The sequence below is a fragment of the Dendrobates tinctorius genome, unplaced genomic scaffold (assembly GCF_039654945.1).
Source record: "Dendrobates tinctorius isolate UK_male_01 unplaced genomic scaffold, ASM3965494v1 ptg000054l, whole genome shotgun sequence".
NCBI classification, from domain to species: Eukaryota; Metazoa; Chordata; class Amphibia; order Anura; family Dendrobatidae; genus Dendrobates; species Dendrobates tinctorius.
In genome coordinates this window covers 6,244,767-6,316,855 of record NW_027361722.1, presented here as the reverse complement: position 1 = coordinate 6,316,855, position 72,089 = coordinate 6,244,767, and positions in this window count along the sequence as shown.

Here is a 72,089-nt window from a genome sequence, read left to right as displayed (position 1 = left end):
TATGTGACAGGCTCGATGGCACAGCTGTGACCAAAGTGACTAGAGGATAAGGGAGATTTTGAATCTCTGCACACACTTTTGGACACTGGACACTTTTGGATTGTGTGAGGCCCAATGAATATCTGAGCGCTATGTGAAAGGCTCGATGGCACAGCTGTGACCAAAGTGACTAGAGGATAAGGGAGATTTTGAATCTCTGCACACACTTTTGGACACTGGACACTTTTGGATTGTGTGAGGCCCACTGATATCTGAGCGCTATGTCACAGGCTCGATGGCACAGCTGTGACCAAAGTGACTAGAGGATAAGGGAGATTTTGAATCTCTGCACACACTTTTGGACACTGGACACTTTTGGATTGTGTGAGGCCCAATGAATATCTGAGCGCTATGTGACAGGCTCGATGGCACAGCTGTGACCAAAGTGACTAGAGGATAAGGGAGATTTTGAATCTCTGCACACACTTTTGGACACTGGACACTTTTGGATTGTGTGAGGCCCAATGAATATCTGAGCGCTATGTGACAGGCTCGATGGCACAGCTGTGACCAAAGTGACTAGAGGATAAGGGAGATTTTGAATCTCTGCACACACTTTTGGACACTGGACACTTTTGGATTGTGTGAGGCCCACTGATATCTGAGCGCTATGTCACAGGCTCGATGGCACAGCTGTGACCAAAGTGACTAGAGGATAAGGGAGATTTTGAATCTCTGCACACACTTTTGGACACTGGACACTTTTGGATTTTGTGAGGCCCAATGAATATCTGAGCGCTATGTGACAGGCTCGATGGCACAGCTGTGACCAAAGTGACTAGAGGATAAGGGAGATTTTGAATCTCTGCACACACTTTTGGACACTGGACACTTTTGGATTGTGTGAGGCCCACTGATATCTGAGCGCTACGTCACAGGCTCGATGGCACAGCTGTGACCAAAGTGACTAGAGGATAAGGGAGATTTTGAATCTCTGCACACACTTTTGGACACTGGACACTTTTGGATTGTGTGAGGCCCAATGAATATCTGAGCGCTATGTGACAGGCTCGATGGCACAGCTGTGACCAAAGTGACTAGAGGATAAGGGAGATTTTGAATCTCTGCACACACTTTTGGACACTGGACACTTTTGGATTGTGTGAGGCCCAATGAATATCTGAGCGCTATGTGACAGGCTCGTTGGCACAGCTGTGACCAAAGTGACTAGAGGATAAGGGAGATTTTGAATCTCTGCACACACTTTTGGACACTGGACACTTTTGGATTGTGTGAGGCCCACTGATATCTGAGCGCTATGTCACAGGCTCGATGGCACAGCTGTGACCAAAGTGACTAGAGGATAAGGGAGATTTTGAATCTCTGCACACACTTTTGGACACTGGACACTTTTGGATTGTGTGAGGCCCACTGATATCTGAGCGCTATGTCACAGGCTCGATGGCACAGCTGTGACCAAAGTGACTAGAGGATAAGGGAGATTTTGAATCTCTGCACGCACTTTTGGACACTGGACACTTTTGGATTGTGTGAGGCCCAATGAATATCTGAGCGCTATGTGACAGGCTCGATGGCACAGCTGTGACCAAAGTGACTAGAGGATAAGGGAGATTTTGAATATCTGCACACACTTTTGGACACTGGACACTTTTGGATTGTGTGAGGCCCAATGAATATCTGAGCGCTATGTGACAGGCTCGATGGCACAGCTGTGACCAAATTGACTAGAGGATAAGGGAGATTTTGAATCTCTGCACACACTTTTGGACACTGGACACTTTTGGATTGTGTGAGGCCCAATGAATATCTGAGCGCTATGTGACAGGCTCGATGGCACAGCTGTGACCAAAGTGACTAGAGGATAAGGGAGATTTTGAATCTCTGCACACACTTTTGGACACTGGACACTTTTGGATTGTGTGAGGCCCAATGAATATCTGAGCGCTATGTGACAGGCTCGATGGCACAGCTGTGACCAAAGTGACTAGAGGATAAGGGAGATTTTGAATCTCTGCACACACTTTTGGACACTGGACACTTTTGGATTGTGTGAGGCCCAATGAATATCTGAGCGCTATGTGACAGGCTCGATGGCACAGCTGTGACCAAAGTGACTAGAGGATAAGGGAGATTTTGAATCTCTGCACACACTTTTGGACACTGGACACTTTTGGATTGTGTGAGGCCCAATGAATATCTGAGCGCTATGTGACAGGCTCGATGGCACAGCTGTGACCAAAGTGACTAGACGATAAGGGAGATTTTGAATCTCTGCACACACTTTTGGACACTGGACACTTTTGGATTGTGTGAGGCCCAATGAATTTCTGAGCGCTATGTCACAGGCTCGATGGCACAGCTGTGACCAAAGTGACTAGAGGATAAGGGAGATTTTGAATCTCTGCACACACTTTTGGACACTGGACACTTTTGGATTGTGTGAGGCCCACTGATATCTGAGCGCTATGTCACAGGCTCGATGGCACAGCTGTGACCAAAGTGACTAGAGGATAAGGGAGATTTTGAATTTCTGCACACACTTTTGGACACTGGACACTTTTGGATTGTGTGAGGCCCAATGAATATCTGAGAGCTATGTGACAGGCTCGATATCACAGCTGTGACCAAAGTGACTAGAGGATAAGGGAGATTTTGAATCTCTGCACACACTTTTGGACACTGGAAACTTTTGGATTGTGTGAGGCCCAATGAATATCTGAGCGCTATGTGACAGGCTCGATGGCACAGCTGTGACCAAAGTGACTAGAGGATAAGGGAGATTTTGAATCTCTGCACACACTTTTGGACACTGGACACTTTTGGATTGTGTGAGGCCCACTGATATCTGAGCGCTATGTCACAGGCTCGATGGCACAGCTGTGACAAAAGTGACTAGAGGATAAGGGAGATTTTGAATCTCTGCACACACTTTTGGACACTGGACACTTTTGGATTGTGTGAGGCCCAATGAATATCTGAGTGCTATGTGACAGGCTCGATGGCACAGCTATGACCAAAGTGACTAGAGGATAAGGGAGATTTTGAATCTCTGCACACACTTTTGGACACTGGACACTTTTGGATTGTGTGAGGCCCAAAGAATATCTGAGCGCTATGTGACAGGCTCGATGGCACAGCTGTGACCAAAGTGACTAGAGGATAAGGGAGATTTTGAATCTCTGCACACACTTTTGGACATTGGACACTTTTGGATTGTGTGAGGCCCAATGAATATCTGAGCGCTATGTGACAGGCTCGATGGCACAGCTGTGACCAAAGTGTCTAGAGGATAAGGGAGATTTTGAATCTCTGCACACACTTTTGGACACTGGACACTTTTGGATTGTGTGAGGCCCACTGATATCTGAGCGCTATGTCACAGGCTCGTTGGCACAGCTGTGACCAAAGTGACTAGAGGATAAGGGAGATTTTGAATCTCTGCACACACTTTTGGACACTGGACACTTTTGGATTGTGTGAGGCCCACTGATATCTGAGCGCTATGTCACAGGCTCGATGGCGCAGCTGTGACAAAAGTGACTAGAGGATAAGGGAGATTTTGAATCTCTGCACACACTTTTGGACACTGGACACTTTTGGATTGTGTGAGGCCCAATGAATATCTGAGTGCTATGTGACAGGCTCGATGCCACAGCTGTGACCAAAGTGACTAAAGGATAAGGGAGATTTTGAATCTCTGCACACACTTTTGGACACTGGACACTTTTGGATTGTGTGAGGCCCAATGAATATCTGAGTGCTATGTGACAGGCTCGATGGCACAGCTGTGACCAAAGTGACTAGAGGATAAGGGAGATTTTGAATCTCTGCACACACTTTTGGACACTGGACACTTTTGGATTGTGTGAGGCCCAATGAATATCTGAGCGCTATGTGACAGGCTCGATGGCACAGCTGTGACCAAAGTGACTAGAGGATAAGGGAGATTTTGAATCTCTGCACACACTTTTGGACATTGGACACTTTTGGATTGTGTGAGGCCCAATGAATATCTGAGCGCTATGTGACAGGCTCGATGGCACAGCTGTGACCAAAGTGTCTAGAGGATAAGGGAGATTTTGAATCTCTGCACACACTTTTGGACACTGGACACTTTTGGATTGTGTGAGGCCCACTGATATCTGAGCGCTATGTCACAGGCTCGTTGGCACAGCTGTGACCAAAGTGACTAGAGGATAAGGGAGATTTTGAATCTCTGCACACACTTTTGGACACTGGACACTTTTGGATTGTGTGAGGCCCACTGATATCTGAGCGCTATGTCACAGGCTCGATGGCACAGCTGTGACAAAAGTGACTAGAGGATAAGGGAGATTTTGAATCTCTGCACACACTTTTGGACACTGGACACTTTTGGATTGTGTGAGGCCCAATGAATATCTGAGTGCTATGTGACAGGCTCGATGGCACAGCTGTGACCAAAGTGACTAAAGGATAAGGGAGATTTTGAATCTCTGCACACACTTTTGGACACTGGACACTTTTGGATTGTGTGAGGCCCAATGAATATCTGAGTGCTATGTGACAGGCTCGATGGCACAGCTGTGACCAAAGTGACTAGAGGATAAGGGAGATTTTGAATCTCTGCACACACTTTTGGACACTGGATACTTTTGGATTGTGTGAGGCCCAATGAATATCTGAGCGCTATGTGACAGGCTCGATGGCACAGCTGTGACCAAAGTGACTAGAGGATAAGGGAGATTTTGAATCTCTGCACACACTTTTGGACACTGGACACTTTTGGATTGTGTGAGGCCCAATGAATATCTGAGCGCTATGTCACAGGCTCGATGGCACAGCTGTGACCAAAGTGACTAGAGGATAAGGGAGATTTTGAATCTCTGCACACACTTTTGGACACTGGACACTTTTGGATTGTGTGAGGCCCACTGATATCTGAGCGCTATGTCACAGGCTCGATGGCACAGCTGTGACCAAAGTGACTAGAGGATAAGGGAGATTTTGAATCTCTGCACACACTTTTGGACACTGGACACTTTTGGATTGTGTGAGGCCCACTGATATCTGAGCGGTATGTCACAGGCTCGATGGCACAGCTGTGACCAAAGTGACTAGAGGATAAGGGAGATTTTGAATCTCTGCACGCACTTTTGGACATTGGACACTTTTGGATTGTGTGAGGCCCAATGAATATCTGAGCGCTATGTGACAGGCTCGATGGCACAGCTGTGACCAAAGTGACTAGAGGATAAGGGAGATTTTGAATCTCTGCACACACTTTTGGACACTGGACACTTTTGGATTGTGTGAGGCCCAATGAATATCTGAGCGCTATGTGACAGGCTCGATGGCACAGCTGTGACCAAAGTGACTAGAGGATAAGGGAGATTTTGAATCTCTGCACACACTTTTGGACACTGGACACTTTTGGTTTGTGTGAGGCCCACTGATATCTGAGCGCTATGTCACAGGCTCGATGGCACAGCTGTGACCAAAGTGACTAGAGGATAAGGGAGATTTTGAATCTCTGCACACACTTTTGGACACTGGACACTTTTGGATTGTGTGAGGCCCACTGATATCTGAGCACTATGTCACAGGCTCGATGGCACAGCTGTGACAAAAGTGACTAGAGGATAAGGGAGATTTTGAATCTCTGCACACACTTTTGGACACTGGACACTTTTGAATTGTGTGAGGCCCAATGAATATCTGAGCGCTATGTGACAGGCTCAATGGCACAGCTGTGACCAAAGTGACTAGAGAATAAGGGAGATTTTGAATCTCTGCACACACTTTTGGACACTGGACACTTTTGGATTGTGTGAGGCCCACTGATATCTGAGCGCTATGTCACAGGCTCGATGGCACAGCTGTGACAAAAGTGACTAGAGGATAAGGGAGATTTTGAATCTCTGCACACACTTTTGGACACTGGACACTTTTGGATTGTGTGAGGTCCAATGAATATCTGAGCGCTATGTGACAGGCTCGATGGCACAGCTGTGACCAAAGTGACTAGAGGATAAGGGAGATTTTGAATCTCTGCACACACTTTTGGACACTGGACACTTTTGGATTGTGTGAGGCCCAATGAATATCTGAGCGCTATGTGACAGGCTCGATGGCACAGCTGTGACCAAAGTGACTAGAGGATAAGGGAGATTTTGAATCTCTGCACACACTTTTGGACACTGGACACTTTTGGATTGTGTGAGGCCCACTGATATCTGAGCGCTATGTCACAGGCTCGATGGCACAGCTGTGACCAAAGTGACTAGAGGATAAGGGAGATTTTGAATCTCTGCACACACTTTTGGACACTGGACACTTTTGGATTGTGTGAGGCCCACTGATATCTGAGCGCTATGTCACAGGCTCGATGGCACAGCTGTGACCAAAGTGACTAGAGGATAAGGGAGATTTTGAATCTCTGCACGAACTTTTGGACACTGGACACTTTTGGATTGTGTGAGGCCCAATGAATATCTGACCGCTATGTGACAGGCTCGATGGCACAGCTGTGACAAAAGTGACTAGAGGATAAGGGAGATTTTGAATCTCTGCACACACTTTTGGACACTGGACACTTTTGAATTGTGTGAGGCCCAATGAATATCTGAGCGCTATGTGACAGGCTCGATGGCACAGCTGTGACCAAAGTGACTAGAGGATAAGGGAGATTTTGAATCTCTGCACACACTTTTGGACACTGGACACTTTTGGATTGTGTGAGGCCCAATGAATATCTGAGCGCTATGTGACAGGCTCGATGGCACAGCTGTGACCAAAGTGACTAGAGGATAAGGGAGATTTTGAATCTCTGCACACACTTTTGGACACTGGACACTTTTGGATTGTGTGAGGCCCACTGATATCTGAGCGCTATGTCACAGGCTCGATGGCAAAGCTGTGACAAAAGTGACTAGAGGATAAGGGAGATTTTGAATCTCTGCACACACTTTTGGACACTGGACACTTTTGAATTGTGTGAGGCCCAATGAATATCTGAGCGCTATGTGACAGGCTCGATGGCACAGCTGTGACCAAAGTGACTAGAGGATAAGGGAGATTTTGAATCTCTGCACACACTTTTGGACACTGGACACTTTTGGATTGTGTGAGGCCCACTGATATCTGAGCGCTATGTCACAGGCTCGATGGCACAGCTGTGACAAAAGTGACTAGAGGATAAGGGAGATTTTGAATCTCTGCACACACTTTTGGACACTGGACACTTTTGGATTGTGTGAGGCCCAATGAATATCTGAGCGCTATGTGACAGGCTCGATGGCACAGCTGTGACCAAAGTGACTAGATGATAAGGGAGATTTTGAATCTCTGCACACACTTTTGGACACTGTGTGAGGCCCAATGAATATCTGAGCGCTATGTGACAGGCTCGATGGCACAGCTGTGACCAAAGTGACTAGAGGATAAGGGAGATTTTGAATCTCTGCACACACTTTTGGACACTGGACACTTTTGGATTGTGTGAGGCCCACTGATATCTTAGCGCTATGTCACAGGCTCGATGGCACAGCTGTGACCAAAGTGACTAGAGGATAAGGGAGATTTTGAATCTCTGCACACACTTTTGGACACTGGACACTTTTGGAGTGTGTGAGGCCCAATGAATATCTGAGCGCTATGTGACAGGCTCGATGGCACAGCTGTGACCAAAGTGACTAGAGGATAAGGGAGATTTTGAATCTCTGCACACACTTTTGGACACTGGACATTTTTGGATTGTGTGAGGCCCAATGAATATCTGAGCGCTATGTGACAGGCTCGATGGCACAGCTGTGACCAAAGTGACTAGAGGATAAGGGAGATTTTGAATCTCTGCACACACTTTTGGACACTGGACACTTTTGGATTGTGTGAGGCCCACTGATATCTGAGCGCTATGTCACAGGCTCGATGGCACAGCTGTGACCAAAGTGACTAGAGGATAAGGGAGATTTTGAATCTCTGCACACACTTTTGGACACTGGACACTTTTGGATTGTGTGATGCCCACTGATATCTGAGTGCTATGTCACAGGCTCGATGGCACAGCTGTGACCAAAGTGACTAGAGGATAAGGGAGATTTTGAATCTCTGCACACACTTTTGGACACTGGACACTTTTGGATTGTGTGAGGCCCAATGAATATCTGAGCACTATGTGACAGGCTCGATGGCACAGCTGTGACCAAAGTGATGAGAGGATAAGGGAGATTTTGAATCTCTGCACACACTTTTGGACATTGGACACTTTTGGATTGTGTGAGGCCCACTGATATCTGAGCGCTATGTCACAGGCTCGATGGCACAGCTGTGACCAAAGTGACTAGAGGATAAGGGAGATTTTGAATCTCTGCACACACTTTTGGACACTGGACACTTTTGGATTGTGTGAGGCCCACTGATATCTGAGCGCTATGTCACAGGCTCGATGGCACAGCTGTGACAAAAGTGACTAGAGGATATGGGAGATTTTGAATTTCTGCACACACTTTTGGACACTGGACACTTTTGGATTGTGTGAGGCCCAATGAATATCTGAGCGCTATGTGACAGGCTCGATATCACAGCTGTGACCAAAGTGACTAGAGGATAAGGGAGATTTTGAATCTCTGCACACACTTTTGGACACTGGACACTTTTGGATTGTGTGAGGCCCAATGAATATCTGAGCGCTATGTGACAGGCTCGATGGCACAGCTGTGACCAAAGTGACTAGAGGATAAGGGAGATTTTGAATCTCTGCACACACTTTTGGACACTGGACACTTTTGGATTGTGTGAGGCCCACTGATATCTGAGCGCTATGTCACAGGCTCGATGGCACAGCTGTGACAAAAGTGACTAGAGGATAAGGGAGATTTTGAATCTCTGCACACACTTTTGGACACTGGACACTTTTGGATTGTGTGAGGCCCAATGAATATCTGAGCGCTATGTGACAGGCTCGATGGCACAGCTGTGACCAAAGTGACTAGAGGATAAGGGAGATTTTGAATCTCTGCACACACTTTTGGACACTGGACACTTTTGGATTGTGTGAGGCCCAATGAATATCTGAGCGCTATGTCACAGGCTCGATGGCACAGCTGTGACCAAAGTGACTAGAGGATAAGGGAGATTTTGAATCTCTGCACACACTTTTGGACACTGGACACTTTTGGATTGTGTGAGGCCCACTGATATCTGAGCGCTATGTCACAGGCTCGATGGCACAGCTGTGACCAAAGTGACTAGAGGATAAGGGAGATTTTGAATTTCTGCACACACTTTTGGACACTGGACACTTTTGGATTGTGTGAGGCCCAATGAATATCTGAGCGCTATGTGACAGGCTCGATATCACAGCTGTGACCAAAGTGACTAGAGGATAAGGGAGATTTTGAATCTCTGCACACACTTTTGGACACTGGAAACTTTTGGATTGTGTGAGGCCCAATGAATATCTGAGCGCTATGTGACAGGCTCGATGGCACAGCTGTGACCAAAGTGACTAGAGGATAAGGTAGATTTTGAATCTCTGCACACACTTTTGGACACTGGACACTTTTGGATTGTGTGAGGCCCACTGATATCTGAGCGCTATGTCACAGGCTCGGTGGCACAGCTGTGACCAAAGTGACTAGAGGATAAGGGAGATTTTGAATCTCTGCACACACTTTTGGACACTGGACACTTTTGGATTGTGTGAGGCCCAATGAATATCTGAGTGCTATGTGACAGGCTCGATGGCACAGCTGTGACCAAAGTGACTAGAGGATAAGGGAGATTTTGAATCTCTGCACACACTTTTGGACACTGGACACTTTTGGATTGTGTGAGGCCCACTGATATCTGAGCGCTATGTCACAGGCTCGGTGGCACAGCTGTGACCAAAGTGACTAGAGGATAAGGGAGATTTTGAATCTCTGCACACACTTTTGGACACTGGACACTTTTGGATTGTGTGATGCCCACTGATATCTGAGTGCTATGTCACAGGCTCGATGGCACAGCTGTGACCAAAGTGACTAGAGGATAAGGGAGATTTTGAATCTCTGCACACACTTTTGGACACTGGACACTTTTGGATTGTGTGAGGCCCAATGAATATCTGAGCGCTATGTGACAGGCTCGATGGCACAGCTGTGACCAAAGTGACGAGAGGATAAGGGAGATTTTGAATCTCTGCACACACTTTTGGACATTGGACACTTTTGGATTGTGTGAGGCCCACTGATATCTGAGCGCTATGTCACAGGCTGGATGGCACAGCTGTGACCAAAGTGACTAGAGGATAAGGGAGATTTTGAATCTCTGCACACACTTTTGGACACTGGACACTTTTGGATTGTGTGAGGCCCACTGATATCTGAGCGCTATGTCACAGGCTCGATGGCACAGCTGTGACCAAAGTGACTAGAGGATAAGGGAGATTTTGAATTTCTGCACACACTTTTGGACACTGGACACTTTTGGATTGTGTGAGGCCCAATGAATATCTGAGCGCTATGTGACAGGCTCGATATCACAGCTGTGACCAAAGTGACTAGAGGATAAGGGAGATTTTGAATCTCTGCACACACTTTTGGACACTGGAAACTTTTGGATTGTGTGAGGCCCAATGAATATCTGAGCGCTATGTGACAGGCTCGATGGCACAGCTGTGACCAAAGTGACTAGAGGATAAGGGAGATTTTGAATCTCTGCACACACTTTTGGACACTGGACACTTTTGGATTGTGTGAGGCCCACTGATATCTGAGCGCTATGTCACAGGCTCGATGGCACAGCTGTGACAAAAGTGACTAGAGGATAAGGGAGATTTTGAATCTCTGCACGCACTTTTGGACACTGGACACTTTTGGATTGTGTGAGGCCCAATGAATATCTGAGTGCTATGTGACAGGCTCGATGGCACAGCTGTGACCAAAGTGACTAGAGGATAAGGGAGATTTTGAATCTCTGCACACACTTTTGGACACTGGACACTTTTGGATTGTGTGAGGCCCAATGAATATCTGAGCGCTATGTGACAGGCTCGATGGCACAGCTGTGACCAAAGTGACTAGAGGATAAGGGAGATTTTGAATCTCTGCACACACTTTTGGACATTGGACACTTTTGGATTGTGTGAGGCCCAATGAATATCTGAGCGCTATGTGACAGGCTCGATGGCACAGCTGTGACCAAAGTGACTAGAGGATAAGGGAGATTTTGAATCTCTGCACACACTTTTGGACACTGGACACTTTTGGATTGTGTGAGGCCCACTGATATCTGAGCGCTATGTCACAGGCTCGTTGGCACAGCTGTGACCAAAGTGACTAGAGGATAAGGGAGATTTTGAATCTCTGCACACACTTTTGGACACTGGACACTTTTGGATTGTGTGAGGCCCACTGATATCTGAGCGCTATGTCACAGGCTCGATGGCACAGCTGTGACAAAAGTGACTAGAGGATAAGGGAGATTTTGAATCTCTGCACACACTTTTGGACACTGAACACTTTTGGATTGTGTGAGACCCAATGAATATCTGAGTGCTATGTGACAGGCTCGATGGCACAGCTGTGACCAAAGTGACTAAAGGATAAGGGAGATTTTGAATCTCTGCACACACTTTTGGACACTGGACACTTTTCGATTGTGTGAGGCCCAATGAATATCTGAGTGCTATGTGACAGGCTTGATGGCACAGCTGTGACCAAAGTGACTAGAGGATAAGGGAGATTTTGAATCTCTGCACACACTTTTGGACACTGGACACTTTTGGATTGTGTGAGGCCCAATGAATATCTGAGCGCTATGTGACAGGCTCGATGGCACAGCTGTGACCAAAGTGACTAGAGGATAAGGGAGATTTTGAATCTCTGCACACACTTTTGGACACTGGACACTTTTGGATTGTGTGAGGCCCAATGAATACCTGAGCGCTATGTGACAGGCTCGATGGCACAGCTGTGACCAAAGTGACTAGAGGATAAGGGAGATTTTGAATCTCTGCACACACTTTTGGACACTGGACACTTTTGGATTGTGTGAGGCCCACTGATATCTGAGCGCTATGACACAGGCTCGATGGCACAGCTGTGACCAAAGTGACTAGAGGATAAGGGAGATTTTGAATCTCTGCACACACTTTTGGACACTGGACACTTTTGGATTGTGTGAGGCCCACTGATATCTGAGCGCTATGTCACAGGCTCGATGGCACAGCTGTGACCAAAGTGACTAGAGGATAAGGGAGATTTTGAATCTCTGCACGCACTTTTGGACATTGGACACTTTTGGATTGTGTGAGGCCCAATGAATATCTGAGCGCTATGTGACATGCTCGATGGCACAGCTGTGACCAAAGTGACTAGAGGATAAGGGAGATTTTGAATCTCTGCACACACTTTTGGACACTGGACACTTTTGGATTGTGTGAGGCCCAATGAATATCTGAGCGCTATGTGACAGGCTCGATGGCACAGCTGTGACCAAAGTGACTAGAGGATAAGGGAGATTTTGAATCTCTGCACACACTTTTGGACACTGGACACTTTTGGATTGTGTGAGGCCCACTGATATCTGAGCGCTATGTCACAGGCTCGATGGCACAGCTGTGACCAAAGTGACTAGAGGATAAGGGAGATTTTGAATCTCTGCACACACTTTTGGACACTGGACACTTTTGGATTGTGTGAGGCCCACTGATATCTGAGCGCTATGTCACAGGCTCGATGGCACAGCTGTGACAAAAGTGACTAGAGGATAAGGGAGATTTTGAATCTCTGCACACACTTTTGGACACTGGACACTTTTGAATTGTGTGAGGCCCAATGAATATCTGAGCGCTATGTGACAGGCTCGATGGCACAGCTGTGACCAAAGTGACTAGAGGATAAGGGAGATTTTGAATCTCTGCACACACTTTTGGACACTGGACACTTTTGGATTGTGTGAGGCCCACTGATATCTGAGCGCTATGTCACAGGCTCGATGGCACAGCTGTGACAAAAGTGACTAGAGGATAAGGGAGATTTTGAATCTCTGCACACACTTTTGGACACTGGACACTTTTGGATTGTGTGAGGCCCAATGAATATCTGAGCGCTATGTGACAGGCTCGATGGCACAGCTGTGACCAAAGTGACTAGAGGATAAGGGAGATTTTGAATCTCTGCACACACTTTTGGACACTGGACACTTTTGGATTGTGTGAGGCCCAATGAATATCTGAGCGCTATGTGACAGGCTCGGTGGCACAGCTGTGACCAAAGTGACTAGAGGATAAGGGAGATTTTGAATCTCTGCACACACTTTTGGACACTGGACACTTTTGGATTGTGTGAGGCCCACTGATATCTGAGCGCTATGTCACAGGCTCGATGGCACAGCTGTGACCAAAGTGACTAGAGGATAAGGGAGATTTTGAATCTCTGCACACACTTTTGGACACTGGACACTTTTGGATTGTGTGAGGCCCAATGAATATCTGAGCGCTATGTGACAGGCTCGATGGCACAGCTGTGACCAAAGTGACTAGAGGATAAGGGAGATTTTGAATCTCTGCACACACTTTTGGACACTGGACACTTTTGGATTGTGTGAGGCCCAATGAATATCTGAGCGCTATGTGACAGGCTCGATGGCACAGCTGTGACCAAAGTGACTAGAGGATAAGGGAGATTTTGAATCTCTGCACACACTTTTGGACACTGGACACTTTTGGATTGTGTGAGGCCCACTGATATCTGAGCGCTATGTCACAGGCTCGATGGCACAGCTGTGACCAAAGTGACTAGAGGATAAGGGAGATTTTGAATCTCTGCACACACTTTTGGACACTGGACACTTTTGGATTTTGTGAGGCCCAATGAATATCTGAGCGCTATGTGACAGGCTCGATGGCACAGCTGTGACCAAAGTGACTAGAGGATAAGGGAGATTTTGAATCTCTGCACACACTTTTGGACACTGGATACTTTTGGATTGTGTGAGGCCCACTGATATCTGAGCGCTACGTCACAGGCTCGATGGCACAGCTGTGACCAAAGTGACTAGAGGATAAGGGAGATTTTGAATCTCTGCACACACTTTTGGACACTGGACACTTTTGGATTGTGTGAGGCCCAATGAATATCTGAGCGCTATGTGACAGGCTCGATGGCACAGCTGTGACCAAAGTGACTAGAGGATAAGGGAGATTTTGAATCTCTGCACACACTTTTGGACACTGGACACTTTTGGATTGTGTGAGGCCCAATGAATATCTGAGCGCTATGTGACAGGCTCGATGGCACAGCTGTGACCAAAGTGACTAGAGGATAAGGGAGATTTTGAATCTCTGCACACACTTTTGGACACTGGACACTTTTGGATTGTGTGAGGCCCACTGATATCTGAGCGCTATGTCACAGGCTCTAAGGCACAGCTGTGACCAAAGTGACTAGAGGATAAGGGAGATTTTGAATCTCTGCACACACTTTTGGACACTGGACACTTTTGGATTGTGTGAGGCCCACTGATATCTGAGCGCTATGTCACAGGCTCGATGGCACAGCTGTGACCAAAGTGACTAGAGGATAAGGGAGATTTTGAATCTCTTTACGCAATTTTGGACACTGGACACTTTTGGATTGTGTGAGGCCCAATGAATATCTGAGCGCTATGTGACAGGCTCGATGGCACAGCTGTGACCAAAGTGACTAGAGGATAAGGGAGATTTTGAATCTCTGCACACACTTTTGGACACTGGACACTTTTGGATTGTGTGAGGCCCAATGAATATCTGAGCGCTATGTGACAGGCTCGATGGCACAGCTGTGACCAAAGTGACTAGAGGATAAGGGAGATTTTGAATCTCTGCACACACTTTTGGACACTGGACACTTTTGGATTGTGTGAGGCCCAATGATTATCTGAGCGCTATGTGACAGGCACGATGGCACAGCTGTGACCAAAGTGACTAGAGGATAAGGGAGATTTTGAATCTCTGCACACACTTTTGGACACTGGACACTTTTGGATTGTGTGAGGCCCAATGAATATCTGAGCGCTAAGTGACAGGCTCGATGGCACAGCTGTGACCAAAGTGACTAGAGGATAAGGGAGATTTTGAATCTCTGCACACACTTTTGGACACTGGACACTTTTGGATTGTGTGAGGCCCAATGAATATCTGAGCGCTATGTGACAGGCTCGATGGCACAGCTGTGACCAAAGTGACTAGAGGATAAGGGAGATTTTGAATCTCTGCACACACTTTTGGACACTGGACACTTTTGGATTGTGTGAGGCCCAATGAATATCTGAGCGCTATGTGACAGGCTCGATGGCACAGCTGTGACCAAAGTGACTAGAGGATAAGGGAGATTTTGAATCTCTGCACACACTTTTGGACACTGGACACTTTTGGATTGTGTGAGGCCCAATGAATATCTGAGCGCTATGTCACAGGCTCGATGGCACAGCTGTGACCAAAGTGACTAGAGGATAAGGGAGATTTTGAATCTCTGCACACACTTTTGGACACTGGACACTTTTGGATTGTGTGAGGCCCACTGATATCTGAGCGCTCTGTCATAGGCTCGATGGCAAAGCTGTGACCAAAGTGACTAGAGGATAAGGGAGATTTTGAATTTCTGCACACACTTTTGGACACTGGACACTTTTGGATTGTGTGAGGCCCAATGAATATCTGAGCGCTATGTGACAGGCTCGATATCACAGCTGTGACCAAAGTGACTAGAGGATAAGGGAGATTTTGAATCTCTGCACACACTTTTGGACACTGGAAACTTTTGGATTGTGTGAGGCCCAATGAATATCTGAGCGCTATGTGACAGGCTCGATGGCACAGCTGTGACCAAAGTGACTAGAGGATAAGGGAGATTTTGAATCTCTGCACACACTTTTGGACACTGGACACTTTTGGATTGTGTGAGGCCCACTGATATCTGAGCGCTATGTCACAGGCTCGATGGCACAGCTGTGACAAAAGTGACTAGAGGATAAGGGAGATTTTGAATCTCTGCACACACTTTTGGACACTGGACACTTTTGGATTGTGTGAGGCCCAATGAATATCTGAGTGCTATGTGACAGGCTCGATGGCACAGCTGTGACCAAAGTGACTAGAGGATAAGGGAGATTTTGAATCTCTGCACACACTTTTGGACACTGGACACTTTTGGATTGTGTGAGGCCCAATGAATATCTGAGCGCTATGTGACAGGCTCGATGGCACAGCTGTGACCAAAGTGACTGGAGGATAAGGGAGATTTTGAATCTCTGCACACACTTTTGGACATTGGACACTTTTGGATTGTGTGAGGCCCAATGAATATCTGAGCGCTATGTGACAGGCTCGATGGCACAGCTGTGACCAAAGTGTCTAGAGGATAAGGGAGATTTTGAATCTCTGCACACACTTTTGGACACTGGACACTTTTGGATTGTGTGAGGCCCACTGATATCTGAGCGCTATGTCACAGGCTCGTTGGCACAGCTGTGACCAAAGTGACTAGAGGATAAGGGAGATTTTGAATCTCTGTACACACTTTTGGACACTGGACACTTTTGGATTGTGTGAGGCCCACTGATATCTGAGCGCTATGTCACAGGCTCGATGGCACAGCTGTGACAAAAGTGACTAGAGGATAAGGGAGATTTTGAATCTCTGCACACACTTTTGGACACTGGACACTTTTGGATTGTGTGAGGCCCAATGAATATCTGAGTGCTATGTGACAGGCTCGATGGCACAGCTGTGACCAAAGTGACTAAAGGATAAGAGAGATTTTGAATCTCTGCACACACTTTTGGACACTGGACACTTTTGGATTGTGTGAGGCCCAATGAATATCTGAGTGCTATGTTACAGGCTCGATGGCACAGCTGTGACCAAAGTGACTAGAGGATAAGGGAGATTTTGAATCTCTGCACACACTTTTGGACACTGGTCACTTTTGGATTGTGTGAGGCCCAATGAATATCTGAGCGCTATGTGACAGGCTCGATGGCACAGCTGTGACCAAAGTGACTAGAGGATAAGGGAGATTTTGAATCTCTGCACACACTTTTGGACACTGGACACTTTTGGATTGTGTGAGGCCCAATGAATATCTGAGCGCTATGTGACAGGCTCGATGGCACAGCTGTGACCAAAGTGACTAGAGGATAAGGGAGATTTTGAATCTCTGCACACACTTTTGGACACTGGACACTTTTGGATTGTGTGAGGCCCACTGATATCTGAGCGCTATGTCACAGGCTCGATGGCACAGCTGTGACCAAAGTGACTAGAGGATAAGGGAGATTTTGAATCTCTGCACACACTTTTGGACACTGGACACTTTTGGATTGTGTGAGGCCCACTGATATCTGAGCGGTATGTCACAGGCTCGATGGCACAGCTGTGACCAAAGTGACTAGAGGATAAGGGAGATTTTGAATCTCTGCACGCACTTTTGGACATTGGACACTTTTGGATTGTGTGAGGCCCAATGAATATCTGAGCGCTATGTGACAGGCTCGATGGCACAGCTGTGACCAAAGTGACTAGAGGATAAGGGAGATTTTGAATCTCTGCACACACTTTTGGACACTGGACACTTTTGGATTGTGTGAGGCCCAATGAATATCTGAGCGCTATGTGACAGGCTCGATGGCACAGCTGTGACCAAAGTGACTAGAGGATAAGGGAGATTTTGAATCTCTGCACACACTTTTGGACACTGGACACTTTTGGATTGTGTGAGGCCCACTGATGTCTGAGCGCTATGTCACAGGCTCGATGGCACAGCTGTGACCAAAGTGACTAGAGGATAAGGGAGATTTTGAATCTCTGCACACACTTTTGGACACTGGACACTTTTGGATTGTGTGAGGCCCACTGATATCTGAGCGCTATGTCACAGGCTCGATGGCACAGCTGTGACAAAAGTGACTAGAGGATAAGGGAGATTTTGAATCTCTGCACACACTTTTGGACACTGGACACTTTTGAATTGTGTGAGGCCCAATGAATATCTGAGCGCTATGTGACAGGCTCGATGGCACAGCTGTGACCAAAGTGACTAGAGGATAAGGGAGATTTTGAATCTCTGCACACACTTTTGGACACTGGACACTTTTGGATTGTGTGAGGCCCACTGATATCTGAGCGCTATGTCACAGGCTCGATGGCACAGCTGTGACAAAAGTGACTAGAGGATAAGGGAGATTTTGAATCTCTGCACACACTTGGACACTGGACACTTTTGGATTGTGTGAGGCCCAATGAATATCTGAGCGCTATGTGACAGGCTCGATGGCACAGCTGTGACCAAAGTGACTAGAGGATAAGGGAGATTTTGAATCTCTGCACACACTTTTGGACACTGGACACTTTTGGATTGTGTGAGGCCCAATGAATATCTGAGCGCTATGTGACAGGCTCGATGGCACAGCTGTGACCAAAGTGACTAGAGGATAAGGGAGATTTTGAATCTCTGCACACACTTTTGGACACTGGACACTTTTGGATTGTGTGAGGCCCACTGATATCTGAGCGCTATGTGACAGGCTCGATGGCACAGCTGTGACCAAAGTGACTAGAGGATAAGGGAGATTTTGAATCTCTGCACACACTTTTGGACACTGGACACTTTTGGATTGTGTGAGGCCCAATGAATATCTGAGCGCTATGTGACAGGCTCGATGGCAGAGCGGTGACCAAAGTGACTAGAGGATAAGGGAGATTTTGAATCTCTGCACACACTTTTGGACACTGGACACTTTTGGATTGTGTGAGGCCCACTGATATCTGAGCGCTATGTCACAGGCTCGATGGCACAGCTGTGACCAAAGTGACTAGTGGATAAGGGAGATTTTGAATCTCTGCACACACTTTTGGACACTGGACACTTTTGGATTGTGTGAGGCCCACTGATATCTGAGGGCTATGTCACAGGCTCGATGGCACAGCTGTGACAAAAGTGACTAGAGGATAAGGGAGATTTTGAATCTCTGCACACACTTTTGGACACTGGACACTTTTGGATTGTGTGAGGCCCAATGAATATCTGAGTGCTATGTGACAGGCTCGATGGCACAGCTGTGACCAAAGTGACTAGAGGATAAGGGAGATTTTGAATCTCTGCACACACTTTTGGACACTGGACACTTTTGGATTGTGTGAGGCCCAATGAATATCTGAGCGCTATGTGACAGGCTCGATGGCACAGCTGTGACCAAAGTGACTAGAGGATAAGGGAGATTTTGAATCTCTGCACACACTTTTGGACACTGGACACTTTTGGATTGTGTGAGGCCCAATGAATATCTGAGCGCTATGTGACAGGCTCGATGGCACAGCTGTGACCAAAGTGACTAGAGGATAAGGGAGATTTTGAATCTCTGCACACACTTTTGGACACTGGACACTTTTGGATTGTGTGAGGCCCAATGAATATCTGAGCGCTATGTCACAGGCTCGATGGCACAGCTGTGACCAAAGTGACTAGAGGATAAGGGAGATTTTGAATCTCTGCACACACTTTTGGACACTGGACACTTTTGGATTGTGTGAGGCCCACTGATATCTGAGCGCTATGTCACAGGCTCGATGGCAAAGCTGTGACCAAAGTGACTAGAGGATAAGGGAGATTTTGAATTTCTGCACACACTTTTGGACACTGGACACTTTTGGATTGTGTGAGGCCCAATGAATATCTGAGCGCTATGTGACAGGCTCGATATCACAGCTGTGACCAAAGTGACTAGAGGATAAGGGAGATTTTGAATCTCTGCACACACTTTTGGACACTGGAAACTTTTGGATTGTGTGAGGCCCAATGAATATCTGAGCGCTATGTGACAGGCTCGATGGCACAGCTGTGACCAAAGTGACTAGAGGATAAGGGAGATTTTGAATCTCTGCACACACTTTTGGACACTGGACACTTTTGGATTGTGTGAGGCCCACTGATATCTGAGCGCTATGTCACAGGCTCGATGGCACAGCTGTGACAAAAGTGACTAGAGGATAAGGGAGATTTTGAATCTCTGCACACACTTTTGGACACTGGACACTTTTGGATTGTGTGAGGCCCAATGAATATCTGAGTGCTATGTGACAGGCTCGATGGCACAGCTGTGACCAAAGTGACTAGAGGATAAGGGAGATTTTGAATCTCTGCACACACTTTTGGACACTGGACACTTTTGGATTGTGTGAGGCCCAATGAATATCTGAGCGCTATGTGACAGGCTCGATGGCACAGCTGTGACCAAAGTGACTGGAGGATAAGGGAGATTTTGAATCTCTGCACACACTTTTGGACATTGGACACTTTTGGATTGTGTGAGGCCCAATGAATATCTGAGCGCTATGTGACAGGCTCGATGGCACAGCTGTGACCAAAGTGTCTAGAGGATAAGGGAGATTTTGAATCTCTGCACACACATTTGGACACTGGACACTTTTGGATTGTGTGAGGCCCACTGATATCTGAGCGCTATGTCACAGGCTCGTTGGCACAGCTGTGACCAAAGTGACTAGAGGATAAGGGAGATTTTGAATCTCTGTACACACTTTTGGACACTGGACACTTTTGGATTGTGTGAGGCCCACTGATATCTGAGCGCTATGTCACAGGCTCGATGGCACAGCTGTGACAAAAGTGACTAGAGGATAAGGGAGATTTTGAATCTCTGCACACACTTTTGGACACTGGACACTTTTGGATTGTGTGAGGCCCAATGAATATCTGAGTGCTATGTGACAGGCTCGATGGCACAGCTGTGACCAAAGTGACTAAAGGATAAGAGAGATTTTGAATCTCTGCACACACTTTTGGACACTGGACACTTTTGGATTGTGTGAGGCCCAATGAATATCTGAGTGCTATGTGACAGGCTCGATGGCACAGCTGTGACCAAAGTGACTAGAGGATAAGGGAGATTTTGAATCTCTGCACACACTTTTGGACACTGGACACTTTTGGATTGTGTGAGGCCCAATGAATATCTGAGCGCTATGTGACAGGCTCGATGGCACAGCTGTGACCAAAGTGACTAGAGGATAAGGGAGATTTTGAATCTCTGCACACACTTTTGGACACTGGACACTTTTGGATTGTGTGAGGCCCAATGAATATCTGAGCGCTATGTGACAGGCTCGATGGCACAGCTGTGACCAAAGTGACTAGAGGATAAGGGAGATTTTGAATCTCTGCACACACTTTTGGACACTGGACACTTTTGGATTGTGTGAGGCCCACTGATATCTGAGCGCTAAGTCACAGGCTCGATGGCACAGCTGTGACCAAAGTGACTAGAGGATAAGGGAGATTTTGAATCTCTGCACACACTTTTGGACACTGGACACTTTTGGATTGTGTGAGGCCCACTGATATCTGAGCGGTATGTCACAGGCTCGATGGCACAGCTGTGACCAAAGTGACTAGAGGATAAGGGAGATTTTGAATCTCTGCACGCACTTTTGGACATTGGACACTTTTGGATTGTGTGAGGCCCAATGAATATCTGAGCGCTATGTGACAGGCTCGATGGCACAGCTGTGACCAAAGTGACTAGAGGATAAGGGAGATTTTGAATCTCTGCACACACTTTTGGACACTGGACACTTTTGGATTGTGTGAGGCCCAATGAATATCTGAGCGCTATGTGACAGGCTCGATGGCACAGCTGTGACCAAAGTGACTAGAGGATAAGGGAGATTTTGAATCTCTGCACACACTTTTGGACACTGGACACTTTTGGATTGTGTGAGGCCCACTGATGTCTGAGCGCTATGTCACAGGCTCGATGGCACAGCTGTGACCAAAGTGACTAGAGGATAAGGGAGATTTTGAATCTCTGCACACACTTTTGGACACTGGACACTTTTGGATTGTGTGAGGCCCACTGATATCTGAGCGCTATGTCACAGGCTCGATGGCACAGCTGTGACAAAAGTGACTAGAGGATAAGGGAGATTTTGAATCTCTGCACACACTTTTGGACACTGGACACTTTTCAATTGTGTGAGGCCCAATGAATATCTGAGCGCTATGTGACAGGCTCGATGGCACAGCTGTGACCAAAGTGACTAGAGGATAAGGGAGATTTTGAATCTCTGCACACACTTTTGGACACTGGACACTTTTGGATTGTGTGAGGCCCACTGATATCTGAGCGCTATGTCACAGGCTCGATGGCACAGCTGTGACAAAAGTGACTAGAGGATAAGGGAGATTTTGAATCTCTGCACACACTTGGACACTGGACACTTTTGGATTGTGTGAGGCCCAATGAATATCTGAGCGCTATGTGACAGGCTCGATGGCACAGCTGTGACCAAAGTGACTAGAGGATAAGGGAGATTTTGAATCTCTGCCCACACTTTTGGACACTGGACACTTTTGGATTGTGTGAGGCCCAATGAATATCTGAGTGCTATGTGACAGGCTCGATGGCACAGCTGTGACCAAAGTGACTAGAGGATAAGGGAGATTTTGAATCTCTGCACACACTTTTGGACACTGGACACTTTTGGATTGTGTGAGGCCCAATGAATATCTGAGCGCTATGTGACAGGCTCGATGGCACAGCTGTGACCAAAGTGACTAGAGGATAAGGGAGATTTTGAATCTCTGCACACACTTTTGGACACTGGACACTTTTGGATTGTGTGAGGCCCAATGAATATCTGAGCGCTATGTGACAGGCTCGATGGCACAGCTGTGACCAAAGTGACTAGAGGATAAGGGAGATTTTGAATCTCTGCACACACTTTTGGACACTGGACACTTTTGGATTGTGTGAGGCCCACTGATATCTGAGCGCTATGTCACAGGCTCGATGGCACAGCTGTGACCAAAGTGACTAGAGGATAAGGGAGATTTTGAATCTCTGCACACACTTTTGGACACTGGACACTTTTGGATTGTGTGAGGCCCACTGATATCTGAGTGGTATGTCACAGGCTCGATGGCACAGCTGTGACCAAAGTGACTAGAGGATAAGGGAGATTTTGAATCTCTGCACGCACTTTTGGACATTGGACACTTTTGGATTGTGTGAGGCCCAATGAATATCTGAGCGCTATGTGACAGGCTCGATGGCACAGCTGTGACCAAAGTGACTAGAGGATAAGGGAGATTTTGAATCTCTGCACACACTTTTGGACACTGGACACTTTTGGATTGTGTGAGGCCCAATGAATATCTGAGCGCTATGTGACAGGCTCGATGGCACAGCTGTGACCAAAGTGACTAGAGGATAAGGGAGATTTTGAATCTCTGCACACACTTTTGGACACTGGACACTTTTGGATTGTGTGAGGCCCACTGATGTCTGAGCGCTATGTCACAGGCTCGATGGCACAGCTGTGACCAAAGTGACTAGAGGATAAGGGAGATTTTGAATCTCTGCACACACTTTTGGACACTGGACACTTTTGGATTGTGTGAGGCCCACTGATATCTGAGCGCTATGTCACAGGCTCGATGGCACAGCTGTGACAAAAGTGACTAGAGGATAAGGGAGATTTTGAATCTCTGCACACACTTTTGGACACTGGACACTTTTGAATTGTGTGAGGCCCAATGAATATCTGAGCGCTATGTGACAGGCTCGATGGCACAGCTGTGACCAAAGTGACTAGAGGATAAGGGAGATTTTGAATCTCTGCACACACTTTTGGACACTGGACACTTTTGGATTGTGTGAGGCCCACTGATATCTGAGCGCTATGTCACAGGCTCGATGGCACAGCTGTGACAAAAGTGACTAGAGGATAAGGGAGATTTTGAATCTCTGCACACACTTGGACACTGGACACTTTTGGATTGTGTGAGGCCCAATGAATATCTGAGCGCTATGTGACAGGCTCGATGGCACAGCTGTGACCAAAGTGACTAGAGGATAAGGGAGATTTTGAATCTCTGCACACACTTTTGGACACTGGACACTTTTGGATTGTGTGAGGCCCAATGAATATCTGAGCGCTATGTGACAGGCTCGATGGCACAGCTGTGACCAAAGTGACTAGAGGATAAGGGAGATTTTGAATCTCTGCACACACTTTTGGACACTGGACACTTTTGGATTGTGTGAGGCCCACTGATATCTGAGCGCTATGTGACAGGCTCGATGGCACAGCTGTGACCAAAGTGACTAGAGGATAAGGGAGATTTTGAATCTCTGCACACACTTTTGGACACTGGACACTTTTGGATTGTGTGAGGCCCAATGAATATCTGAGCGCTATGTGACAGGCTCGATGGCACAGCGGTGACCAAAGTGACTAGAGGATAAGGGAGATTTTGAATCTCTGCACACACTTTTGGACACTGGACACTTTTGGATTGTGTGAGGCCCACTGATATCTGAGCGCTATGTCACAGGCTCGATGGCACAGCTGTGACCAAAGTGACTAGTGGATAAGGGAGATTTTGAATCTCTGCACACACTTTTGGACACTGGACACTTTTGGATTGTGTGAGGCCCACTGATATCTGAGGGCTATGTCACAGGCTCGATGGCACAGCTGTGACAAAAGTGACTAGAGGATAAGGGAGATTTTGAATCTTTGCACACACTTTTGGACGCTGGACACTTTTGGATTGTGTGAGGCCCAATGAATATCTGAGTGCTATGTGACAGGCTCGATGGCACAGCTGTGACCAAAGTGACTAGAGGATAAGGGAGATTTTGAATCTCTGCACACACTTTTGGACACTGGACACTTTTGGATTGTGTGAGGCCCAATGAATATCTGAGCGCTATGTGACAGGCTCGATGGCACAGCTGTGACCAAAGTGACTAGAGGATAAGGGAGATTTTGAATCTCTGCACACACTTTTGGACACTGGACACTTTTGGATTGTGTGAGGCCCAATGAATATCTGAGCGCTATGTGACAGGCTCGATGGCACAGCTGTGACCAAAGTGACTAGAGGATAAGGGAGATTTTGAATCTCTGCACACACTTTTGGACACTGGACACTTTTGGATTGTGTGAGGCCCAATGAATATCTGAGCGCTATGTCACAGGCTCGATGGCACAGCTGTGACCAAAGTGACTAGAGGATAAGGGAGATTTTGAATCTCTGCACACACTTTTGGACACTGGACACTTTTGGATTGTGTGAGGCCCACTGATATCTGAGCGCTATGTCACAGGCTCGATGGCAAAGCTGTGACCAAAGTGACTAGAGGATAAGGGAGATTTTGAATTTCTGCACACACTTTTGGACACTGGACACTTTTGGATTGTGTGAGGCCCAATGAATATCTGAGCGCTATGTGACAGGCTCGATATCACAGCTGTGACCAAAGTGACTAGAGGATAAGGGAGATTTTGAATCTCTGCACACACTTTTGGACACTGGAAACTTTTGGATTGTGTGAGGCCCAATGAATATCTGAGCGCTATGTGACAGGCTCGATGGCACAGCTGTGACCAAAGTGACTAGAGGATAAGGGAGATTTTGAATCTCTGCACACACTTTTGGACACTGGACACTTTTGGATTGTGTGAGGCCCACTGATATCTGAGCGCTATGTCACAGGCTCGATGGCACAGCTGTGACAAAAGTGACTAGAGGATAAGGGAGATTTTGAATCTCTGCACACACTTTTGGACACTGGACACTTTTGGATTGTGTGAGGCCCAATGAATATCTGAGTGCTATGTGACAGGCTCGATGGCACAGCTGTGACCAAAGTGACTAGAGGATAAGGGAGATTTTGAATCTCTGCACACACTTTTGGACACTGGACACTTTTGGATTGTGTGAGGCCCAATGAATATCTGAGCGCTATGTGACAGGCTCGATGGCACAGCTGTGACCAAAGTGACTGGAGGATAAGGGAGATTTTGAATCTCTGCACACACTTTTGGACATTGGACACTTTTGGATTGTGTGAGGCCCAATGAATATCTGAGCGCTATGTGACAGGCTCGATGGCACAGCTGTGACCAAAGTGTCTAGAGGATAAGGGAGATTTTGAATCTCTGCACACACTTTTGGACACTGGACACTTTTGGATTGTGTGAGGCCCACTGATATCTGAGCGCTATGTCACAGGCTCGTTGGCACAGATGTGACCAAAGTGACTAGAGGATAAGGGAGATTTTGAATCTCTGTACACACTTTTGGACACTGGACACTTTTGGATTGTGTGAGGCCCACTGATATCTGAGCGCTATGTCACAGGCTCGATGGCACAGCTGTGACAAAAGTGACTAGAGGATAAGGGAGATTTTGAATCTCTGCACACACTTTTGGACACTGGACACTTTTGGATTGTGTGAGGCCCAATGAATATCTGAGTGCTATGTGACAGGCTCGATGGCACAGCTGTGACCAAAGTGACTAAAGGATAAGAGAGATTTTGAATCTCTGCACACACTTTTGGACACTGGACACTTTTGGATTGTGTGAGGCCCAATGAATATCTGAGTGCTATGTGACAGGCTCGATGGCACAGCTGTGACCAAAGTGACTAGAGGATAAGGGAGATTTTGAATCTCTGCACACACTTTTGGACACTGGACACTTTTGGATTGTGTGAGGCCCAATGAATATCTGAGCGCTATGTGACAGGCTCGATGGCACAGCTGTGACCAAAGTGACTAGAGGATAAGGGAGATTTTGAATCTCTGCACACACTTTTGGACACTGGACACTTTTGGATTGTGTGAGGCCCAATGAATATCTGAGCGCTATGTGACAGGCTCGATGGCACAGCTGTGACCAAAGTGACTAGAGGATAAGGGAGATTTTGAATCTCTGCACACACTTTTGGACACTGGACACTTTTGGATTGTGTGAGGCCCACTGATATCTGAGCGCTATGTCACAGGCTCGATGGCACAGCTGTGACCAAAGTGACTAGAGGATAAGGGAGATTTTGAATCTCTGCACACACTTTTGGACACTGGACACTTTTGGATTGTGTGAGGCCCACTGATATCTGAGCGGTATGTCACAGGCTCGATGGCACAGCTGTGACCAAAGTGACTAGAGGATAAGGGAGATTTTGAATCTCTGCACGCACTTTTGGACATTGGACACTTTTGGATTGTGTGAGGCCCAATGAATATCTGAGCGCTATGTGACAGGCTCGATGGCACAGCTGTGACCAAAGTGACTAGAGGATAAGGGAGATTTTGAATCTCTGCACACACTTTTGGACACTGGACACTTTTGGATTGTGTGAGGCCCAATGAATATCTGAGCGCTATGTGACAGGCTCGATGGCACAGCTGTGACCAAAGTGACTAGAGGATAAGGGAGATTTTGAATCTCTGCACACACTTTTGGACACTGGACACTTTTGGATTGTGTGAGGCCCACTGATGTCTGAGCGCTATGTCACAGGCTCGATGGCACAGCTGTGACCAAAGTGACTAGAGGATAAGGGAGATTTTGAATCTCTGCACACACTTTTGGACACTGGACACTTTTGGATTGTGTGAGGCCCACTGATATCTGAGCGCTATGTCACAGGCTCGATGGCACAGCTGTGACAAAAGTGACTAGAGGATAAGGGAGATTTTGAATCTCTGCACACACTTTTGGACACTGGACACTTTTGAATTGTGTGAGGCCCAATGAATATCTGAGCGCTATGTGACAGGCTCGATGGCACAGCTGTGACCAAAGTGACTAGAGGATAAGGGAGATTTTGAATCTCTGCACACACTTTTGGACACTGGACACTTTTGGATTGTGTGAGGCCCACTGATATCTGAGCGCTATGTCACAGGCTCGATGGCACAGCTGTGACAAAAGTGACTAGAGGATAAGGGAGATTTTGAATCTCTGCACACACTTGGACACTGGACACTTTTGGATTGTGTGAGGCCCAATGAATATCTGAGCGCTATGTGACAGGCTCGATGGCACAGCTGTGACCAAAGTGACTAGAGGATAAGGGAGATTTTGAATCTCTGCACACACTTTTGGACACTGGACACTTTTGGATTGTGTGAGGCCCAATGAATATCTGAGCGCTATGTGACAGGCTCGATGGCACAGCTGTGACCAAAGTGACTAGAGGATAAGGGAGATTTTGAATCTCTGCACACACTTTTGGACACTGGACACTTTTGGATTGTGTGAGGCCCACTGATATCTGAGCGCTATGTGACAGGCTCGATGGCACAGCTGTGACCAAAGTGACTAGAGGATAAGGGAGATTTTGAATCTCTGCACACACTTTTGGACACTGGACACTTTTGGATTGTGTGAGGCCCAATGAATATCTGAGCGCTATGTGACAGGCTCGATGGCACAGCGGTGACCAAAGTGACTAGAGGATAAGGGAGATTTTGAATCTCTGCACACACTTTTGGACACTGGACACTTTTGGATTGTGTGAGGCCCACTGATATCTGAGCGCTATGTCACAGGCTCGATGGCACAGCTGTGACCAAAGTGACTAGTGGATAAGGGAGATTTTGAATCTCTGCACACACTTTTGGACACTGGACACTTTTGGATTGTGTGAGGCCCAATGAATATCTGAGCGCTATGTGACAGGCTCGATGGCACAGCTGTGACCAAAGTGACTAGAGGATAAGGGAGATTTTGAATCTCTGCACACACTTTTGGACACTGGACACTTTTGGATTGTGTGAGGCCCAATGAATATCTGAGCGCTATGTGACAGGCTCGATGGCACAGCTGTGACCAAAGTGACTAGAGGATAAGGGAGATTTTGAATCTCTGCACACACTTTTGGACACTGGACACTTTTGGATTGTGTGAGGCCCACTGATATCTGAGCGCTATGTCACAGGCTCGATGGCACAGCTGTGACCAAAGTGACTAGAGGATAAGGGAGATTTTGAATCTCTGCACATACTTTTGGACACTGGACACTTTTGGATTGTGTGAGGCCCACTGATATCTGAGGGCTATGTCACAGGCTCGATGGCACAGCTGTGACAAAAGTGACTAGAGGATAAGGGAGATTTTGAATCTCTGCACACACTTTTGGACACTGGACACTTTTGGATTGTGTGAGGCCCAATGAATATCTGAGTGCTATGTGACAGGCTCGATGGCACAGCTGTGACCAAAGTGACTAGAGGATAAGGGAGATTTTGAATCTCTGCACACACTTTTGGACACTGGACACTTTTGGATTGTGTGAGGCCCAATGAATATCTGAGCGCTATGTGACAGGCTCGATGGCACAGCTGTGACCAAAGTGACTAGAGGATAAGGGAGATTTTGAATCTCTGCACACACTTTTGGACATTGGACACTTTTGGATTGTGTGAGGCCCAATGAATATCTGAGCGCTATGTGACAGGCTCGATGGCACAGCTGTGACCAAAGTGACTAGAGGATAAGGGAGATTTTGAATCTCTGCACACACTTTTGGACACTGGACACTTTTGGATTGTGTGAGGCCCACTGATATCTGAGCGCTATGTGACAGGCTCGATGGCACAGCTGTGACCAAAGTGACTAGAGGATAAGGGAGATTTTGAATCTCTGCACACACTTTTGGACACTGGACACTTTTGGATTGTGTGAGGCCCAATGAATATCTGAGCGCTATGTGACAGGCTCGATGGCACAGCTGTGACCAAAGTGACTAGAGGATAAGGGAGATTTTGAATCTCTGCACACACTTTTCGACACTGGACACTTTTGGATTGTGTGAGGCCCAATGAATATCTGAGCGCTATGTGACAGGCTCGATGGCACAGCTGTGACCAAAGTGACTAGAGGATAAGGGAGATTTTGAATCTCTGCACACACTTTTGGACACTGGACACTTTTGGATTGTGTGAGGCCCACTGATATCTGAGTGCTATGTCACAGGCTCGATGGCACAGCTGTGACCAAAGTGACTAGAGGATAAGGGAGATTTTGAATCTCTGCACACACTTTTGGACACTGGACACTTTTGGATTGTGTGAGGCCCAATGAATATCTGAGCGCTATGTGACAGGCTCGATGGCACAGCTGTGACCAAAGTGACTAGAGGATAAGGGAGATTTTGAATCTCTGCACACACTTTTGGACACTGGACACTTTTGGATTGTGTGAGGCCCACTGATGTCTGAGCGCTATGTCACAGGCTCGATGGCACAGCTGTGACCAAAGTGACTAGAGGATAAGGGAGATTTTGAATCTCTGCACACACTTTTGGACACTGGACACTTTTGGATTGTGTGAGGCCCACTGATATCTGAGCGCTATGTCACAGGCTCGATGGCACAGCTGTGACAAAAGTGACTAGAGGATAAGGGAGATTTTGAATCTCTGCACACACTTTTGGACACTGGACACTTTTGAATTGTGTGAGGCCCAATGAATATCTGAGCGCTATGTGACAGGCTCGATGGCACAGCTGTGACCAAAGTGACTAGAGGATAAGGGAGATTTTGAATCTCTGCACACACTTTTGGACACTGGACACTTTTGGATTGTGTGAGGCCCACTGATATCTGAGCGCTATGTCACAGGCTCGATGGCACAGCTGTGACAAAAGTGACTAGAGGATAAGGGAGATTTTGAATCTCTGCACAAACTTGGACACTGGACACTTTTGGATTGTGTGAGGCCCAATGAATATCTGAGCGCTATGTGACAGGCTCGATGGCACAGCTGTGACCAAAGTGACTAGAGGATAAGGGAGATTTTGAATCTCTGCACACACTTTTGGACACTGGACACTTTTGGATTGTGTGAGGCCCAATGAATATCTGAGCGCTATGTGACAGGCTCGATGGCACAGCTGTGACCAAAGTGACTAGAGGATAAGGGAGATTTTGAATCTCTGCACACACTTTTGGACACTGGACACTTTTGGATTGTGTGAGGCCCACTGATATCTGAGCGCTATGTGACAGGCTCGATGGCACAGCTGTGACCAAAGTGACTAGAGGATAAGGGAGATTTTGAATCTCTGCACACACTTTTGGACACTGGACACTTTTGGATTGTGTGAGGCCCAATGAATATCTGAGCGCTATGTGACAGGCTCGATGGCACAGCGGTGACCAAAGTGACTAGAGGATAAGGGAGATTTTGAATCTCTGCACACACTTTTGGACACTGGACACTTTTGGATTGTGTGAGGCCCACTGATATCTGAGCGCTATGTCACAGGCTCGATGGCACAGCTGTGACCAAAGTGACTAGTGGATAAGGGAGATTTTGAATCTCTGCACACACTTTTGGACACTGGACACTTTTGGATTGTGTGAGGCCCACTGATATCTGAGGGCTATGTCACAGGCTCGATGGCACAGCTGTGACAAAAGTGACTAGAGGATAAGGGAGATTTTGAATCTTTGCACACACTTTTGGACGCTGGACACTTTTGGATTGTGTGAGGCCCAATGAATATCTGAGTGCTATGTGACAGGCTCGATGGCACAGCTGTGACCAAAGTGACTAGAGGATAAGGGAGATTTTGAATCTCTGCACACACTTTTGGACACTGGACACTTTTGGATTGTGTGAGGCCCAATGAATATCTGAGCGCTATGTGACAGGCTCGATGGCACAGCTGTGACCAAAGTGACTAGAGGATAAGGGAGATTTTGAATCTCTGCACACACTTTTGGACACTGGACACTTTTGGATTGTGTGAGGCCCAATGAATATCTGAGCGCTATGTGACAGGCTCGATGGCACAGCTGTGACCAAAGTGACTAGAGGATAAGGGAGATTTTGAATCTCTGCACACACTTTTGGACACTGGACACTTTTGGATTGTGTGAGGCCCAATGAATATCTGAGCGCTATGTCACAGGCTCGATGGCACAGCTGTGACCAAAGTGACTAGAGGATAAGGGAGATTTTGAATCTCTGCACACACTTTTGGACACTGGACACTTTTGGATTGTGTGAGGCCCACTGATATCTGAGCGCTATGTCACAGGCTCGATGGCAAAGCTGTGACCAAAGTGACTAGAGGATAAGGGAGATTTTGAATTTCTGCACACACTTTTGGACACTGGACACTTTTGGATTGTGTGAGGCCCAATGAATATCTGAGCGCTATGTGACAGGCTCGATATCACAGCTGTGACCAAAGTGACTAGAGGATAAGGGAGATTTTGAATCTCTGCACACACTTTTGGACACTGGAAACTTTTGGATTGTGTGAGGCCCAATGAATATCTGAGCGCTATGTGACAGGCTCGATGGCACAGCTGTGACCAAAGTGACTAGAGGATAAGGGAGATTTTGAATCTCTGCACACACTTTTGGACACTGGACACTTTTGGATTGTGTGAGGCCCACTGATATCTGAGCGCTATGTCACAGGCTCGATGGCACAGCTGTGACAAAAGTGACTAGAGGATAAGGGAGATTTTGAATCTCTGCACACACTTTTGGACACTGGACACTTTTGGATTGTGTGAGGCCCAATGAATATCTGAGTGCTATGTGACAGGCTCGATGGCACAGCTGTGACCAAAGTGACTAGAGGATAAGGGAGATTTTGAATCTCTGCACACACTTTTGGACACTGGACACTTTTGGATTGTGTGAGGCCCAATGAATATCTGAGCGCTATGTGACAGGCTCGATGGCACAGCTGTGACCAAAGTGACTGGAGGATAAGGGAGATTTTGAATCTCTGCACACACTTTTGGACATTGGACACTTTTGGATTGTGTGAGGCCCAATGAATATCTGAGCGCTATGTGACAGGCTCGATGGCACAGCTGTGACCAAAGTGTCTAGAGGATAAGGGAGATTTTGAATCTCTGCACACACTTTTGGACACTGGACACTTTTGGATTGTGTGAGGCCCACTGATATCTGAGCGCTATGTCACAGGCTCGTTGGCACAGATGTGACCAAAGTGACTAGAGGATAAGGGAGATTTTGAATCTCTGTACACACTTTTGGACACTGGACACTTTTGGATTGTGTGAGGCCCACTGATATCTGAGCGCTATGTCACAGGCTCGATGGCACAGCTGTGACAAAAGTGACTAGAGGATAAGGGAGATTTTGAATCTCTGCACACACTTTTGGACACTGGACACTTTTGGATTGTGTGAGGCCCAATGAATATCTGAGTGCTATGTGACAGGCTCGATGGCACAGCTGTGACCAAAGTGACTAAAGGATAAGAGAGATTTTGAATCTCTGCACACACTTTTGGACACTGGACACTTTTGGATTGTGTGAGGCCCAATGAATATCTGAGTGCTATGTGACAGGCTCGATGGCACAGCTGTGACCAAAGTGACTAGAGGATAAGGGAGATTTTGAATCTCTGCACACACTTTTGGACACTGGACACTTTTGGATTGTGTGAGGCCCAATGAATATCTGAGCGCTATGTGACAGGCTCGATGGCACAGCTGTGACCAAAGTGACTAGAGGATAAGGGAGATTTTGAATCTCTGCACACACTTTTGGACACTGGACACTTTTGGATTGTGTGAGGCCCAATGAATATCTGAGCGCTATGTGACAGGCTCGATGGCACAGCTGTGACCAAAGTGACTAGAGGATAAGGGAGATTTTGAATCTCTGCACACACTTTTGGACACTGGACACTTTTGGATTGTGTGAGGCCCACTGATATCTGAGCGCTATGTCACAGGCTCGATGGCACAGCTGTGACCAAAGTGACTAGAGGATAAGGGAGATTTTGAATCTCTGCACACACTTTTGGACACTGGACACTTTTGGATTGTGTGAGGCCCACTGATATCTGAGCGGTATGTCACAGGCTCGATGGCACAGCTGTGACCAAAGTGACTAGAGGATAAGGGAGATTTTGAATCTCTGCACGCACTTTTGGACATTGGACACTTTTGGATTGTGTGAGGCCCAATGAATATCTGAGCGCTATGTGACAGGCTCGATGGCACAGCTGTGACCAAAGTGACTAGAGGATAAGGGAGATTTTGAATCTCTGCACACACTTTTGGACACTGGACACTTTTGGATTGTGTGAGGCCCAATGAATATCTGAGCGCTATGTGACAGGCTCGATGGCACAGCTGTGACCAAAGTGACTAGAGGATAAGGGAGATTTTGAATCTCTGCACACACTTTTGGACACTGGACACTTTTGGATTGTGTGAGGCCCACTGATGTCTGAGCGCTATGTCACAGGCTCGATGGCACAGCTGTGACCAAAGTGACTAGAGGATAAGGGAGATTTTGAATCTCTGCACACACTTTTGGACACTGGACACTTTTGGATTGTGTGAGGCCCACTGATATCTGAGCGCTATGTCACAGGCTCGATGGCACAGCTGTGACAAAAGTGACTAGAGGATAAGGGAGATTTTGAATCTCTGCACACACTTTTGGACACTGGACACTTTTGAATTGTGTGAGGCCCAATGAATATCTGAGCGCTATGTGACAGGCTCGATGGCACAGCTGTGACCAAAGTGACTAGAGGATAAGGGAGATTTTGAATCTCTGCACACACTTTTGGACACTGGACACTTTTGGATTGTGTGAGGCCCACTGATATCTGAGCGCTATGTCACAGGCTCGATGGCACAGCTGTGACAAAAGTGACTAGAGGATAAGGGAGATTTTGAATCTCTGCACACACTTGGACACTGGACACTTTTGGATTGTGTGAGGCCCAATGAATATCTGAGCGCTATGTGACAGGCTCGATGGCACAGCTGTGACCAAAGTGACTAGAGGATAAGGGAGATTTTGAATCTCTGCACACACTTTTGGACACTGGACACTTTTGGATTGTGTGAGGCCCAATGAATATCTGAGCGCTATGTGACAGGCTCGATGGCACAGCTGTGACCAAAGTGACTAGAGGATAAGGGAGATTTTGAATCTCTGCACACACTTTTGGACACTGGACACTTTTGGATTGTGTGAGGCCCACTGATATCTGAGCGCTATGTGACAGGCTCGATGGCACAGCTGTGACCAAAGTGACTAGAGGATAAGGGAGATTTTGAATCTCTGCACACACTTTTGGACACTGGACACTTTTGGATTGTGTGAGGCCCAATGAATATCTGAGCGCTATGTGACAGGCTCGATGGCACAGCGGTGACCAAAGTGACTAGAGGATAAGGGAGATTTTGAATCTCTGCACACACTTTTGGACACTGGACACTTTTGGATTGTGTGAGGCCCACTGATATCTGAGCGCTATGTCACAGGCTCGATGGCACAGCTGTGACCAAAGTGACTAGTGGATAAGGGAGATTTTGAATCTCTGCACACACTTTTGGACACTGGACACTTTTGGATTGTGTGAGGCCCAATGAATATCTGAGCGCTATGTGACAGGCTCGATGGCACAGCTGTGACCAAAGTGACTAGAGGATAAGGGAGATTTTGAATCTCTGCACACACTTTTGGACACTGGACACTTTTGGATTGTGTGAGGCCCAATGAATATCTGAGCGCTATGTGACAGGCTCGATGGCACAGCTGTGACCAAAGTGACTAGAGGATAAGGGAGATTTTGAATCTCTGCACACACTTTTGGACACTGGACACTTTTGGATTGTGTGAGGCCCACTGATATCTGAGCGCTATGTCACAGGCTCGATGGCACAGCTGTGACCAAAGTGACTAGAGGATAAGGGAGATTTTGAATCTCTGCACATACTTTTGGACACTGGACACTTTTGGATTGTGTGAGGCCCACTGATATCTGAGGGCTATGTCACAGGCTCGATGGCACAGCTGTGACAAAAGTGACTAGAGGATAAGGGAGATTTTGAATCTCTGCACACACTTTTGGACACTGGACACTTTTGGATTGTGTGAGGCCCAATGAATATCTGAGTGCTATGTGACAGGCTCGATGGCACAGCTGTGACCAAAGTGACTAGAGGATAAGGGAGATTTTGAATCTCTGCACACACTTTTGGACACTGGACACTTTTGGATTGTGTGAGGCCCAATGAATATCTGAGCGCTATGTGACAGGCTCGATGGCACAGCTGTGACCAAAGTGACTAGAGGATAAGGGAGATTTTGAATCTCTGCACACACTTTTGGACATTGGACACTTTTGGATTGTGTGAGGCCCAATGAATATCTGAGCGCTATGTGACAGGCTCGATGGCACAGCTGTGACCAAAGTGACTAGAGGATAAGGGAGATTTTGAATCTCTGCACACACTTTTGGACACTGGACACTTTTGGATTGTGTGAGGCCCACTGATATCTGAGCGCTATGTGACAGGCTCGATGGCACAGCTGTGACCAAAGTGACTAGAGGATAAGGGAGATTTTGAATCTCTGCACACACTTTTGGACACTGGACACTTTTGGATTGTGTGAGGCCCAATGAATATCTGAGCGCTATGTGACAGGCTCGATGGCACAGCTGTGACCAAAGTGACTAGAGGATAAGGGAGATTTTGAATCTCTGCACACACTTTTCGACACTGGACACTTTTGGATTGTGTGAGGCCCAATGAATATCTGAGCGCTATGTGACAGGCTCGATGGCACAGCTGTGACCAAAGTGACTAGAGGATAAGGGAGATTTTGAATCTCTGCACACACTTTTGGACACTGGACACTTTTGGATTGTGTGAGGCCCACTGATATCTGAGTGCTATGTCACAGGCTCGATGGCACAGCTGTGACCAAAGTGACTAGAGGATAAGGGAGATTTTGAATCTCTGCACACACTTTTGGACACTGGACACTTTTGGATTGTGTGAGGCCCAATGAATATATGAGCGCTATGTGACAGGCTCGATGGCACAGCTGTGACCAAAGTGACTAGAGGATAAGGGAGATTTTGAATCTCTGCACACACTTTTGGACACTGGACACTTTTGGATTGTGTGAGGCCCAATGAATATCTGAGCGCTATGTGACAGGCTCGATGGCACAGCTGTGACCAAAGTGACTAGAGGATAAGGGAGATTTTGAATCTCTGCACACACTTTTGGACACTGGACACTTTTGGATTGTGTGAGGCCCACTGATATCTGAGCGCTATGTGACAGGCTCGATGGCACAGCTGTGACCAAAGTGACTAGAGTATAAGGGAGATTTTGAATCTCTGCACACACTTTTGGACACTGGACACTTTTGGATTGTGTGAGGCCCAATGAATATCTGAGCGCTATGTGACAGGCTCGATGGCACAGTGGTGACCAAAGTGACTAGAGGATAAGGGAGATTTTGAATCTCGGCACACACTTTTGGACACTGGACACTTTTGGATTGTGTGAGGCCCACTGATATCTGAGCGCTATGTCACAGGCTCGATGGCACAGCTGTGACCAAAGTGACTAGTGGATAAGGGAGATTTTGAATCTCTGCACACACTTTTGGACACTGGACACTTTTGGATTGTGTGAGGCCCAATGAATATCTGAGCGCTATGTGACAGGCTCGATGGCACAGCTGTGACCAAAGTGACTAGAGGATAAGGGAGATTTTGAATCTCTGCACACACTTTTGGACACTGGACACTTTTGGATTGTGTGAGGCCCAATGAATATCTGAGCGCTATGTGACAGGCTCGATGGCACAGCTGTGACCAAAGTGACTAGAGGATAAGGGAGATTTTGAATCTCTGCACATACTTTTGGACACTGGACACTTTTGGATTGTGTGAGGCCCACTGATATCTGAGCGCTATGTCACAGGCTCGATGGCACAGCTGTGACCAAAGTGACTAGAGGATAAGGGAGATTTTGAATCTCTGCACACACTTTTGGACACTGGACACTTTTGGATTGTGTGAGGCCCACTGATATCTGAGGGCTATGTCACAGGCTCGATGGCACAGCTGTGACAAAAGTGACTAGAGGATAAGGGAGATTTTGAATCTCTGCACACACTTTTGGACACTGGACACTTTTGGATTGTGTGAGGCCCAATGAATATCTGAGTGCTATGTGACAGGCTCGATGGCACAGCTGTGACCAAAGTGACTAGAGGATAAGGGAGATTTTGAATCTCTGCACACACTTTTGGACACTGGACACTTTTGGATTGTGTGAGGCCCAATGAATATCTGAGCGCTATGTGACAGGCTCGATGGCACAGCTGTGACCAAAGTGACTAGAGGATAAGGGAGATTTTGAATCTCTGCACACACTTTTGGACATTGGACACTTTTGGATTGTGTGAGGCCCAATGAATATCTGAGCGCTATGTGACAGGCTCGATGGCACAGCTGTGACCAAAGTGACTAGAGGATAAGGGAGATTTTGAATCTCTGCACACACTTTTGGACACTGGACACTTTTGGATTGTGTGAGGCCCACTGATATCTGAGCGCTATGTCACAGGCTCGATGGCACAGCTGTGACAAAAGTGACTAGAGGATAAGGGAGATTTTGAATCTCTGCACACACTTTTGGACACTGGACACTTTTGGATTGTGTGAGGCCCAATGAATATCTGAGCGCTATGTGACAGGCTCGATGGCACAGCTGTGACCAAAGTGACTAGAGGATAAGGGAGATTTTGAATCTCTGCACACACTTTTGGACACTGGACACTTTTGGATTGTGTGAGGCCCAATGAATATCTGAGCGCTATGTGACAGGCTCGATGGCACAGCTGTGACCAAAGTGACTAGAGGATAAGGGAGATTTTGAATCTCTGCACACACTTTTGGACACTGGACACTTTTGGATTGTGTGAGGCCCACTGATATCTGAGTGCTATGTCACAGGCTCGATGGCACAGCTGTGACCAAAGTGACTAGAGGATAAGGGAGATTTTGAATCTCTGCACACACTTTTGGACACTGGACACTTTTGGATTGTGTGAGGCCCAATGAATATCTGAGCGCTATGTGACAGGCTCGATGGCACAGCTGTGACCAAAGTGACTAGAGGATAAGGGAGATTTTGAATCTCTGCACACACTTTTGGACACTGGACACTTTTGGATTGTGTGAGGCCCACTGATATCTGAGTGCTATGTCACAGGCTCGATGGCACAGCTGTGACCAAAGTGACTAGAGGATAAGGGAGATTTTGAATCTCTGCACACACTTTTGGACACTGGACACTTTTGGATTGTGTGAGGCCCAATGAATATCTGAGCGCTATGTGACAGGCTCGATGGCACAGCTGTGACCAAAGTGACGAGAGGATAAGGGAGATTTTGAATCTCTGCACACACTTTTGGACATTGGACACTTTTGGATTGTGTGAGGCCCACTGATATCTGAGCGCTATGTCACAGGCTCGATGGCACAGCTGTGACCAAAGTGACTAGAGGATAAGGGAGATTTTGAATCTCTGCACACACTTTTGGACACTGGACACTTTTGGATTGTGTGAGGCCCACTGATATCTGAGCGCTATGTCACAAGCTCGATGGCACAGCTGTGACCAAAGTGACTAGAGGATAAGGGAGATTTTGAATTTCTGCACACACTTTTGGACACTGGACACTTTTGGATTGTGTGAGGCCCAATGAATATCTGAGCGCTATGTGACAGGCTCGATATCACAGCTGTGACCAAAGTGACTAGAGGATAAGGGAGATTTTGAATCTCTGCACACACTTTTGGACACTGGAAACTTTTGGATTGTGTGAGGCCCAATGAATATCTGAGCGCTATGTGACAGGCTCGATGGCACAGCTGTGACCAAAGTGACTAGAGGATAAGGGAGATTTTGAATCTCTGCACACACTTTTGGACACTGGACACTTTTGGATTGTGTGAGGCCCACTGATATCTGAGCGCTATGTCACAGGCTCGATGGCACAGCTGTGACAAAAGTGACTAGAGGATAAGGGAGATTTTGAATCTCTGCACACACTTTTGGACACTGGACACTTTTGGATTGTGTGAGGCCCAATGAATATCTGAGTGCTATGTGACAGGCTCGATGGCACAGCTGTGACCAAAGTGACTAGAGGATAAGGGAGATTTTGAATCTCTGCACACACTTTTGGACACTGGACACTTTTGGATTGTGTGAGGCCCAATGAATATCTGAGCGCTATGTGACAGGCTCGATGGCACAGCTGTGACCAAAGTGACTAGAGGATAAGGGAGATTTTGAATCTCTGCACAAACTTTTGGACATTGGACACTTTTGGATTGTGTGAGGCCCAATGAATATCTGAGCGCTATGTGACAGGCTCGATGGCACAGCTGTGACCAAAGTGACTAGAGGATAAGGGAGATTTTGAATCTCTGCACACACTTTTGGACACTGGACACTTTTGGATTGTGTGAGGCCCACTGATATCTGAGCGCTATGTCACAGGCTCGTTGGCACAGCTGTGACCAAAGTGACTAGAGGATAAGGGAGATTTTGAATCTCTGCACACACTTTTGGACACTGGACACTTTTGGATTGTGTGAGGCCCACTGATATCTGAGCGCTATGTCACAGGCTCGATGGCACAGCTGTGACAAAAGTGACTAGAGGATAAGGGAGATTTTGAATCTCTGCACACACTTTTGGACACTGGACACTTTTGGATTGTGTGAGGCCCAATGAATATCTGAGTGCTATGTGACAGGCTCGATGGCACAGCTGTGACCAAAGTGACTAAAGGATAAGGGAGATTTTGAATCTCTGCACACACTTTTGGACACTGGACACTTTTGGATTGTGTGAGGCCCAATGAATATCTGAGTGCTATGTGACAGGCTCGATGGCACAGCTGTGACCAAAGTGACTAGAGGATAAGGGAGATTTTGAATCTCTGCACACACTTTTGGACACTGGACACTTTTGGATTGTGTGAGGCCCAATGAATATCTGAGCGCTATGTGACAGGCTCGATGGCACAGCTGTGACCAAAGTGACTAGAGGATAAGGGAGATTTTGAATCTCTGCACACACTTTTGGACACTGGACACTTTTGGATTGTGTGAGGCCCAATGAATATCTGAGCGCTATGTGACAGGCTCGATGGCACAGCTGTGACCAAAGTGACTAGAGGATAAGGGAGATTTTGAATCTCTGCACACACTTTTGGACACTGGACACTTTTGGATTGTGTGAGGCCCACTGATATCTGAGCGCTATGACACAGGCTCGATGGCACAGCTGTGACCAAAGTGACTAGAGGATAAGGGAGATTTTGAATCTCTGCACACACTCTTGGACACTGGACACTTTTGGATTGTGTGAGGCCCACTGATATCTGAGCGCTATGTCACAGGCTCGATGGCACAGCTGTGACCAAAGTGACTAGAGGATAAGGGAGATTTTGAATCTCTGCACGCACTTTTGGACATTGGACACTTTTGGATTGTGTGAGGCCCAATGAATATCTGAGCGCTATGTGACAGGCTCGATGGCACAGCTGTGACCAAAGTGACTAGAGGATAAGGGAGATTTTGAATCTCTGCACACACTTTTGGACACTGGACACTTTTGGATTGTGTGAGGCCCAATGAATATCTGAGCGCTATGTGACAGGCTCGATGGCACAGCTGTGACCAAAGTGACTAGAGGATAAGGGAGATTTTGAATCTCTGCACACACTTTTGGACACTGGACACTTTTGGATTGTGTGAGGCCCACTGATATCTGAGCGCTATGTCACAGGCTCGATGGCCCAGCTGTGACCAAAGTGACTAGAGGATAAGGGAGATTTTGAATCTCTGCACACACTTTTGAACACTGGACACTTTTGGATTGTGTGAGGCCCACTGATATCTGAGCGCTATGTCACAGGCTCGATGGCACAGCTGTGACAAAAGTGACTAGAGGATAAGGGAGATTTTGAATCTCTGCACACACTTTTGGACACTGGACACTTTTGAATTCTGTGAGGCCCAATGAATATCTGAGCGCTATGTGACAGGCTCGATGGCACAGCTGTGACCAAAGTGACTAGAGGATAAGGGAGATTTTGAATCTCTGCACACACTTTTGGACACTGGACACTTTTGGATTGTGTGAGGCCCACTGATATCTGAGCGCTATGTCACAGGCTCGATGGCACAGCTGTGACAAAAGTGACTAGAGGATAAGGGAGATTTTGAATCTCTGCACACACTTTTGGACACTGGACACTTTTGGATTGTGTGAGGCCCAATGAATATCTGAGCGCTATGTGACAGGCTCGATGGCACAGCTGTGACCAAAGTGACTAGAGGATAAGGGAGATTTTGAATCTCTGCACACACTTTTGGACACTGGACACTTTTGGATTGTGTGAGGCCCAATGAATATCTGAGCGCTATGTGACAGGCTCGATGGCACAGCTGTGACAAAAGTGACTAGAGGATAAGGGAGATTTTGAATCTCTGCACACACTTTTGGACACTGGACACTTTTGGATTGTGTGAGGCCCACTGATATCTGAGCGCTATGTCACAGGCTCGATGGCACAGCTGTGACCAAAGTGACTAGAGGATAAGGGAGATTTTGAATCTCTGCACACACTTTTGGACACTGGACACTTTTGGATTGTGTGAGGCCCAATGAATATCTGAGCGCTATGTGACAGGCTCGATGGCACAGCTGTGACCAAAGTGACTAGAGGATAAGGGAGATTTTGAATCTCTGCACACACTTTTGGACACTGGACACTTTTGGATTGTGTGAGGCCCAATGAATATCTGAGCGCTATGTGACAGGCTCGATGGCACAGCTGTGACCAAAGTGACTAGAGGATAAGGGAGATTTTGAATCTCTGCACACACTTTTGGACACTGGACACTTTTGGATTGTGTGAGGCCCACTGATATCTGAGCGCTATGTCACAGGCTCGATGGCACAGCTGTGACCAAAGTGACTAGAGGATAAGGGAGATTTTGAATCTCTGCACACACTTTTGGACACTGGACACTTTTGGATTTTGTGAGGCCCAATGAATATCTGAGCGCTATGTGACAGGCTCGATGGCACAGCTGTGACCAAAGTGACTAGAGGATAAGGGAGATTTTGAATCTCTGCACACACTTTTGGACACTGGACACTTTTGGATTGTGTGAGGCCCACTGATATCTGAGCGCTACGTCACAGGCTCGATGGCACAGCTGTGACCAAAGTGACTAGAGGATAAGGGAGATTTTGAATCTCTGCACACACTTTTGGACACTGGACACTTTTGGATTGTGTGAGGCCCAATGAATATCTGAGCGCTATGTGACAGGCTCGATGGCACAGCTGTGACCAAAGTGACTAGAGGATAAGGGAGATTTTGAATCTCTGCACACACTTTTGGACACTGGACACTTTTGGATTGTGTGAGGCCCAATGAATATCTGAGCGCTATGTGACAGGCTCGTTGGCACTGCTGTGACCAAAGTGACTAGAGGATAAGGGAGATTTTGAATCTCTGCACACACTTTTGGACACTGGACACTTTTGGATTGTGTGAGGCCCACTGATATCTGAGCGCTATGTCACAGGCTCGATGGCACAGCTGTGACCAAAGTGACTAGAGGATAAGGGAGATTTTGAATCTCTGCACACACTTTTGGACTCTGGACACTTTTGGATTGTGTGAGGCCCACTGATATCTGAGCGCTATGTCACAGGCTCGATGGCACAGCTGTGACCAAAGTGACTAGAGGATAAGGGAGATTTTGAATCTCTGCACGCACTTTTGGACACTGGACACTTTTGGATTGTGTGAGGCCCAATGAATATCTGAGCGCTATGTGACAGGCTCGATGGCACAGCTGTGACCAAAGTGACTAGAGGATAAGGGAGATTTTGAATCTCTGCACACACTTTTGGACACTGGACACTTTTGGATTGTGTGAGGCCCAATGAATATCTGAGCGCTATGTGACAGGCTCGATGGCACAGCTGTGACCAAAGTGACTAGAGGATAAGGGAGATTTTGAATCTCTGCACACACTTTTGGACACTGGACACTTTTGGATTGTGTGAGGCCCAATGAATATCTGAGCGCTATGTGACAGGCTCGATGGCACAGCTGTGACCAAAGTGACTAGAGGATAAGGGAGATTTTGAATCTCTGCACACACTTTTGGACACTGGACACTTTTGGATTGTGTGAGGCCCAATGAATATCTGAGCGCTATGTGACAGGCTCGATGGCACAGCTGTGACCAAAGTGACTAGAGGATAAGGGAGATTTTGAATCTCTGCACACACTTTTGGACACTGGACACTTTTGGATTGTGTGAGGCCCAATGAATATCTGAGCGCTATGTGACAGGCTCGATGGCACAGCTGTGACCAAAGTGACTAGAGGATAAGGGAGATTTTGAATCTCTGCACACACTTTTGGACACTGGACACTTTTGGATTGTGTGAGGCCCAATGAATATCTGAGCGCTATGTGACAGGCTCGATGGCACAGCTGTGACCAAAGTGACTAGACGATAAGGGAGATTTTGAATCTCTGCACACACTTTTGGACACTGGACACTTTTGGATTGTGTGAGGCCCAATGAATATCTGAGCGCTATGTCACAGGCTCGATGGCACAGCTGTGACCAAAGTGACTAGAGGATAAGGGAGATTTTGAATCTCTGCACACACTTTTGGACACTGGACACTTTTGGATTGTGTGAGGCCCACTGATATCTGAGCGCTATGTCACAGGCTCGATGGCACAGCTGTGACCAAAGTGACTAGAGGATTAGGGAGATTTTGAATTTCTGCACACACTTTTGGACACTGGACACTTTTGGATTGTGTGAGGCCCAATGAATATCTGAGCGCTATGTGACAGGCTCGATATCACAGCTGTGACCAAAGTGACTAGAGGATAAGGGAGATTTTGAATCTCTGCACACACTTTTGGACACTGGAAACTTTTGGATTGTGTGAGGCCCAATGAATATCTGAGCGCTATGTGACAGGCTCGATGGCACAGCTGTGACCAAAGTGACTAGAGGATAAGGGAGATTTTGAATCTCTGCACACACTTTTGGACACTGGACACTTTTGGATTGTGTGAGGCCCACTGATATCTGAGCGCTATGTCACAGGCTCGATGGCACAGCTGTGACCAAAGTGACTAGAGGATAAGGGAGATCTTGAATCTCTGCACACACTTTTGGACACTGGACACTTTTGGATTGTGTGAGGCCCAATGAATATCTGAGTGCTATGTGACAGGCTCGATGGCACAGCTGTGACCAAAGTGACTAGAGGATAAGGGAGATTTTGAATCTCTGCACACACTTTTGGACACTGGACACTTTTGGATTGTGTGAGGCCCAATGAATATCTGAGCGCTATGTGACAGGCTCGATGGCACAGCTGTGACCAAAGTGACTAGAGGATAAGGGAGATTTTGAATCTCTGCACACACTTTTGGACATTGGACACTTTTGGATTGTGTGAGGCCCAATGAATATCTGAGCGCTATGTGACAGGCTCGATGGCACAGCTGTGACCAAAGTGACTAGAGGATAAGGGAGATTTTCAATCTCTGCACACACTTTTGGACACTGGACACTTTTGGATTGTGTGAGGCCCACTGATATCTGAGCGCTATGTCACAGGCTCGATGGCACAGCTGTGACAAAAGTGACTAGAGGATAAGGGAGATTTTGAATCTCTGCACACACTTTTGGACACTGGACACTTTTGGATTGTGTGAGGCCCAATGAATATCTGAGTGCTATGTGACAGGCTCGATGGCACAGCTGTGACCAAAGTGACTAAAGGATAAGGGAGATTTTGAATCTCTGCACACACTTTTGGACACTGGACACTTTTGGATTGTGTGAGGCCCAATGAATATCTGAGTGCTATGTGACAGGCTCGATGGCACAGCTGTGACCAAAGTGACTAGAGGATAAGGGAGATTTTGAATCTCTGCACACACTTTTGGACACTGGACACTTTTGGATTGTGTGAGGCCCAATGAATATCTGAGCGCTATGTGACAGGCTCGATGGCACAGCTGTGACCAAAGTGACTAGAGGATAAGGGAGATTTTGAATCTCTGCACACACTTTTGGACATTGGACACTTTTGGATTGTGTGAGGCCCAATGAATATCTGAGCGCTATGTGACAGGCTCGATGGCACAGCTGTGACCAAAGTGTCTAGAGGATAAGGGAGATTTTGAATCTCTGCACACACTTTTGGACACTGGACACTTTTGGATTGTGTGAGGCCCACTGATATCTGAGCGCTATGTCACAGGCTCGTTGGCACAGCTGTGACCAAAGTGACTAGAGGATAAGGGAGATTTTGAATCTCTGCACACACTTTTGGACACTGGACACTTTTGGATTGTGTGAGGCCCACTGATATCTGAGCGCTATGTCACAGGCTCGATGGCACAGCTGTGACAAAAGTGACTAGAGGATAAGGGAGATTTTGAATCTCTGCACACACTTTTGGACACTGGACACTTTTGGATTGTGTGAGGCCCAATGAATATCTGAGTGCTATGTGACAGGCTCGATGGCACAGCTGTGACCAAAGTGACTAAAGGATAAGGGAGATTTTGAATCTCTGCACACACTTTTGGACACTGGACACTTTTGGATTGTGTGAGGCCCAATGAATATCTGAGTGCTATGTGACAGGCTCGATGGCACAGCTGTGACCAAAGTGACTAGAGGATAAGGGAGATTTTGAATCTCTGCACACACTTTTGGACACTGGATACTTTTGGATTGTGTGAGGCCCAATGAATATCTGAGCGCTATGTGACAGGCTCGATGGCACAGCTGTGACCAAAGTGACTAGAGGATAAGGGAGATTTTGAATCTCTGCACACACTTTTGGACACTGGACACTTTTGGATTGTGTGAGGCCCAATGAATATCTGAGCGCTATGTGACAGGCTCGATGGCACAGCTGTGACCAAAGTGACTAGAGGATAAGGGAGATTTTGAATCTCTGCACACACTTTTGGACACTGGACACTTTTGGATTGTGTGAGGCCCACTGATATCTGAGCGCTATGTCACAGGCTCGATGGCACAGCTGTGACCAAAGTGACTAGAGGATAAGGGAGATTTTGAATCTCTGCACACACTTTTGGACACTGGACACTTTTGGATTGTGTGAGGCCCACTGATATCTGAGCGGTATGTCACAGGCTTGATGGCACAGCTGTGACAAAAGTGACTAGAGGATAAGGGAGATTTTGAATCTCTGCACACACTTTTGGACACTGGACACTTTTGGATTGTGTGAGGCCCAATGAATATCTGAGCGCTATGTGACAGGCTCGATGGCACAGCTGTGACCAAAGTGACTAGAGGATAAGGGAGATTTTGAATCTCTGCACACACTTTTGGACACTGGACACTTTTGGATTGTGTGAGGCCCAATGAATATCTGAGCGCTATGTGAAAGGCTCGATGGCACAGATGTGACCAAAGTGACTAGAGGATAAGGGAGATTTTGAATCTCTGCACACACTTTTGGACACTGGACACTTTTGGATTGTGTGAGGCCCACTGATATCTGAGCGCTATGTCACAGGCTCGATGGCACAGCTGTGACCAAAGTGACTAGAGGATAAGGGAGATTTTGAATCTCTGCACACACTTTTGGACACTGGACACTTTTGGATTGTGTGAGGCCCAATGAATATCTGAGCGCTATGTGACAGGCTCGATGGCACAGCTGTGACCAAAGTGACTAGAGGATAAGGGAGATTTTGAATCTCTGCACACACTTTTGGACACTGGACACTTTTGGATTGTGTGAGGCCCAATGAATATCTGAGCGCTATGTGACAGGCTCGATGGCACAGCTGTGACCAAAGTGACTAGAGGATAAGGGAGATTTTGAATCTCTGCACACACTTTTGGACACTGGACACTTTTGGATTGTGTGAGGCCCACTGATATCTGAGCGCTATGTCACAGGCTCGATGGCACAGCTGTGACCAAAGTGACTAGAGGATAAGGGAGATTTTGAATCTCTGCACACACTTTTGGACACTGGACACTTTTGGATTTTGTGAGGCCCAATGAATATCTGAGCGCTATGTGACAGGCTCGATGGCACAGCTGTGACCAAAGTGACTAGAGGATAAGGGAGATTTTGAATCTCTGCACACACTTTTGGACACTGGACACTTTTGGATTGTGTGAGGCCCACTGATATCTGAGCGCTACGTCACAGGCTCAATGGCACAGCTGTGACCAAAGTGACTAGAGGATAAGGGAGATTTTGAATCTCTGCACACACTTTTGGACACTGGACACTTTTGGATTGTGTGAGGCCCAATGAATATCTGAGCGCTATGTGACAGGCTCGATGGCACAGCTGTGACCAAAGTGACTAGAGGATAAGGGAGATTTTGAATCTCTGCACACACTTTTGGACACTGGACACTTTTGGATTGTGTGAGGCCCAATGAATATCTGAGCGCTATGTGACAGGCTCGTTGGCACAGCTGTGACCAAAGTGACTAGAGGATAAGGGAGATTTTGAATCTCTGCACACACTTTTGGACACTGGACACTTTTGGATTGTGTGAGGCCCACTGATATCTGAGCGCTATGTCACAGGCTCGATGGCACAGCTGTGACCAAAGTGACTAGAGGATAAGGGAGATTTTGAATCTCTGCACACACTTTTGGACACTGGACACTTTTGGATTGTGTGAGGCCCACTGATATCTGAGCGCTATGTCACAGGCTCGATGGCACAGCTGTGACCAAAGTGACTAGAGGATAAGGGAGATTTTGAATCTCTGCACGCACTTTTGGACACTGGACACTTTTGGATTGTGTGAGGCCCAATGAATATCTGAGCGCTATGTGACAGGCTCGATGGCACAGCTGTGACCAAAGTGACTAGAGGATAAGGGAGATTTTGAATCTCTGCACACACTTTTGGACACTGGACACTTTTGGATTGTGTGAGGCCCAATGAATATCTGAGCGCTATGTGACAGGCTCGATGGCACAGCTGTGACCAAATTGACTAGAGGATAAGGGAGATTTTGAATCTCTGCACACACTTTTGGACACTGGACACTTTTGGATTGTGTGAGGCCCAATGAATATCTGAGCGCTATGTGACAGGCTCGATGGCACAGCTGTGACCAAAGTGACTAGAGGATAAGGGAGATTTTGAATCTCTGCACACACTTTTGGACACTGGACACTTTTGGATTGTGTGAGGCCCAATGAATATCTGAGCGCTATGTGACAGGCTCGATGGCACAGCTGTGACCAAAGTGACTAGAGGATAAGGGAGATTTTGAATCTCTGCACACACTTTTGGACACTGGACACTTTTGGATTGTGTGAGGCCCAATGAATATCTGAGCGCTATGTGACAGGCTCGATGGCACAGCTGTGACCAAAGTGACTAGAGGATAAGGGAGATTTTGAATCTCTGCACACACTTTTGGACACTGGACACTTTTGGATTGTGTGAGGCCCAATGAATATCTGAGCGCTATGTGACAGGCTCGATGGCACAGCTGTGACCAAAGTGACTAGACGATAAGGGAGATTTTGAATCTCTGCACACACTTTTGGACACTGGACACTTTAGGATTGTGTGAGGCCCAATGAATATCTGAGCGCTATGTCACAGGCTCGATGGCACAGCTGTGATCAAAGTGACTAGAGGATAAGGGAGATTTTGAATCTCTGCACACACTTTTGGACACTGGACACTTTTGGATTGTGTGAGGCCCACTGATATCTGAGCGCTATGTCACAGGCTCGATGGCACAGCTGTGACCAAAGTGACTAGAGGATAAGGGAGATTTTGAATTTCTGCACACACTTTTGGACACTGGACACTTTTGGATTGTGTGAGGCCCAATGAATATCTGAGAGCTATGTGACAGGCTCGATATCACAGCTGTGACCAAAGTGACTAGAGGATAAGGGAGATTTTGAATCTCTGCACACACTTTTGGACACTGGAAACTTTTGGATTGTGTGAGGCCCAATGAATATCTGAGCGCTATGTGACAGGCTCGATGGCACAGCTGTGACCAAAGTGACTAGAGGATAAGGGAGATTTTGAATCTCTGCACACACTTTTGGACACTGGACACTTTTGGATTGTGTGAGGCCCACTGATATCTGAGCGCTATGTCACAGGCTCGATGGCACAGCTGTGACAAAAGTGACTAGAGGATAAGGGAGATTTTGAATCTCTGCACACACTTTTGGACACTGGACACTTTTGGATTGTGTGAGGCCCAATGAATATCTGAGTGCTATGTGACAGGCTCGATGGCACAGCTGTGACCAAAGTGACTAGAGGATAAGGGAGATTTTGAATCTCTGCACACACTTTTGGACACTGGACACTTTTGGATTGTGTGAGGCCCAATGAATATCTGAGCGCTATGTGACAGGCTCGATGGCACAGCTGTGACCAAAGTGACTAGAGGATAAGGGAGATTTTGAATCTCTGCACACACTTTTGGACATTGGACACTTTTGGATTGTGTGAGGCCCAATGAATATCTGAGCGCTATGTGACAGGCTCGATGGCACAGCTGTGACCAAAGTGTCTAGAGGATAAGGGAGATTTTGAATCTCTGCACACACTTTTGGACACTGGACACTTTTGGATTGTGTGAGGCCCACTGATATCTGAGCGCTATGTCACAGGCTCGTTGGCACAGCTGTGACCAAAGTGACTAGAGGATAAGGGAGATTTTGAATCTCTGCACACACTTTTGGACACTGGACACTTTTGGATTGTGTGAGGCCCACTGATATCTGAGCGCTATGTCACAGGCTCGATGGCGCAGCTGTGACAAAAGTGACTAGAGGATAAGGGAGATTTTGAATCTCTGCACACACTTTTGGACACTGGACACTTTTGGATTGTGTGAGGCCCAATGAATATCTGAGTGCTATGTGACAGGCTCGATGCCACAGCTGTGACCAAAGTGACTAAAGGATAAGGGAGATTTTGAATCTCTGCACACACTTTTGGACACTGGACACTTTTGGATTGTGTGAGGCCCAATGAATATCTGAGTGCTATGTGACAGGCTCGATGGCACAGCTGTGACCAAAGTGACTAGAGGATAAGGGAGATTTTGAATCTCTGCACACACTTTTGGACACTGGACACTTTTGGATTGTGTGAGGCCCAATGAATATCTGAGCGCTATGTGACAGGCTCGATGGCACAGCTGTGACCAAAGTGACTAGAGGATAAGGGAGATTTTGAATCTCTGCACACACTTTTGGACATTGGACACTTTTGGATTGTGTGAGGCCCAATGAATATCTGAGCGCTATGTGACAGGCTCGATGGCACAGCTGTGACCAAAGTGTCTAGAGGATAAGGGAGATTTTGAATCTCTGCACACACTTTTGGACACTGGACACTTTTGGATTGTGTGAGGCCCACTGATATCTGAGCGCTATGTCACAGGCTCGTTGGCACAGCTGTGACCAAAGTGACTAGAGGATAAGGGAGATTTTGAATCTCTGCACACACTTTTGGACACTGGACACTTTTGGATTGTGTGAGGCCCACTGATATCTGAGCGCTATGTCACAGGCTCGATGGCACAGCTGTGACCAAAGTGACTAGAGGATAAGGGAGATTTTGAATCTCTGCACACACTTTTGGACACTGGACACTTTTGGATTGTGTGAGGCCCACTGATATCTGAGCACTATGTCACAGGCTCGATGGCACAGCTGTGACAAAAGTGACTAGAGGATAAGGGAGATTTTGAATCTCTGCACACACTTTTGGACACTGGACACTTTTGAATTGTGTGAGGCCCAATGAATATCTGAGCGCTATGTGACAGGCTCGATGGCACAGCTGTGACCAAAGTGACTAGAGGATAAGGGAGATTTTGAATCTCTGCACACACTTTTGGACACTGGACACTTTTGGATTGTGTGAGGCCCACTGATATCTGAGCGCTATGTCACAGGCTCGATGGCACAGCTGTGACAAAAGTGACTAGAGGATAAGGGAGATTTTGAATCTCTGCACACACTTTTGGACCCTGGACACTTTTGGATTGTGTGAGGTCCAATGAATATCTGAGCGCTATGTGACAGGCTCGATGGCACAGCTGTGACCAAAGTGACTAGAGGATAAGGGAGATTTTGAATCTCTGCACACACTTTTGGACACTGGACACTTTTGGATTGTGTGAGGCCCAATGAATATCTGAGCGCTATGTGACAGGCTCGATGGCACAGCTGTGACCAAAGTGACTAGAGGATAAGGGAGATTTTGAATCTCTGCACACACTTTTGGACACTGGACACTTTTGGATTGTGTGAGGCCCAATGAATATCTGTGCGCTATGTGACAGGCTCGATGGCACAGCTGTGACCAAAGTGACTAGAGGATAAGGGAGATTTTGAATCTCTGCACACACTTTTGGACACTGGACACTTTTGGATTGTGTGAGGCCCAATGAATATCTGAGCGCTATGTGACAGGCTCGATGGCACAGCTGTGACCAAAGTGACTAGAGGATAAGGGAGATTTTGAATCTCTGCACACACTTTTGGACACTGGACACTTTTGGATTGTGTGAGGCCCACTGATATCTGAGCGCTATGACACAGGCTCGATGGCACAGCTGTGACCAAAGTGACTAGAGGATAAGGGAGATTTTGAATCTCTGCACACACTCTTGGACACTGGACACTTTTGGATTGTGTGAGGCCCACTGATATCTGAGCGCTATGTCACAGGCTCGATGGCACAGCTGTGACCAAAGTGACTAGAGGATAAGGGAGATTTTGAATCTCTGCACGCACTTTTGGACATTGGACACTTTTGGATTGTGTGAGGCCCAATGAATATCTGAGCGCTATGTGACAGGCTCGATGGCACAGCTGTGACCAAAGTGACTAGAGGATAAGGGAGATTTTGAATCTCTGCACACACTTTTGGACACTGGACACTTTTGGATTGTGTGAGGCCCAATGAATATCTGAGCGCTATGTGACAGGCTCGATGGCACAGCTGTGACCAAAGTGACTAGAGGATAAGGGAGATTTTGAATCTCTGCACACACTTTTGGACACTGGACACTTTTGGATTGTGTGAGGCCCACTGATATCTGAGCGCTATGTCACAGGCTCGATGGCCCAGCTGTGACCAAAGTGACTAGAGGATAAGGGAGATTTTGAATCTCTGCACACACTTTTGAACACTGGACACTTTTGGATTGTGTGAGGCCCACTGATATCTGAGCGCTATGTCACAGGCTCGATGGCACAGCTGTGACAAAAGTGACTAGAGGATAAGGGAGATTTTGAATCTCTGCACACACTTTTGGACACTGGACACTTTTGAATTCTGTGAGGCCCAATGAATATCTGAGCGCTATGTGACAGGCTCGATGGCACAGCTGTGACCAAAGTGACTAGAGGATAAGGGAGATTTTGAATCTCTGCACACACTTTTGGACACTGGACACTTTTGGATTGTGTGAGGCCCACTGATATCTGAGCGCTATGTCACAGGCTCGATGGCACAGCTGTGACAAAAGTGACTAGAGGATAAGGGAGATTTTGAATCTCTGCACACACTTTTGGACACTGGACACTTTTGGATTGTGTGAGGCCCAATGAATATCTGAGCGCTATGTGACAGGCTCGATGGCACAGCTGTGACCAAAGTGACTAGAGGATAAGGGAGATTTTGAATCTCTGCACACACTTTTGGACACTGGACACTTTTGGATTGTGTGAGGCCCAATGAATATCTGAGCGCTATGTGACAGGCTCGATGGCACAGCTGTGACCAAAGTGACTAGAGGATAAGGGAGATTTTGAATCTCTGCACACACTTTTGGACACTGGACACTTTTGGATTGTGTGAGGCCCACTGATATCTGAGCGCTATGTCACAGGCTCGATGGCACAGCTGTGACCAAAGTGACTAGAGGATAAGGGAGATTTTGAATCTCTGCACACACTTTTGGACACTGGACACTTTTGGATTGTGTGAGGCCCAATGAATATCTGAGCGCTATGTGACAGGCTCGATGGCACAGCTGTGACCAAAGTGACTAGAGGATAAGGGAGATTTTGAATCTCTGCACACACTTTTGGACACTGGACACTTTTGGATTGTGTGAGGCCCAATGAATATCTGAGCGCTATGTGACAGGCTCGATGGCACAGCTGTGACCAAAGTGACTAGAGGATAAGGGAGATTTTGAATCTCTGCACACACTTTTGGACACTGGACACTTTTGGATTGTGTGAGGCCCACTGATATCTGAGCGCTATGTCACAGGCTCGATGGCACAGCTGTGACCAAAGTGACTAGAGGATAAGGGAGATTTTGAATCTCTGCACACACTTTTGGACACTGGACACTTTTGGATTTTGTGAGGCCCAATGAATATCTGAGCGCTATGTGACAGGCTCGATGGCACAGCTGTGACCAAAGTGACTAGAGGATAAGGGAGATTTTGAATCTCTGCACACACTTTTGGACACTGGACACTTTTGGATTGTGTGAGGCCCACTGATATCTGAGCGCTACGTCACAGGCTCGATGGCACAGCTGTGACCAAAGTGACTAGAGGATAAGGGAGATTTTGAATCTCTGCACACACTTTTGGACACTGGACACTTTTGGATTGTGTGAGGCCCAATGAATATCTGAGCGCTATGTGACAGGCTCGATGGCACAGCTGTGACCAAAGTGACTAGAGGATAAGGGAGATTTTGAATCTCTGCACACACTTTTGGACACTGGACACTTTTGGATTGTGTGAGGCCCAATGAATATCTGAGCGCTATGTGACAGGCTCGTTGGCACTGCTGTGACCAAAGTGACTAGAGGATAAGGGAGATTTTGAATCTCTGCACACACTTTTGGACACTGGACACTTTTGGATTGTGTGAGGCCCACTGATATCTGAGCGCTATGTCACAGGCTCGATGGCACAGCTGTGACCAAAGTGACTAGAGGATAAGGGAGATTTTGAATCTCTGCACACACTTTTGGACTCTGGACACTTTTGGATTGTGTGAGGCCCACTGATATCTGAGCGCTATGTCACAGGCTCGATGGCACAGCTGTGACCAAAGTGACTAGAGGATAAGGGAGATTTTGAATCTCTGCACGCACTTTTGGACACTGGACACTTTTGGATTGTGTGAGGCCCAATGAATATCTGAGCGCTATGTGACAGGCTCGATGGCACAGCTGTGACCAAAGTGACTAGAGGATAAGGGAGATTTTGAATCTCTGCACACACTTTTGGACACTGGACACTTTTGGATTGTGTGAGGCCCAATGAATATCTGAGCGCTATGTGACAGGCTCGATGGCACAGCTGTGACCAAAGTGACTAGAGGATAAGGGAGATTTTGAATCTCTGCACACACTTTTGGACACTGGACACTTTTGGATTGTGTGAGGCCCAATGAATATCTGAGCGCTATGTGACAGGCTCGATGGCACAGCTGTGACCAAAGTGACTAGAGGATAAGGGAGATTTTGAATCTCTGCACACACTTTTGGACACTGGACACTTTTGGATTGTGTGAGGCCCAATGAATATCTGAGCGCTATGTGACAGGCTCGATGGCACAGCTGTGACCAAAGTGACTAGAGGATAAGGGAGATTTTGAATCTCTGCACACACTTTTGGACACTGGACACTTTTGGATTGTGTGAGGCCCAATGAATATCTGAGCGCTATGTGACAGGCTCGATGGCACAGCTGTGACCAAAGTGACTAGAGGATAAGGGAGATTGTGAATCTCTGCACACACTTTTGGACACTGGACACTTTTGGATTGTGTGAGGCCCAATGAATATCTGAGCGCTATGTGACAGGCTCGATGGCACAGCTGTGACCAAAGTGACTAGACGATAAGGGAGATTTTGAATCTCTGCACACACTTTTGGACACTGGACACTTTTGGATTGTGTGAGGCCCAATGAATATCTGAGCGCTATGTCACAGGCTCGATGGCACAGCTGTGACCAAAGTGACTAGAGGATAAGGGAGATTTTGAATCTCTGCACACACTTTTGGACACTGGACACTTTTGGATTGTGTGAGGCCCACTGATATCTGAGCGCTATGTCACAGGCTCGATGGCACAGCTGTGACCAAAGTGACTAGAGGATTAGGGAGATTTTGAATTTCTGCACACACTTTTGGACACTGGACACTTTTGGATTGTGTGAGGCCCAATGAATATCTGAGCGCTATGTGACAGGCTCGATATCACAGCTGTGACCAAAGTGACTAGAGGATAAGGGAGATTTTGAATCTCTGCACACACTTTTGGACACTGGAAACTTTTGGATTGTGTGAGGCCCAATGAATATCTGAGCGCTATGTGACAGGCTCGATGGCACAGCTGTGACCAAAGTGACTAGAGGATAAGGGAGATTTTGAATCTCTGCACACACTTTTGGACACTGGACACTTTTGGATTGTGTGAGGCCCACTGATATCTGAGCGCTATGTCACAGGCTCGATGGCACAGCTGTGACCAAAGTGACTAGAGGATAAGGGAGATCTTGAATCTCTGCACACACTTTTGGACACTGGACACTTTTGGATTGTGTGAGGCCCAATGAATATCTGAGTGCTATGTGACAGGCTCGATGGCACAGCTGTGACCAAAGTGACTAGAGGATAAGGGAGATTTTGAATCTCTGCACACACTTTTGGACACTGGACACTTTTGGATTGTGTGAGGCCCAATGAATATCTGAGCGCTATGTGACAGGCTCGATGGCACAGCTGTGACCAAAGTGACTAGAGGATAAGGGAGATTTTGAATCTCTGCACACACTTTTGGACATTGGACACTTTTGGATTGTGTGAGGCCCAATGAATATCTGAGCGCTATGTGACAGGCTCGATGGCACAGCTGTGACCAAAGTGACTAGAGGATAAGGGAGATTTTCAATCTCTGCACACACTTTTGGACACTGGACACTTTTGGATTGTGTGAGGCCCACTGATATCTGAGCGCTATGTCACAGGCTCGATGGCACAGCTGTGACAAAAGTGACTAGAGGATAAGGGAGATTTTGAATCTCTGCACACACTTTTGGACACTGGACACTTTTGGATTGTGTGAGGCCCAATGAATATCTGAGTGCTATGTGACAGGCTCGATGGCACAGCTGTGACCAAAGTGACTAAAGGATAAGGGAGATTTTGAATCTCTGCACACACTTTTGGACACTGGACACTTTTGGATTGTGTGAGGCCCAATGAATATCTGAGTGCTATGTGACAGGCTCGATGGCACAGCTGTGACCAAAGTGACTAGAGGATAAGGGAGATTTTGAATCTCTGCACACACTTTTGGACACTGGACACTTTTGGATTGTGTGAGGCCCAATGAATATCTGAGCGCTATGTGACAGGCTCGATGGCACAGCTGTGACCAAAGTGACTAGAGGATAAGGGAGATTTTGAATCTCTGCACACACTTTTGGACATTGGACACTTTTGGATTGTGTGAGGCCCAATGAATATCTGAGCGCTATGTGACAGGCTCGATGGCACAGCTGTGACCAAAGTGTCTAGAGGATAAGGGAGATTTTGAATCTCTGCACACACTTTTGGACACTGGACACTTTTGGATTGTGTGAGGCCCACTGATATCTGAGCGCTATGTCACAGGCTCGTTGGCACAGCTGTGACCAAAGTGACTAGAGGATAAGGGAGATTTTGAATCTCTGCACACACTTTTGGACACTGGACACTTTTGGATTGTGTGAGGCCCACTGATATCTGAGCGCTATGTCACAGGCTCGATGGCACAGCTGTGACAAAAGTGACTAGAGGATAAGGGAGATTTTGAATCTCTGCACACACTTTTGGACACTGGACACTTTTGGATTGTGTGAGGCCCAATGAATATCTGAGTGCTATGTGACAGGCTCGATGGCACAGCTGTGACCAAAGTGACTAAAGGATAAGGGAGATTTTGAATCTCTGCACACACTTTTGGACACTGGACACTTTTGGATTGTGTGAGGCCCAATGAATATCTGAGTGCTATGTGACAGGCTCGATGGCACAGCTGTGACCAAAGTGACTAGAGGATAAGGGAGATTTTGAATCTCTGCACACACTTTTGGACACTGGATACTTTTGGATTGTGTGAGGCCCAATGAATATCTGAGCGCTATGTGACAGGCTCGATGGCACAGCTGTGACCAAAGTGACTAGAGGATAAGGGAGATTTTGAATCTCTGCACACACTTTTGGACACTGGACACTTTTGGATTGTGTGAGGCCCAATGAATATCTGAGCGCTATGTGACAGGCTCGATGGCACAGCTGTGACCAAAGTGACTAGAGGATAAGGGAGATTTTGAATCTCTGCACACACTTTTGGACACTGGACACTTTTGGATTGTGTGAGGCCCACTGATATCTGAGCGCTATGTCACAGGCTCGATGGCACAGCTGTGACCAAAGTGACTAGAGGATAAGGGAGATTTTGAATCTCTGCACACACTTTTGGACACTGGACACTTTTGGATTGTGTGAGGCCCACTGATATCTGAGCGGTATGTCACAGGCTTGATGGCACAGCTGTGACAAAAGTGACTAGAGGATAAGGGAGATTTTGAATCTCTGCACACACTTTTGGACACTGGACACTTTTGGATTGTGTGAGGCCCAATGAATATCTGAGCGCTATGTGACAGGCTCGATGGCACAGCTGTGACCAAAGTGACTAGAGGATAAGGGAGATTTTGAATCTCTGCACACACTTTTGGACACTGGACACTTTTGGATTGTGTGAGGCCCAATGAATATCTGAGCGCTATGTGAAAGGCTCGATGGCACAGATGTGACCAAAGTGACTAGAGGATAAGGGAGATTTTGAATCTCTGCACACACTTTTGGACACTGGACACTTTTGGATTGTGTGAGGCCCACTGATATCTGAGCGCTATGTCACAGGCTCGATGGCACAGCTGTGACCAAAGTGACTAGAGGATAAGGGAGATTTTGAATCTCTGCACACACTTTTGGACACTGGACACTTTTGGATTGTGTGAGGCCCAATGAATATCTGAGCGCTATGTGACAGGCTCGATGGCACAGCTGTGACCAAAGTGACTAGAGGATAAGGGAGATTTTGAATCTCTGCACACACTTTTGGACACTGGACACTTTTGGATTGTGTGAGGCCCAATGAATATCTGAGCGCTATGTGACAGGCTCGATGGCACAGCTGTGACCAAAGTGACTAGAGGATAAGGGAGATTTTGAATCTCTGCACACACTTTTGGACACTGGACACTTTTGGATTGTGTGAGGCCCACTGATATCTGAGCGCTATGTCACAGGCTCGATGGCACAGCTGTGACCAAAGTGACTAGAGGATAAGGGAGATTTTGAATCTCTGCACACACTTTTGGACACTGGACACTTTTGGATTTTGTGAGGCCCAATGAATATCTGAGCGCTATGTGACAGGCTCGATGGCACAGCTGTGACCAAAGTGACTAGAGGATAAGGGAGATTTTGAATCTCTGCACACACTTTTGGACACTGGACACTTTTGGATTGTGTGAGGCCCACTGATATCTGAGCGCTACGTCACAGGCTCAATGGCACAGCTGTGACCAAAGTGACTAGAGGATAAGGGAGATTTTGAATCTCTGCACACACTTTTGGACACTGGACACTTTTGGATTGTGTGAGGCCCAATGAATATCTGAGCGCTATGTGACAGGCTCGATGGCACAGCTGTGACCAAAGTGACTAGAGGATAAGGGAGATTTTGAATCTCTGCACACACTTTTGGACACTGGACACTTTTGGATTGTGTGAGGCCCAATGAATATCTGAGCGCTATGTGACAGGCTCGTTGGCACAGCTGTGACCAAAGTGACTAGAGGATAAGGGAGATTTTGAATCTCTGCACACACTTTTGGACACTGGACACTTTTGGATTGTGTGAGGCCCACTGATATCTGAGCGCTATGTCACAGGCTCGATGGCACAGCTGTGACCAAAGTGACTAGAGGATAAGGGAGATTTTGAATCTCTGCACACACTTTTGGACACTGGACACTTTTGGATTGTGTGAGGCCCACTGATATCTGAGCGCTATGTCACAGGCTCGATGGCACAGCTGTGACCAAAGTGACTAGAGGATAAGGGAGATTTTGAATCTCTGCACGCACTTTTGGACACTGGACACTTTTGGATTGTGTGAGGCCCAATGAATATCTGAGCGCTATGTGACAGGCTCGATGGCACAGCTGTGACCAAAGTGACTAGAGGATAAGGGAGATTTTGAATCTCTGCACACACTTTTGGACACTGGACACTTTTGGATTGTGTGAGGCCCAATGAATATCTGAGCGCTATGTGACAGGCTCGATGGCACAGCTGTGACCAAATTGACTAGAGGATAAGGGAGATTTTGAATCTCTGCACACACTTTTGGACACTGGACACTTTTGGATTGTGTGAGGCCCAATGAATATCTGAGCGCTATGTGACAGGCTCGATGGCACAGCTGTGACCAAAGTGACTAGAGGATAAGGGAGATTTTGAATCTCTGCACACACTTTTGGACACTGGACACTTTTGGATTGTGTGAGGCCCAATGAATATCTGAGCGCTATGTGACAGGCTCGATGGCACAGCTGTGACCAAAGTGACTAGAGGATAAGGGAGATTTTGAATCTCTGCACACACTTTTGGACACTGGACACTTTTGGATTGTGTGAGGCCCAATGAATATCTGAGCGCTATGTGACAGGCTCGATGGCACAGCTGTGACCAAAGTGACTAGAGGATAAGGGAGATTTTGAATCTCTGCACACACTTTTGGACACGGGACACTTTTGGATTGTGTGAGGCCCAATGAATATCTGAGCGCTATGTGACAGGCTCGATGGCACAGCTGTGACCAAAGTGACTAGACGATAAGGGAGATTTTGAATCTCTGCACACACTTTTGGACACTGGACACTTTTGGATTGTGTGAGGCCCAATGAATATCTGAGCGCTATGTCACAGGCTCGATGGCACAGCTGTGATCAAAGTGACTAGAGGATAAGGGAGATTTTGAATCTCTGCACACACTTTTGGACACTGGACACTTTTGGATTGTGTGAGGCCCACTGATATCTGAGCGCTATGTCACAGGCTCGATGGCACAGCTGTGACCAAAGTGACTAGAGGATAAGGGAGATTTTGAATTTCTGCACACACTTTTGGACACTGGACACTTTTGGATTGTGTGAGGCCCAATGAATATCTGAGAGCTATGTGACAGGCTCGATATCACAGCTGTGACCAAAGTGACTAGAGGATAAGGGAGATTTTGAATCTCTGCACACACTTTTGGACACTGGAAACTTTTGGATTGTGTGAGGCCCAATGAATATCTGAGCGCTATGTGACAGGCTCGATGGCACAGCTGTGACCAAAGTGACTAGAGGATAAGGGAGATTTTGAATCTCTGCACACACTTTTGGACACTGGACACTTTTGGATTGTGTGAGGCCCACTGATATCTGAGCGCTATGTCACAGGCTCGATGGCACAGCTGTGACAAAAGTGACTAGAGGATAAGGGAGATTTTGAATCTCTGCACACACTTTTGGACACTGGACACTTTTGGATTGTGTGAGGCCCAATGAATATCTGAGTGCTATGTGACAGGCTCGATGGCACAGCTGTGACCAAAGTGACTAGAGGATAAGGGAGATTTTGAATCTCTGCACACACTTTTGGACACTGGACACTTTTGGATTGTGTGAGGCCCAATGAATATCTGAGCGCTATGTGACAGGCTCGATGGCACAGCTGTGACCAAAGTGACTAGAGGATAAGGGAGATTTTGAATCTCTGCACACACTTTTGGACATTGGACACTTTTGGATTGTGTGAGGCCCAATGAATATCTGAGCGCTATGTGACAGGCTCGATGGCACAGCTGTGACCAAAGTGTCTAGAGGATAAGGGAGATTTTGAATCTCTGCACACACTTTTGGACACTGGACACTTTTGGATTGTGTGAGGCCCACTGATATCTGAGCGCTATGTCACAGGCTCGTTGGCACAGCTGTGACCAAAGTGACTAGAGGATAAGGGAGATTTTGAATCTCTGCACACACTTTTGGACACTGGACACTTTTGGATTGTGTGAGGCCCACTGATATCTGAGCGCTATGTCACAGGCTCGATGGCGCAGCTGTGACAAAAGTGACTAGAGGATAAGGGAGATTTTGAATCTCTGCACACACTTTTGGACACTGGACACTTTTGGATTGTGTGAGGCCCAATGAATATCTGAGTGCTATGTGACAGGCTCGATGCCACAGCTGTGACCAAAGTGACTAAAGGATAAGGGAGATTTTGAATCTCTGCACACACTTTTGGACACTGGACACTTTTGGATTGTGTGAGGCCCAATGAATATCTGAGTGCTATGTGACAGGCTCGATGGCACAGCTGTGACCAAAGTGACTAGAGGATAAGGGAGATTTTGAATCTCTGCACACACTTTTGGACACTGGACACTTTTGGATTGTGTGAGGCCCAATGAATATCTGAGCGCTATGTGACAGGCTCGATGGCACAGCTGTGACCAAAGTGACTAGAGGATAAGGGAGATTTTGAATCTCTGCACACACTTTTGGACATTGGACACTTTTGGATTGTGTGAGGCCCAATGAATATCTGAGCGCTATGTGACAGGCTCGATGGCACAGCTGTGACCAAAGTGTCTAGAGGATAAGGGAGATTTTGAATCTCTGCACACACTTTTGGACACTGGACACTTTTGGATTGTGTGAGGCCCACTGATATCTGAGCGCTATGTCACAGGCTCGTTGGCACAGCTGTGACCAAAGTGACTAGAGGATAAGGGAGATTTTGAATCTCTGCACACACTTTTGGACACTGGACACTTTTGGATTGTGTGAGGCCCACTGATATCTGAGCGCTATGTCACAGGCTCGATGGCACAGCTGTGACCAAAGTGACTAGAGGATAAGGGAGATTTTGAATCTCTGCACACACTTTTGGACACTGGACACTTTTGGATTGTGTGAGGCCCACTGATATCTGAGCACTATGTCACAGGCTCGATGGCACAGCTGTGACAAAAGTGACTAGAGGATAAGGGAGATTTTGAATCTCTGCACACACTTTTGGACACTGGACACTTTTGAATTGTGTGAGGCCCAATGAATATCTGAGCGCTATGTGACAGGCTCGATGGCACAGCTGTGACCAAAGTGACTAGAGGATAAGGGAGATTTTGAATCTCTGCACACACTTTTGGACACTGGACACTTTTGGATTGTGTGAGGCCCACTGATATCTGAGCGCTATGTCACAGGCTCGATGGCACAGCTGTGACAAAAGTGACTAGAGGATAAGGGAGATTTTGAATCTCTGCACACACTTTTGGACACTGGACACTTTTGGATTGTGTGAGGTCCAATGAATATCTGAGCGCTATGTGACAGGCTCGATGGCACAGCTGTGACCAAAGTGACTAGAGGATAAGGGAGATTTTGAATCTCTGCACACACTTTTGGACACTGGACACTTTTGGATTGTGTGAGGCCCAATGAATATCTGAGCGCTATGTGACAGGCTCGATGGCACAGCTGTGACCAAAGTGACTAGAGGATAAGGGAGATTTTGAATCTCTGCACACACTTTTGGACACTGGACACTTTTGGATTGTGTGAGGCCCACTGATATCTGAGCGCTATGTCACAGGCTCGATGGCACAGCTGTGACCAAAGTGACTAGAGGATAAGGGAGATTTTGAATCTCTGCACACACTTTTGGACACTGGACACTTTTGGATTGTGTGAGGCCCACTGATATCTGAGCGCTATGTCACAGGCTCGATGGCACAGCTGTGACCAAAGTGACTAGAGGATAAGGGAGATTTTGAATCTCTGCACGCACTTTTGGACACTGGACACTTTTGGATTGTGTGAGGCCCAATGAATATCTGACCGCTATGTGACAGGCTCGATGGCACAGCTGTGACAAAAGTGACTAGAGGATAAGGGAGATTTTGAATCTCTGCACACACTTTTGGACACTGGACACTTTTGAATTGTGTGAGGCCCAATGAATATCTGAGCGCTATGTGACAGGCTCGATGGCACAGCTGTGACCAAAGTGACTAGAGGATAAGGGAGATTTTGAATCTCTGCACACACTTTTGGACACTGGACACTTTTGGATTGTGTGAGGCCCAATGAATATCTGAGCGCTATGTGACAGGCTCGATGGCACAGCTGTGACCAAAGTGACTAGAGGATAAGGGAGATTTTGAATCTCTGCACACACTTTTGGACACTGGACACTTTTGGATTGTGTGAGGCCCACTGATATCTGATCGCTATGTCACAGGCTCGATGGCACAGCTGTGACCAAAGTGACTAGAGGATAAGGGAGATTTTGAATCTCTGCACACACTTTTGGACACTGGACACTTTTGGATTGTGTGAGGCCCACTGATATCTGAGCGCTATGTCACAGGCTCGATGGCACAGCTGTGACAAAAGTGACTAGAGGATAAGGGAGATTTTGAATCTCTGCACACACTTTTGGACACTGGACACTTTTGAATTGTGTGAGGCCCAATGAATATCTGAGCGCTATGTGACAGGCTCGATGGCACAGCTGTGACCAAAGTGACTAGAGGATAAGGGAGATTTTGAATCTCTGCACACACTTTTGGACACTGGACACTTTTGGATTGTGTGAGGCCCACTGATATCTGAGCGCTATGTCACAGGCTCGATGGCACAGCTGTGACAAAAGTGACTAGAGGATAAGGGAGATTTTGAATCTCTGCACACACTTTTGGACACTGGACACTTTTGGATTGTGTGAGGCCCAATGAATATCTGAGCGCTATGTGACAGGCTCGATGGCACAGCTGTGACCAAAGTGACTAGATGATAAGGGAGATTTTGAATCTCTGCACACACTTTTGGACACTGTGTGAGGCCCAATGAATATCTGAGCGCTATGTGACAGGCTCGATGGCACAGCTGTGACGAAAGTGACTAGAGGATAAGGGAGATTTTGAATCTCTGCACACACTTTTGGACACTGGACACTTTTGGATTGTGTGAGGCCCACTGATATCTTAGCGCTATGTCACAGGCTCGATGGCACAGCTGTGACCAAAGTGACTAGAGGATAAGGGAGATTTTGAATCTCTGCACACACTTTTGGACACTGGACACTTTTGGAGTGTGTGAGGCCCAATGAATATCTGAGCGCTATGTGACAGGCTCGATGGCACAGCTGTGACCAAAGTGACTAGAGGATAATGGAGATTTTGAATCTCTGCACACACTTTTGGACACTGGACATTTTTGGATTGTGTGAGGCCCAATGAATATCTGAGCGCTATGTGACAGGCTCGATGGCACAGCTGTGACCAAAGTGACTAGAGGATAAGGGAGATTTTGAATCTCTGCACACACTTTTGGACACTGGACACTTTTGGATTGTGTGAGGCCCACTGATATCTGAGCGCTATGTCACAGGCTCGATGGCACAGCTGTGACCAAAGTGACTAGAGGATAAGGGAGATTTTGAATCTCTGCACACACTTTTGGACACTGGACACTTTTGGATTGTGTGATGCCCACTGATATCTGAGTGCTATGTCACAGGCTCGATGGCACAGCTGTGACCAAAGTGACTAGAGGATAAGGGAGATTTTGAATCTCTGCACACACTTTTGGACACTGGACACTTTTGGATTGTGTGAGGCCCAATGAATATCTGAGCACTATGTGACAGGCTCGATGGCACAGCTGTGACCAAAGTGATGAGAGGATAAGGGAGATTTTGAATCTCTGCACACACTTTTGGACATTGGACACTTTTGGATTGTGTGAGGCCCACTGATATCTGAGCGCTATGTCACAGGCTCGATGGCACAGCTGTGACCAAAGTGACTAGAGGATAAGGGAGATTTTGAATCTCTGCACACACTTTTGGACACTGGACACTTTTGGATTGTGTGAGGCCCACTGATATCTGAGCGCTATGTCACAGGCTCGATGGCACAGCTGTGACAAAAGTGACTAGAGGATATGGGAGATTTTGAATTTCTGCACACACTTTTGGACACTGGACACTTTTGGATTGTGTGAGGCCCAATGAATATCTGAGCGCTATGTGACAGGCTCGATATCACAGCTGTGACCAAAGTGACTAGAGGATAAGGGAGATTTTGAATCTCTGCACACACTTTTGGACACTGGACACTTTTGGATTGTGTGAGGCCCAATGAATATCTGAGCGCTATGTGACAGGCTCGATGGCACAGCTGTGACCAAAGTGACTAGAGGATAAGGGAGATTTTGAATCTCTGCACACACTTTTGGACACTGGACACTTTTGGATTGTGTGAGGCCCACTGATATCTGAGCGCTATGTCACAGGCTCGATGGCACAGCTGTGACAAAAGTGACTAGAGGATAAGGGAGATTTTGAATCTCTGCACACACTTTTGGACACTGGACACTTTTGGATTGTGTGAGGCCCAATGAATATCTGAGCGCTATGTGACAGGCTCGATGGCACAGCTGTGACCAAAGTGACTAGAGGATAAGGGAGATTTTGAATCTCTGCACACACTTTTGGACACTGGACACTTTTGGATTGTGTGAGGCCCAATGAATATCTGAGCGCTATGTCACAGGCTCGATGGCACAGCTGTGACCAAATGACTAGAGGATAAGGGAGATTTTGAATCTCTGCACACACTTTTGGACACTGGACACTTTTGGATTGTGTGAGGCCCACTGATATCTGAGCGCTATGTCACAGGCTCGATGGCACAGCTGTGACCAAAGTGACTAGAGGATAAGGGAGATTTTGAATTTCTGCACACACTTTTGGACACTGGACACTTTTGGATTGTGTGAGGCCCAATGAATATCTGAGCGCTATGTGACAGGCTCGATATCACAGCTGTGACCAAAGTGACTAGAGGATAAGGGAGATTTTGAATCTCTGCACACACTTTTGGACACTGGAAACTTTTGGATTGTGTGAGGCCCAATGAATATCTGAGCGCTATGTGACAGGCTCGATGGCACAGCTGTGACCAAAGTGACTAGAGGATAAGGTAGATTTTGAATCTCTGCACACACTTTTGGACACTGGACACTTTTGGATTGTGTGAGGCCCACTGATATCTGAGCGCTATGTCACAGGCTCGATGGCACAGCTGTGACAAAAGTGACTAGAGGATAAGGGAGATTTTGAATCTCTGCACACACTTTTGGACACTGGACACTTTTGGATTGTGTGAGGCCCAATGAATATCTGAGTGCTATGTGACAGGCTCGATGGCACAGCTGTGACCAAAGTGACTAGAGGATAAGGGAGATTTTGAATCTCTGCACACACTTTTGGACACTGGACACTTTTGGATTGTGTGAGGCCCAATGAATATCTGAGCGCTATGTGACAGGCTCGATGGCACAGCTGTGACCAAAGTGACTAGAGGATAAGGGAGATTTTGAATCTCTGCACACACTTTTGGACACTGGACACTTTTGGATTGTGTGAGGCCCAATGAATATCTGAGCGCTATGTGACAGGCTCGATGGCACAGCTGTGACCAAACTGACTAGAGGATAAGGGAGATTTTGAATCTCTGCACACACTTTTGGACACTGGACACTTTTGGATTGTGTGAGGCCCACTGATATCTGAGCGCTATGTCACAGGCTCGATGGCACAGCTGTGACCAAAGTGACTAGAGGATAAGGGAGATTTTGAATCTCTGCACACACTTTTGGACACTGGACACTTTTGGATTGTGTGAGGCCCACTGATATCTGAGCGGTATGTCACAGGCTCGATGGCACAGCTGTGACCAAAGTGACTAGAGGATAAGGGAGATTTTGAATCTCTGCACGCACTTTTGGACATTGGACACTTTTGGATTATGTGAGGCCCAATGAATATCTGAGCGCTATGTGACAGGCTCGATGGCACAGCTGTGACCAAAGTGACTAGAGGATAAGGGAGATTTTGAATCTCTGCACACACTTTTGGACACTGGACACTTTTGGATTGTGTGAGGCCCAATGAATATCTGAGCGCTATGTGACAGGCTCGATGGCACAGCTGTGACCAAAGTGACTAGAGGATAAGGGAGATTTTGAATCTCTGCACACACTTTTGGACACTGGACACTTTTGGATTGTGTGAGGCCCACTGATATCTGAGCGCGATGTCACAGGCTCGATGGCACAGCTGTGACCAAAGTGACTAGAGGATAAGGGAGATTTTGAATCTCTGCACACACTTTTGGACACTGGACACTTTTGGATTGTGTGAGGCCCACTGATATCTGAGCGCTATGTCACAGGCTCGATGGCACAGCTGTGACAAAAGTGACTAGAGGATAAGGGAGATTTTGAATCTCTGCACACACTTTTGGACACTGGACACTTTTGAATTGTGTGAGGCCCAATGAATATCTGAGCGCTATGTGACAGGCTCGATGGCACAGCTGTGACCAAAGTGACTAGAGGATAAGGGAGATTTTGAATCTCTGCACACACTTTTGGACACTGGACACTTTTGGATTGTGTGAGGCCCACTGATATCTGAGCGCTATGTCACAGGCTCGATGGCACAGCTGTGACAAAAGTGACTAGAGGATAAGGGAGATTTTGAATCTCTGCACACACTTTTGGACACTGGACACTTTTGGATTGTGTGAGGCCCAATGAATATCTGAGCGCTATGTGACAGGCTCGATGGCACAGCTGTGACCAAAGTGACTAGAGGATAAGGGAGATTTTGAATCTCTGCACACACTTTTGGACACTGGACACTTTTGGATTTTGTGAGGCCCAATAAATATCTGAGCGCTATGTGACAGGCTCGATGGCACAGCTGTGACCAAAGTGACTAGAGGATAAGGGAGATTTTGAATCTCTGCACACACTTTTGGACACTGGACACTTTTGGATTGTGTGAGGCCCACTGATATCTGAGCGCTACGTCACAGGCTCGATGGCACAGCTGTGACCAAAGTGACTAGAGGATAAGGGAGATTTTGAATCTCTGCACACACTTTTGGACACTGGACACTTTTGGATTGTGTGAGGCCCAATGAATATCTGAGCGCTATGTCACAGGCTCGATGGCACAGCTGTGACCAAAGTGACTAGAGGATAAGGGAGATTTTGAATCTCTGCACACACTTTTGGACACTGGACACTTTTGGATTGTATGAGGCCCACTGATATCTGAGCGCTATGTCACAGGCTCGATGGCACAGCTGTGACCAAAGTGACTAGAGGATAAGGGAGATTTTGAATCTCTGCACACACTTTTGGACACTGGACACTTTTGGATTGTGTGAGGCCCACTGATATCTGAGCGCTATGTCACAGGCTCGATGGCACAGCTGTGACCAAAGTGACTAGAGGATAAGGGAGATTTTGAATCTCTGCACGCACTTTTGGACACTGGACACTTTTGGATTGTGTGAGGCCCAATGAATATCTGAGCGCTATGTGACAGGCTCGATGGCACAGCTGTGACCAAAGTGACTAGAGGATAAGGGAGATTTTGAATCTCTGCACACACTTTTGGACACTGGACACTTTTGGATTGTGTGAGGCCCAATGAATATCTGAGCGCTATGTGACAGGCTCGATGGCACAGCTGTGACCAAAGTGACTAGAGGATAAGGGAGATTTTGAATCTCTGCACACACTTTTGGACACTGGACACTTTTGGATTGTGTGAGGCCCAATGAATATCTGAGCGCTATGTGACAGGCTTGATGGCACAGCTGTGACCAAAGTGACTAGAGGATAAGGGAGATTTTGAATCTCTGCACACACTTTTGGACACTGGACACTTTTGGATTGTGTGAGGCCCACTGATATCTGAGCGCTATGTCACAGGCTCGATGGCACAGCTGTGACCAAAGTGACTAGAGGATAAGGGAGATTTTGAATCTCTGCACACACTTTTGGACACTGGACACTTTTGGATTGTGTGAGGCCTACTGATATCTGAGCGCTATGTCACAGGCTCGATGGCACAGCTGTGACAAAAGTGACTAGAGGATAAGGGAGATTTTGAGTCTCTGCACACACTTTTGGACACTGGACACTTTTGAATTGTGTGAGGCCCAATGAATATCTGAGCGCTATGTGACAGGCTCGATGGCACAGCTGTGACCAAAGTGACTAGAGGATAAGGGAGATTTTGAATCTCTGCACACACTTTTGGACACTGGACACTTTTGGATTGTGTGAGGCCCACTGATATCTGAGCGCTATGTCACAGGCTCGATGGCACAGCTGTGACAAAAGTGACTAGAGGATATGGGAGATTTTGAATCTCTGCACACACTTTTGGACACTGGACACTTTTGGATTGTGTGAGGCCCAATGAATATCTGAGCGCTATGTGACAGGCTCGATGGCACAGCTGTGACCAAAGTGACTAGAGGATAAGGGAGATTTTGAATCCCTGCACACACTTTTGGACACTGGACACTTTTGGATTGTGTGAGGCCCAATGAATATCTGAGCGCTATGTGACAGGCTCGATGGCACAGCTGTGACCAAAGTGACTAGAGGATAAGGGAGATTTTGAATCTCTGCACACACTTTTGGACACTGGACACTTTTGGATTGTGTGAGGCCCACTGATATCTGAGCGCTATGTCACAGGCTCGATGGCACAGCTGTGACCAAAGTGACTAGAGGATAAGGGAGATTTTGAATCTCTGCACACACTTTTGGACACTGGACACTTTTGGAGTGTGTGAGGCCCAATGAATATCTGAGCGCTATGTGACAGGCTCGATGGCACAGCTGTGACCAAAGTGACTAGAGGATAAGGGAGATTTTGAATCTCTGCACACACTTTTGGACACTGGACACTTTTGGATTGTGTGAGGCCCAATGAATATCTGAGCGCTATGTGACAGGCTCGATGGCACAGCTGTGACCAAAGTGACTAGAGGATAAGGGAGATTTTGAATCTCTGCACACACTTTTGGACACTGGACACTTTTGGATTGTGTGAGGCCCACTGATATCTGAGCGCTATGTCACAGGCTCGATGGCACAGCTGTGACCAAAGTGACTAGAGGATAAGGGAGATTTTGAATCTCTGCACACACTTTTGGACACTGGACACTTTTGGATTGTGTGATGCCCACTGATATCTGAGTGCTATGTCACAGGCTCGATGGCACAGCTGTGACCAAAGTGACTAGAGGATAAGGGAGATTTTGAATCTCTGCACACACTTTTGGACACTGGACACTTTTGGATTGTGTGAGGCCCACTGATATCTGAGCGCTATGTCACAGGCTCGATGGCACAGCTGTGACCAAAGTGACTAGAGGATAAGGGAGATTTTGAATCTCTGCACACACTTTTGGACACTGGACACTTTTGGATTGTGTGAGGCCCACTGATATCTGAGCGCTATGTCACAGGCTCGATGGCACAGCTGTGACCAAAGTGACTAGAGGATAAGGGAGATTTTGAATCTCTGCACACACTTTTGGACACTGGACACTTTTGGATTGTGTGAGGCCCACTGATATCTGAGCGCTACGTCACAGGCTCGATGGCACAGCTGTGACCAAAGTGACTAGAGGATAAGGGAGATTTTGAATCTCTGCACACACTTTTGGACACTGGACACTTTTGGATTGTGTGAGGCCCAATGAATATCTGAGCGCTATGTGACAGGCTCGATGGCACAGCTGTGACCAAAGTGACTAGAGGATAAGGGAGATTTTGAATCTCTGCACACACTTTTGGACACTGGACACTTTTGGATTGTGTGAGGCCCAATGAATATCTGAGCGCTATGTGACAGGCTCGATGGCACAGCTGTGACCAAAGTGACTAGAGGATAAGGGAGATTTTGAATCTCTGCACACACTTTTGGACACTGGACACTTTTGGATTGTATGAGGCCCACTGATATCTGAGCGCTATGTCACAGGCTCGATGGCACAGCTGTGACCAAAGTGACTAGAGGATAAGGGAGATTTTGAATCTCTGCACACACTTTTGGACACTGGACACTTTTGGATTGTGTGAGGCCCACTGATATCTGAGCGCTATGTCACAGGCTCGATGGCACAGCTGTGACCAAAGTGACTAGAGGATAAGGGAGATTTTGAATCTCTGCACGCACTTTTGGACACTGGACACTTTTGGATTGTGTGAGGCCCAATGAATATCTGAGCGCTATGTGACAGGCTCGATGGCACAGCTGTGACCAAAGTGACTAGAGGATAAGGGAGATTTTGAATCT